Source organism: Cupressus sempervirens, chromosome 8 (genome assembly GCF_028749045.1).
Source record: "Cupressus sempervirens isolate cs-2001-9-10 chromosome 8, ASM2874904v1, whole genome shotgun sequence".
NCBI classification, from domain to species: Eukaryota; Viridiplantae; Streptophyta; class Pinopsida; order Cupressales; family Cupressaceae; genus Cupressus; species Cupressus sempervirens.
The window spans coordinates 595,067,782-595,139,870 of record NC_143125.1 but is presented as its reverse complement, the minus strand read 5'-3'; the positions used below and the strand labels follow the sequence as shown (position 1 = coordinate 595,139,870).

The 72,089-nt window shown below is 33.6% G+C and overlaps 1 protein-coding gene and 1 pseudogene across 1 annotated transcript; both read left to right on the top strand.

Moving 5' to 3' along the window:
- Positions 1 to 15,355: 15,355 nt before the first annotated feature.
- LOC149543844 (taxane 9-alpha-oxidase-like) lies at positions 15,356 to 45,160 on the top strand. Its single transcript, XM_089796330.1, has 3 exons — positions 15,356 to 15,938; positions 44,173 to 44,503; positions 44,685 to 45,160. The coding sequence occupies exons 1-3, from the start codon at positions 15,559 to 15,561 to the stop codon at positions 44,952 to 44,954; spliced, it is 981 nt and encodes a 326-aa protein (XP_089652456.1). The 5' UTR covers positions 15,356 to 15,558; the 3' UTR covers positions 44,955 to 45,160.
- On the top strand, positions 18,826 to 20,182 carry LOC149543845 (uncharacterized; annotated as a pseudogene).
- Positions 45,161 to 72,089: the final 26,929 nt, after the last annotated feature.

The window sequence follows — 72,089 nt, the reverse complement described above, 5'->3', positions numbered from 1 at the left end:
CTCTTTCTTCATTTACTTTTTCTTTCTTTTCTTCTTCCAACTTCTCTTTTTCTTCTTCTTTCCTCTTCTAACAATTTTAGTTTGGCTTCTTCAATCTTCTTCTTTTCTTCCTCAATAAGATCCAATTGATCTTGAATATCTTCAGAAAAGGGCTCAGGATGACCATAACTTATGAAAGGATTATCATCAATGTTAATTGTGACACTAGTTTGATCAATTTTTGTAGTGGATATGTGTAGGATCATGGTGTGCCAAAAAGTGGTGATCTAAAAAATTTATAGTTCTAAAATATCTCAAACTATTTCAATATCTATTCCAATTTTTTTCTCACCCACCCTGATACTAACTAAAAACAATTAATATCTTTATAAGGTCTACTATATTTTTTGATACCAAACCTATATGGTCAACTTAAAAAAAATCCTAAAAATGAGCTTCTGGCCTATTTTAATGTGATTTTTACTTCAAACATGTAGCTAACGACTTTTTTTTGACCAAAATTTGATAAAATGAGAAGGGTTTCTTAAGAATGTTCTTATCTTTCTATAAATGTAAGGTTTTTCAAATTATGAGTTTAGTAAGTAATTATTACTTATTTTCTAATGGAGTTATGTACAAAGTGCTGACTAACACACTACTTGAAAAAAAACCATAACTTTCAAATAGTAGAATATTTTTAAAATCCAAAAGATGCATCACATTCTATGTTTCTTCTACTATAAGAAAAATAAATGAAAAATTGAATTTTACAAAGTTTTGATTTAGTTAAGGTGGTTAGACATGAGAGTTTTTTTATTCCAAAAATACTAAAGTCAAAAATTAATTTATTATTATTTATTTAGAATAAAAATATCCAAAAATATGTTTCATATCTAGGCATGAGTTTATTACTTATATCTAGAATATTATTAAAAAATATTATTGTTTGATTTTGATTTAGGTGGTCAAACATACGTCTACTTCTTATTTTTATTCTGAAATTTTTGTAATATTGCATTAAAATTCAAAATTTTGACCAATCAATTTTTATTTTTTTGAGATAAGTTCTAGTAGTTTAGAAACTAGATTCAATTTTCTAGAGATTCTTTTCTCTCAACTTTTTGATATAAAGTTAATAACAAGTAGAAAATTGTATGTCTAGTTTACATAACCCTGATTTTTTTTTTTATTATTGTCATATAAGGGCATAGTTTGGTTGACCATGATCCTGCACATACCCTAGTATCAACACTTATTGATACTTTCAAAAAAATTTCTCCAGTGGTAGTAGTTGTCTCTACCTCCATCATCATTTTATTTATAGTTATAATAGTTTCACTTCTTATAATGTTCTTATCACCACCCATAAATAGAATAGGCCTCATTTTGTTCCATAGATAGGTTGCTAGTTTACCCATCAATTTCTTTACTTCTTCTTCATCTTCAGTCTCACACATAGTTCTTATCATTGATTTATGAAGTTCCATATCTTCTTCCCAAACTGGTGCATTATTTGCTATAAGTTTGTCATAGACATTTTGATTGACAAAACCTATAATATCTTCAAGTTTCAAGACATTTAGAATCATATATCTCAGAATAGAGATATCAATTTGTTCCTTCTCAATATCACTATACAAATCATAAAACTTATTCATTTGCCCAAAGTTCCCTTCATTAACAATGGTTGTGTTAATCTTCTCTATCTTAGGTTTCCAAGGTTGCCTTGTTTTACCTACTAGCCGCTTAGAAACAATGACTTTCTTTTGTTGTTTTTCTTCTTGTTTGTCTACTTCTTCTTCATCACTAGAGTCCTCAATTGTCAATAATTTCTTCTTTCTAGTTCTCTGGTCTAGTAGCTTGCTACTTAACTCTTTTAAATTTCCTTTTAGATCCACTTGGTTGGTCAGCTAATACAACAATATATGGAATGCTATGTTCTATACGAGTTTCTGCAATAGATACACTAAATGCTTAGCCAACTAACAAAGGTTTCACATACATTACACATTGTTCACTAGTTTGTTTCAGTCTAGAGATTGTTTGTCTAACTACTTGTGATTCTTCTTTTGACATACTAGCCTCAAATAATGCCTTCTTCATTATAGATGCAATCTTCTTATAAAATGCCTTTTCTAATGATCCTTGGTATGTTGATTGGGTTATCTTATCATATGTTTCAAATCTATATGATGCTTTCTCTATATTAGATTTCAACAATAAGTCAATATAACCAATAGCTATATCATCATTCAATTCATAACCTAGGGGCTCAAGAAATGTTTCCTGAGGTTCTACTACTTCAATATAGGTTAGGTTAGTATCCACCATAAAAAATATATCACTCTTAAATCTATCAACAATTGTAGGGGCACTTTTTGAATCTCTATTTCATCTAATTCTAAAATATCCTCATAATCAAGTTTCTATTATCCAAGATTTTCTCTGCAAGATGCCTTCTCCACACATTTGTTATCTTTTTTGTAGTGTATATTTCACTACTCATAATATCAGTAACTGATAAAAATGGAAATACCTTAAGTGTATGAAAGAAAATATATTTAATCAAAGACTCAAATCTAAATACACCATTCTTAGTTCTCATAATTTTCTCTAAATTCTCAAGGAGTTGCACACTCAAAATTTCACTTAAAGTCACATGTTCTTTCTCAACACACATCTTATAAGCTACATAAATGAAACCTCCTAACAACTCATCACGTTTAGAATTTGCACAAATAGAATATGCAATGATTTTGTTCAAGAATCTCACATCATGTTTTTTGATGGAGCCAATCACCATTGCTTTACCATTATAAATTGTTTTAGTATAATTTTCAACCTTTTTCTTAACTAGTTTATCACCAATAGGTACACTACCTTGTTTTCTAGGATCATTCTTAAAACTCAACTTTAGATTGGTAATCTTCAATTCATGCTTCAAGATCTTGCACTTGTTTTCAATTTTAAATATTCATCATCATTAGTTACAGATTCAGTAGATTCTGGCTCGGATTTGAGATGTTCAATCTAGTCTTTCAATTTTCCAATGTATACATTGGAGTCTTCATATATATCTTTTAGATTATCTCTTTCTTCAATAAGGAGACCAATTTGTTCAAGTTCCTCTTCAAGGTTCTTCATAAACTATTCCATATACCTTACTCAAGCTGTTAAGCTTCTTTTGAGTAACTTTGCTATGATAGCAATTGTTAGAAATAGGGAATACTTGGGGGGAGGGTGGGGTGAATCAGTATTCTACAAAAAAATTTTGCCAACAAGATATTATTAATTACTTTGAACCATGCATAAGAAAGTAAATAAGTAATGTTGAACAATAATAATAACTATGCATAAAGAGAACTCATAACACCATATTTTGTTAACTAGGAAAACTCTAGCCAAAGGAAAACCCTAGTGGGTATGATACCAACTATATGATATATTGATATATATATTCCTTGTTAGAGGATGGACCTTGTTAGGAGTCAATGAGAAAATTTAGTATATAGAGTCCTTGTTAGGAGACTTCAAATCCCTATTAGAAGATTCCACCCCTATTAGGAGTTGTAGTATAATGGATGCAAGAACAACTCACTACCTAAACATGCACTTCCAATTACAAGAAGAGCTCACTGCCCAAACAAGTAACTAAACTTTAAGTTCCTTAAATAAAGATGTATAGATCTTGTAACTTCCTCTCAACTGATCTCTGACCCCAACTTGATTTTGGATCACAAAATTAGGTTCTCAAAAACTTTTCATATATCACTTAACAAAAATTACACATATAAGCTTTTATATCAAAACACACACTTAATCTTGCAAGATATCCTTTGCATAAATATCATGCCTTTTCACAAATTGTTGCTAGGTTGGCCAAGAGCACAATATACTTTTCCAACTTAGAGTAAACATCTAGGATGACCACCTTAATTGGTCAAGAAATTATTTTGTAAAAAAAATAATTCCTTTGCCTTTGATTTTGTTCATTAGTAAATCATGAATATCTCTTTTTCCTACTATCCGTACTAATATCCAAGGTTATATACATCATCATCAACATGTATACTATCTCCCTCTATCATTTTTATTTATAAATATGATGTAAGAAACATTTTACATATCAAGCAATGTACTACTGTAAACCAATTTCATACTTAGACAATTTTTTGAGTACTAAAAGCTAAGTATCTTTATTTCTTAGATTTTCTACAAATATGTACATGATGTGTTGCCATTAAGGACAACAATTACATTACTAAATATAGTCAATTGTCAACACTTCTTCCATGTGGTGACTAGATTCTTTTCATTCTTCACCCTATCATCTTGAGTGAAGTTCAACCATGTGTGTGCAGAGCCTTTGAGTCTAAACTTGGCAATCTTCACCTTTTGGTTCTCAGGGTTGTCTTCACAATCAAAGAAACTAGTTAGGGCATCTACCAAATCCATTACAACCTCTGGGTCCATTTTCCCATTGTATGTGGGCAAGTCAAGATTAGCATCCATGGTTCTCCTCTCCATAGATTTTAGATTCCTCACAAGCAGCCTCTAGTCAATAGGACATTCTTCTTCCTCCCACTCAAGGGGTTCTTCATCAGTCCCTTGTCTAACTTCTTCAAATTTTTCACTACTTCTATTATGAAGCTCTTCTTTAAGCTTATCCATCTCTTTCCTCATCAACTACATCTCTTTGTCTCTTTGTTCATCTTTCCTGAGTTTTTGATCTCTCAAGTATTTCACAATCTTTGCATTGGTAATCCTTGAAGATAACCCTCCTTCATCTTCTTTGTCTATGGTGTTATCAAATTTCTTACCCTAAGGGATCTTAGGTCACTTTAATACCACTTGATTCAGAGCTCTCCCTTAAACAAGAAACAATGATGTGGTGTGGCCTTGAAGTACTTCAAAAAACCTCAAAATGGTGTCAAGATAGGGCTCTACACCTTTTATAAAAACTTACTCAAAAACATGGCCTAGGCACCAAAAGAGCACAACTAGGTCTTAAAGCACAAAATCTCCCAATAATAGGTTTATGCTTGAAATGGGGACCTATGATTTTATAGGGGAGTGGAAAGGTTCCTTAACATTCAACAAAATCAAACTGGTTGTTTTAGTTAGCCTATCTTGTTTCCAAAGGTCATAAATAGCAAAATTGTCTTTTAGGCCTAGGAGCCCCTAGTTAGCCCTATCAATGAGGTAATTAGGTTTTAGTTTGAAATTTCTCCAAAGGATCTAGAAAAAAACTTCATATATGGATAACCTTTTGGAAGAAGCTTAGGATTCCAAACTTTTAGACTCCAGACTTGTTAGATGACTCCCTTAGCAAAAATGCAACAATTCCCTTCATTAGGCCTAATTTCTAGGTTTTGTGAAGAAGTACTAAATAGGTGATTGAACAAGTTAGGATATCAACTAGGAAAAATGTAAGGATCTATAAGAGATCATTATCCACCCTTATATTTCATTCATGCATCCCCCAAGTGCGTTCAACACTTCAACACCTAATGTCCTGCACCAAACACATAGAGACATTTGGCTTAGGGCTTGCTAGAAGAATTGGTAGCCTTTCTTTCCATCTTCCTAATTTTTTTTTTTTACCAATTGGCATTGAGTTTCCATGGTGGGAATGCATGTTAGGCCATTTTTACTAAAACTAGTCACCAGATACTGGGTTTTGGTGCACCCGAGAAAAAAGTTTAGATAACTTTAGTTGAAGAGAACTTATAACCATCAAACCACTTGCATTATTCTATAAAGTTTTTAAGGATTCCAAATAATTTTTTTATTGACATATTCCAATCCATACCTATCTGTAAACTATGAAAATGTAGTGTTTTACAAGGGAAAATGGGATCTTTTATTGATTCAAATGGAAAAATTGCATTCTCTATCTTCCACCCACCTAACAGGGATATTTGAAGACTTTCCCCAACTATTATTCAAGGGTTGTAGCCATTGGGGAGTGATTATGCAAAAGTTGTCAAGCAACTTTTCTTGCATTATGCAACTTTTGGGAATTTTTGTAAATTGCATAGTCTAACTCAACTAGTACCTTTTCCTTGTTCCCTAGGGGCCTAAACATATTTAGAAAACCTTAAGGAATTCCTAACCTATTCTAGGTCTAAGATGTGTCATTTGACAATAGTCAAAACCCATGGTTTACAAAACACCAAATGGGGACTAAGTCTTGCAAATAGGCTTGCTTTATTAGATAACTATTTCTACCTATTAAAAATGACCCTTAGGCACAAATTCACTTGAGTAAAACTCATGAAGAGTTAAAAATGATAGATTCTCTAGAGAGTGGCTGGTAAGGTGCTCCTACACCAATTGGTTTCTATTCACAGAGTTTAAATTATGTTTCAATGTTTCACCTCTTTCAAAACAACCAGCTACCAAATATTTGTATTTTTTGTTTACTAGTTAAAATATCATTTGAATCTAAGGTATTTTAAATTTTATCTATTTTTTTTTCAAAGTAGTAACTTGTTATTACAAATAATTGATTTTTTGTCCTTTTTCATCAAGTGAGGATTTTAAATTTTTGATGACTTCATTGTAGTATATTTAGGTCAACTTGTAAAATCTCATTTTTACTCTCATAAGTAGCTACATGTTTCTTTAACCTTTTAAGGTCTTGAAAAGAATAGCAAATTTCTTCTTTAAGGTCAACTAGTTCTTCAATTTCAAATTCAACTTCTCCTATAAATAAAATTACACCACCTTTACAAGTGTTATCTAGTTCTTCCTTGGACTCCTCCTTAGTAAGTACACTCTTTTTTCTAAGGTTATTGAATCTTATGGGTATGTACAAGATCATGGTATGTAAAGTGGTGATGTAAAAAGATTGATTTAAAAATAACTATAACTTTGAGATGTTACAACACTTTTGAAATCTAAAAACCATTAAATTATATTCTTTGTCTAAAATAGCAAAAATATATGTCAATTTGATAAACTTTATAATATGTTAAGGCGGTTAGATGTGGGATTTTTTATATAATGGAAAATTTGTAGCAAAAAAATCATAATTAATTATTTGATTAAAAATAATTGAAACTAATATGTGTCACATCTTAAAATGAATAGAATTAAGTAAAAAAGTATTATTATTTGATTGTATTTAATTGGTCAGATGTACATATATTTCTTATCTTTTTAATCCTTATTGATAAATAGATTGAAAATAGCTTTAATTTTTAAACAATAAAACATTATTAAAGTTCTAAATGTCCTTAACATTCTATGCTTAACCTACTACAACATCAAAATAATAAGTTTTGGATTTAATGAAGTTTGGACTAACTCAACAAGGTTTAAACATGAGTGTTATTATATCTATAAAAAATGTAATTGAAGAAAAAACAAAAATATACATGTGTCTTATCTAGAGATATGTCTACTACAAATTCTATAATATTTTAAAAATATATTATCATTTGATCATGTTTAAGGTGGTTAGACATACACCTACCTACCTCATTGAAATACAAAATTTTCACTATCTAGAAAAGTTAATTTTTTTATAAAGCCAAACTCATTTTTTTAAGGATTCTTTTCTTACATATATATTTTATATAAGATCAATAAAATGTTCCATTTTTTATGTTAGCTTGCCAAATCCTAATTTTTTGTGGGTGGGAGTGATCTCAATATTAACAAACTAGAAAAATTTTAAATTTCATATGTGAGATTAGAATTTATGCACTTGGAAGAAACACTTAATCTGATAATAAAAAAGAATTTTCCCACAAAGTGTTTGCATGATCATTCAATGCAAGATTTAAATGTACTTTACTATTTCACTTTTACATGTACTTTACTATTTTGTTTTTAAATGTATGTAATGTACTAAAATATTAGCACTTTAGACATATGTTTGAGGAATATGTCCTTGCTAACTATAGCATGAAAATGAAATTATAACATACTACAAGGGAAATGCATCAAAATATGAAGAAATGTGAGTAAACAAAAAAAGAAAATATTTACCACATATTTTTTGGCTAGGTGGAAAACCCTTGAAACTTACATGCAAGTCATTACATATTTATCAACACCAACTATAAAGAGCACCAACTCTTGTTTCAAGAGATAAATAATACAATATCAAATGCTATTATAAATAGGTAATACAACTTTTACACTTAATTTTTTAATAAACCATCAAAATCTATTATAAAGATAATATAATATTTATTTAGTAATATAGACATATTTTTACATACAAAAAAACATGATATACATACATAAAAAATATGAGATATTTCAATACCTATAAAAATAACATTAATATATATTTCTATTTTATTAATATAAATATATGTTTATAAATTGTGTACACTAGTAATAATTTAGATTATAAAATACATGTATTTTAGAAACTAATTTTACTACTAAATAATATTATTATGTAATTGTTGATACCTATTTTATATGATTTATTATATATTTATACTTATATTCTTTTAAGCATAATTCATTACATTTTTTATATTGATTTAATATTTTTTAAATAAAATATATGAATTTAAACCGTCAAAGGACCTCCCAAATAAGAGACTCCCAAGTTACTGTTGCGTTGTAGGCTTTTGCCTTATTATAGTAAATTATTTAAATATATAACTAATTTATAATTATTTTTATTATTTTTTCAAAATTATTTTCAAATAAAATAGAAAAAATAGAATTTTAGACTCTACATATGGAAATAGAGATTAAGATCTTCATTTTGAAATGAATTCTCTTTTTAAAAAAAAATTAGAATATTAGATATTTTAATTTTGAATTTATTTGTTATTTTAAATATATATTACAGAAGGAGGTAAATTTGTACTTTAGTAGTTCCTGGTTGATAACATAGTAAAATCTGGGAATGTATGAGAATGTGGAGAAGCGCTAGCTATCGATTGGGCTAGGGTTCTTCCCCTAGCATGTTCTTATTGTTTGATCTTTACTATTTTTTCCTATTTTGTTTGGATTGCTAGCTGCTGGACATAGTTTGTGTGGGTGTTTTTGGAAATCTTCTGTAGTCAATTTTGGATTGGGGTTTTTATTGTTTGGATGGCAAGGCTTGAGATTTCTTCTGCGTTGGTGAGAACAGATGGTTCTTCTCCAACTATGCATGCAATGCAATCTGAATCATTTTATTTAGGGGAGAGCTCCAAGTTGAAAAAAGTTAATGGTTGTTTTCCGCATAGCCATGATCGCCTTGTTCTGGTTATTCCTCCAACGGCTATAATGGAGGACATTGAATATTGGACCAAGCATGCTTTGATATGAAAATTTCTTGGAATTCAGATTTCCCTATCTGCTCTTGAGGCATGGATCCACCGCTCATGGCAGGTGGAAGGCGATATGGAGATTATGTTGGTACAGAATAGTTTTTTGTTATTGTATTATCTTGCATGTCTGATCGTGATCATGTTTTTGAAGGAGGCTGTTATTTCTACAACCATGTGGGATTATTTGTCAAACCCTAGCATTCGGGATTTAATTCTGCTGAGGATCTCCCTTCAACAGTGCCAGTTTGGGTTCGCTTGCCTCGCCTTCCCTTGGAATTTTGGTGTGAAGACATCCTTCGACAAATTGCTGCTTTGTTTGAGAAGCCGATTGAGATCATACATCAATCCCTTGATAAAAAGGTTATTTCTTATATTAGAATTTGTGTTGAAATTAATTTGAATAACCCATTACTAGATTCTTTGGAAATTTTTCTCGGGGCTTCTTCTTGGGTGCAGCAGTTAGATTATGAATCCCTCCCTTTCCGCTGTCGGATTTGTCATGAGTATGGTCATTTATAGTGTCAGTGCCCCTGTAACTTGACTTCCAAAGGAGTGGATGGTTCTACAACTAGCAATGCTGGTGGTTTGGCAGATACTATGGGGAAAGGACAATCTCAGATGGCTAATACTACCAAGGGGATGAATCCGCAAGATGCTACAGGTAAGGGTAAGGCTCAAATGTAGGATAAGGATGGATTTACCCCTGTTCGCCCACGAGCTAAGGGACATGGTCAAAAGAGGCCTTTGAAAGAAAGATTATCTAATTCAGGTTTTAACCACTTTGAGGTGCTGGATAGTATGGTTTTAGAGGAGGGGATTCCTCCTCCTATCTCTTTTGATCTAGTTTGCCTAGATGAGGGATCTATTCCTAATGATGCTCGTGGGGCATCCCAAGTTGTAGTATACCAGAAATGTGAGGTCCTTGTAGCTCCTGTGACAGAGGCTTTGGTGACTCCTGCGGTGTTGGAGGATAATGATGTTGTTCTGGCTGACTTGGTTAAGGATGTGCTACCATCAGGTAAGGGCAAGGGATCTCCTCTCTCCTTGGGGTTGATGCCTCAACCCTTTAAGCGATTTTCTTTTACTTCCCCTCTAAGGAGTGGGTGCAAAACAGACCAAGAGAAGATTAAACTCACAAGAGATATATTGATTGAATCTAGTTTAGTGAAACCTTTGGATTCTCATTTTCCCAATTCTACCCAATGATGATTATTCTCTCATGGAATGTTAGGGAGTTGAATAGCATCCCTAGACAAAAGGCTATTCATAACTTGGTGGTTGATCATAGTCCTGATGTTTTTTGTATCCAAGAGACTAAACTCTCTATGGAGTCTATGATCCAACATGCCTCTAGTATTTGGTCTCATGGCCAATGCCAATGTGTTGGGGCAACAGGTAGTGCTGGTGGTTTAGCTATATTTTGGGATCCTCAAAAAATTTCTCCCCTTAGCTGGGTGTCTTCTCACTCAGCTCTCTCTATGGTAGCTGCTACTCTAGACTCAGGAGAGGTAATCATGGTTACTAATGTGTATGCACCTGTTGATCTTGTGGGAAAGGAGGAACTTTGGGAACATATTCCATATGTTAGAAATTTTCACCTTTATCATCCTTGGGTGTTAATAGGGGACTTCAATTCAGTTTTAAGTCTGGAGGAGAAGCATGGTGGTTTGGCTAGATTGGGGCATTCTTCTGCTCTTCTTCGGCAACACATATCCCTTTTGCATCTCTCTGATGTTAAGCCTTCTAATGGTCTTTATACTTGGAATAATTGCAGGACCGGTGTTGCTGCTATCTCAAAATGTCTGAATAGATTTCTTGTTTCTTGCTTCTTGGTTAGTGGCATCCTTACTATCTCTTCGAAAATCCTTGATTGGAGGGGTTCAGATCATTTTCCAATCAAATTTTTTTCTATAGGGGCTTGTGTTCCGAAGCATCCTCCTTTTAAGTTCCAGTTGATGTGGCTTCGTGACTCTTCTCTTTGTGATTTTATTTTCTATTGGTGGAAAGATGGTGCTCCTACATATGGTACTACAATGTTCTCATTTTCTAAAAGGCTTCAATATGTTAAAAGGCAGCTCAGGATATGGAATAGGCAATGCTTTGGGAACCTTCACTTTATGAAGAGGTTTGCTCAAGAAGATCTTGATGTCATCACAAGGGAGATTAGAGATCGAGGTTTCTCAGAGGATCTTGGCAAGGCTGAATCCCTTGCTTCTAGAGCTCTAGAAGAATGGGAACTTTGATAGGAAATTTTTTGGAAGCAAAAGGCTAGAGTTGATTGGCTCCAAGAAGGTGATCGAAACACTGCCTTTTTCCATAAAATAGTGCAATCTCGCTGGAATCAGAGCACTATCTCTTCTTTAGTTAATTCTCAAGGTATCCAACTAATTCCTTGCCAGCTTTGTTCCAAGAGGCTACTTGGTACTTCTCTACCCTCTTCTCTAAGGACTCTCCTCCTGCTGATAATGAAGAAAATATTATTTTGTCCTGTATTCCTTCCCTTATCACTCAGGAAATGAATGATTATCTCATGTGTCCAATCTCTTTGGAAGAGCTGGAGGAGGTGGTCTTTGGCATGCCTAAGGGGAAGGCTCCTGGTCTTGATGGCTTTCTAGTTGAATTCTTTCAAGAATTTTGGGACATCATTAATCATGATTTGTTGGAGGTGGTTAAGGAATCCTATGCTAGCAAGCAGATGCTTCGAGCTTTGAACTCTACATTCTTGACTCTTATTCCTAAGAGAGGGTACTAATCAATTGGAGTTTTTTAGACCAATTGCCTTATGTAATGTGGTTTAAAAAGTTATTACTAAGTTGATTGATGAGAGAATGAAAAGGTGGCTTCCCATTATTATCTCAGAAGAACAAGGTGGTTTTGTTGCTGGCAGACAAATTTTGGATGGGGTGGTTATTGCTACTGAGGCTATTCACTCTATGGCTACTTCAAGGGAGAAAGGAATGTTTGTTAAGCTGGATATGGCTAAGGCCTACGATAGAGTTAAATAGAGTTTCCTAAGGAGTATTCTTCTTTCTTTTGGATTTAGCTCTGACTGGGTGAGTTGGACTATGAGTTGTTACTTCTGCCTCTTTTTTTGTTCTTATTAATGGTCAACCTTCTCAACTATTTGTTGCTTCTAGAGGCCTCTGCTAGGGTGACCCTCTCTCTCCATATCTATTCATCATCATGGCTGAAGGCTTGGGTAGATTCATTAAGTATCAGGTGTCCCACAATTCTATTCAAGGCTGGCGGTGGGGTAATGGCTTACCTTCTCTTTCCCATTTTCAATTTGTTGATAATTTTGCTCTTGTGGGTTTTGCTAGGATCAAGGAAGCTGAAGCCTTTTGACATGTTTTGGACGTTTATTTGGCAGCTTCAGGCCAAAAAATTAATGAGCACAAATCTTCCATTGACTTTTTTAACACTCCTGATTCTATTCAACATAGGATTGTTGGTATCCTATGGTTTCAGATTGGGTCACTTCCTTTTACTTATCTTGGCATTCCTATTGTTGTTTCTAGGCAGTCACGTCTCTTCTAGAAAAATTTGATTACCAAGCTTTAGGATAAGGTAAATCATTGGACTCATCTAGATGGCTTTCTACTGCTGCCCGGGTTACTCTTCTTCAAGCTGTTATCCAAGCTCTTCCTACTTATAGAAGCATGGTTTAGGCTGCTCCTATTTACTTTCTCAAGGAGTTTGATGCTCTTTCTTGGCAATTCCTTTGGAGTGTTAATTTGCATAGTACTAAATGGAGCTTGGTTAGTTGGGCAACTATTTGTAGGCCTAAAAAGGAGGGTGGTCTTGGTCTTCGATCTGCTCTCTTGAGTAGTCAAGCTTTGGCTACTAAACTTTATTGGCGATAGTGTTCTGGACAACATCAACTTTGGGCTCGTATTAGCACTCATAAATATTTTCATGGTGCTGATCCTTGTTCTATTTCTACACTTCCTCTTGAAGGTCATGGCTCAATGGTTTGGCATACTTTGAAGACAGGTGCGATGTTGGTGAAGAGGGGTATGTTCTGGATATGTAAAGGAGGTTCTCAGGCTTTGTTTTGGTCTAATGCTTGGGATGGATTCCCTTCCATTTTATCCATGTACCCTCATCTTTAGTCTCTTTGTGACTCTTTTCTTGCCGCTGGATGGGATAAAGTGACTCATTACAAGACTCCTTATCAATTGGGACCTGTTGTTGGTTACAGATGGAAGCATTCTTTTGATTGGCCTCCTGGAGGTACAGACATGGATCGTCAGGAGCTTTCTCAAATTTTGGCCTCTAGAGAGTGTTCCTCTTTGCTTGGTCTAGATGTTTTGGCTTGGGGCAGTACCTTGTCTAGTAAATATCATGTCTCTGCTGGGTATTAGGAGATAACTAGACAATTGTTTGGGGATGCTGAGGTCCCTTGGTGGAAGCAAGTTTGGAATAAAGTTTCTTGGTCCAAGTGCAATTTTTTCATGTGGCTAGTGGCTCACAACTGTTGTCTTACCTAGGATAATCTTTGTAAACATGGATTTCAAGGCCCCTCTTGTTGTGTTTTGTGTGGTAATGAAGAGGAGTTTGTCTCCCATCTGTTCTTCCATTGCTCCTATTCTACTCAGATACGGCACCTTTGGTGGAGCGCTTGGGGTTGCTCTTGTTGGCATGCTTCCTCTTTGCCTGAGTTCTGGGCCCGCTTGGGCAGTGCTCCCTCCAAGTCTTCTTCTCTCCATGCTACTTGGATTGCTGGCCCATCTTTCATGCTTTGGCATATCTGGTTGGAGAGGAATCGTCGCATATTCCAAGATGTTCGGCTTGGTGTTTTGCATCTTTGGTGGAAGATATCACATTCTCCTCAGGAAACTATTCATGTGAAGTGTGAGCTTGATGGGGGTATGGATCTGGTTGATCTTGCTATCTATAATCACTTCAATTTTTATCTTCAGGATGGGTACAACTCAAAGGTTTCCTTCTGTGTCTAGGCAGCTTCAGCATAAGAGGAAGGGTCAGGTTAACCGGGATGGGCATTGGACTCCTCCTCCCTGTGGAGTTCTAAAAATTAATACTGATGGTTCTTCCTGTGGGAATCCTGGCCCTACTGGTATTGGGGGAGTGGCTCATTGTAGTTCTGGGGATGTTAAATTTTTCTTCTCAGTTCATAAGGGTGATTACACTAACAATCTCATGGAAGCTCAGGCTATTTTATATGCTGTGGAACAGTGTTGCTTGCGGGGATGGAGTAAGATTATCTGTGAGTCTGATTCCCAGGTGGTGGTGAACATGCTTTCTTCACAGGAGCTTGAGGATGTTAGTTGGCAGCTGGCCACTGTTGTTAAGCAGATTATTCTCTTCTCTACCTCTTTTCAATTAATTAGGTTCACATATATTCCTTGTGAATGGAACAGAGCTGCTGATTATTTAGCCAAATGGGCTTCTAGTCATGATCCGGGTTGGAATATTAGATATAGGAGGCAACTATCCTTTGAGATGGTGCAAGAATTTGATGATCTTGTTGCTGAAGATCGAACTCCTTGTTGAGCTCTCCTTGTTGTGTTCCTTTCTGTCTTAATAAATTTTTACCCCTCTTTTCTCAAATATATAATACAAGTTTTATTAAGAAATTATTTTAAGAATAAATTTTAATTAAATTATTCGTATATTAAAAGAATTGATAAAGACACGAAAATAACCAAACCATCAAAGAAATCCGTATGGCACACAGGGGTGACAGTCAAATTTCTATTTTCCCATGTTTTGGCCAGTTAAACATTAAATTGACATCAAAGTTTTGCACCTCCTTGTGACTAGCCAAGATCGCTATTAATGTATCAAGGTGCTATTTAATTAAAAGATTCTTGAATTACATCACACTACTAATCAACAAACTAATAAGGACAAAATCAAAGCATTTTAATTGTGTTCAAATCCACTATTGACAAATCCTTAACTCAGGATGACTCAAAATCAGAAGTGAAACAATTTTATTTTTTTGGTCGGGTGTCAATTTCACTTGTGATTATTTGTTGGAAAACCATTTTAAAACTATGCAATCACATGGGTTTCTTGATTATCTATTGAAAAATCATTTAAAACTATGTAATCACATGGGTTTGAACGTTTTTCCATTGGCTGCAAGCGAAAACACCCCCATGGATTCTTAAGCCATACACTATTCTAACGTTTGACCAAGAATCACCTCTAACTTGGGTCTGATTGGTTTTATCATATTCAGAAATATAATTAAGATGAGATCCATTTGAAGTCGAAGGCAATAAATCTTCTACTTTTTTATCCAGATTATCAGTCATTCACCATGACTTTGTCCCTGCAACATGAAGTTGATCTTCCTGTGATTGACATTTCACAGTTTCCAAAGGAGTCTGAAGGAATAGAGAAGCTTCACAATCATTCAATGGTGGCCACTGTGAGAGAAGCCTGCAAAGAGTGGGGGTTCTTCCGTGTTGTAAATGCTGGAATTGCAACAGATCTTCTCCGTGAAGTAGAGAAAGTAAGCTATGAACTAAGTGCGATGCCTCAAGAGGTCAAAGACAGAAGCATCATACCAAACTCCACTCATACCTACGCCACTTCGTCCTTGTATGAGAGCTTCTGCGTCCTCAATTTGCCTCATTCAGATTCTGTGCAGGAATTTTCCAACAAAATATGGCCAGAAAAGGGAAATCCAAGGTTCTGGTAGGGTATATTGAACACCTGTTTTTTTCGCTTCTTTTTCATTCATTATTGGGGTAAGAAAATTAAGCTGTTTTAAAGATATAAATAAGTCACATGAACATTTATAGCATAGTGGCTTTCACATAGGCACAGCTATCTATAAAGCTAGAGGAAGAAAAATTGAAACATAGATTAGGAAATATCATTTAACTTCATCATCAGAAAGAATCATGGTTGATTAAGCAATTGAGATAGCACCATGGATTTAGTCAAAGGTAAACAAGCTTAGCCTTGAAAGTAAAGAAGTTTAGTTTATGAAGCTTCACGTATTAAGTATTATGAGAAATCTATTTGGAAAGACAATATACCATCATATTTCATATTTTTCTACAATATGAACAAAAGATTTCAAGTGGGAACTAGAAACCAAATTCATCATATAACAGACACAAGCTTAAGGCTGGTCATGATACAGCAATTGAAATAGGGGAAATGAATTTTAAATTAGAAATCAGACCCATAATATAACAAGGGCTGCAAGACAGACAGCATAGTTCCTGCCAAAAGATGGCAGGGCAGCTTTAGAAAATACCCCAAGATGAAGAATTTAAGAAAAGTTATGTAGAGTTTTAAATGTTAAAGACAATTGGTGAGCTATACATATCATGGATATGGTAGATGAGAAATGCAGAAGATAATGGGTATTGATAATTATTCATTCATTCAGTGTTATATCTGAAACTTAAGCATTCTACATAACTCATTTCTATTAATTCATAATTTTTTTAAAAAGACCTGAAAGAAGTATCAGTAGTGTCGCTATTCTACAGCTCTAGTATTCTGCATGACCTAACTTAAATTTTGTTACTTAGAAATTAACCATGGGGACTCAAACACTAGATCTCCTGTTCAGTATCTATATATCTTTGAGCTATGATTGCTTGAGATTAGCTGACAATCATCCTCAAGTGATTGATGGTTGTTTAAGTTCTCATCTTATAATTGTCATTATAATTAATAAATATATATTTTAGCCTACCTTATAACTCCTAAATTGCATGCAAGTAAAGGTTAAATCCTGAACGCAAGTATGATCTCTATGTTGCAGAATTCCAAGAAATACCCAATTTGGCTGTACCAAAACTTTATTTTCCATGAGTTTTCTAGATTTCGTTTTTGTGAACGCCTTTGCACACCTTCTACCATTCCAATCAATTGTATGTAAACATAAATGTCTCTGCCAAAATTTGGATTAAAAGCATGCGACTTCTCCAATGTATATTAGCATACGAAATCATATGCATTAAATTAGTGCATCTGTATTGGTCAAACTGAAAACTTTAATTACAGTTTAATGTTTCAAGTCTCAGCCATACTTCCAAAATTTAACAGAATCAAAGTAACAAAAAGTTTTTGATAATCTAAAATGTAATTTTTTAAATAATGTGTGCACTGGATTTTACAATTGCACACTTATCCAATACCCCGTAATGTGGTGGTTTTTCTGGTCTGGTCTGTAGCGGTGGTTACCATGACATATGCATCCCATTTGCACGCGATAGGGATTTTCCCATTTCACAATAGTAAAACTCAGAGTCATGACATTTACCTCTGAAAACCATCACTTTGGCAGTCGGCTGCCATCTATGGTTCTGCAGCAGTAGGGATGACTCTATTCAATCATAATTACTGCTCGATTGTTTACGTTCGTTTCATTGGTGCAGGACAATTTGAATGCATTTTATTCCTCCTCCAGCAATCCGATTTGGAATTTCTCAATTTTTATCATATTTTATCATAAAAATGTCATATTGTGATTACAGAGAAATGAATAAATTTATATCAATTTTCTATTTAATTTATAGAAAAACTACTTATTATTAGTCCCTGCCTTAACGGAGACTATAGTTTTCAACTTGCACTTTCATATTAATTGAGTTTTTGGGAACTGCACATCTTTCACTTATTCTATGATCTATCAAAATATTTCTATTAAAATAATTTTTTTGACTTTTATTTTAACTTTTCTATTGGCTATGCTTTTTTTTCCGTGGTATTTTTCCTTTAATTTGTAGAAGTATAGACCATGCTACATACTTTCACAGCTCACTTGTCCCGTCTACGCTTTTACATTTTGCATACTCTAAATATGTAGCATGAGAGAAATGTAGAAACATGTTATCAATATTTCATGCACATTTATTCTTGATGCTACTGCCAGAATAGTATCAGAGGCGGCTCTGCTCTGTGGTGGACAAACAATAAGAATTTTTATGACTATTGCATTCTTCACGGTGGACATAAGATTACAGCTCAAATTTGCATCGCCAGGCATGCAGGTTATTCTGTTATTGTTGCATTTTTTTCCCCCCCTTTTTCCTTCAGCCAAGTGGTAGTATTCTAGTGATTACTTCAAGGTACAATTAAAAAAAAGGCTGGCCATTTTGCTGAATCCAAATAAAAATTGTTAATTCTAGCAGTCTCAAATGCAAGTGAAATCCACTATAGGCGGATAACTGGCATTGGACTAATGAATAAATGTGGATGATTTGCTTTGTTGGGGAAAATTCGTTTTGATAAAGAAACTTGGGAAGATTGGAAAGAGATTGGTATGTGAATCGGAAAAAACTTTCAGGTACATAACTGATTTGTAACACAATTTGTGTAGAGCCTATACCCTCTATGCATTTCCTTTCGTGGTTTTTCCTTATTGCATGAGAGATATGTGGTTGAAGATGAAACTTTCATTTTTACTATACTGACCACACACTTTCTTCGTTACAAATTCTATTTTGTTACTAGAGCTGTGCTTTCTCTGATTTGTTAAGAAAATCGATGTGTTTTTTACATTGTGTGAATTGGGTTTCTCAATCAACACTGTCGGGAAGTTCAGCTTGAAAAATGAAGAATGGTGTCCAGTATAGCAGTAAATCTTAAACTGCTTGTGGAACCATTATGGAAAATACCGATCTTTCCAAACAATCCAACAGCCCTTTCACTTATTGGAAAAACCCAGAAATCATGGATGGAAAGGGTGTCATTGTGGTCAATGAAAAAGGACCCGCAGTGAAGAAGGCCTTGAAAAGAAACTGGTCGTGGAAGATGAACAATCAACTAAAAAAGATTCTTCAAAGATGCCCAGAAGAGTCACTTCGGTAAGATTCCTTAAAAAAAATTCAATTCTCTTGAGACTAGATAAGATATTGTTCTTAATTGGCTCAAAAAATAGCCGTCTCTTTTCGAGATGTAGTGCAAGTTTACAAAGAGAGTGAGACTCATGATGGAGGAGGAGGAAGACCTAAAAGAGCCGCTAGAGCCTGCCATGGTTGAAATATTGGCTAAAATGAAATTAAATATTCAGAGGCGATTATTTTTTGAGTCTTGTTTGCAAGAATCCAAAGCTTTTTAGGGTTATTGACTATAATGCGAAGAGAATAGCCTAGAAATTCATCTAGTTTCTTGGAACCTTAGCTTGGCTATTTATGTTCTAGAGAGGAGAAAAAAATAGGTGAGGATTTTTTTTTCTGGGAGATCTGATTCTTGTTAGATGATAAAGCTGTCTAATTTTCATTATTGAGTTTTTAAATTCTAATTTTTTTTACAAAGAAAAATAATTCCCATGTACATAGAAATAGGAGAAAAGATCAAGTAAATTAGCCTATAGGTGAATATTAGCGGTTGATTCTTTCTTAAAATAGGGCAGAAGTTGGTGCCTATGTTTGAAAATAGGACATCAGAGAGTGATGACAGTCTAGAGGCAAAAAAGTTAAATAAATTTCAGAATGTTCCATATGCTAATTGTGAGAATCTTGATGAAGCATATAAATGCTATGATAAAAGAACAGTGTTGAAGCTTGCCTCGATTGTGAAGCTGGCAAAATTCCAGAGAGAGTTTTGGTTTCCTCAAAATCTGGTCAGCATGTTGATGAGGCATCTTGGAATATTTTATGTTTCAAACAAGAATGATAGTCATACGGTAGTTCCTAGAGATAGCTATATTGGATCTGATCTCGTTGAAAAGGATCCATTGTTGCAAAGCAGAAGTTTGGGGAACTCATTCAGGAAGGGTTGTATGAGTTTACTAAGAGGCAAATGAAAGAAAATTTGGAGAAGAGAAGAGCAAATAGACTTCTGTGGAAGATGACTAATGATTTTAAGACGCTGGGAAGAGATTTGATAATGAAGTAGAAGGGAAAGAAGAGAAGTACCAAAAAGAAGCAAGAGAAAGGATTCAGAAAGCATGGCCTGAGCCTGACCAAAGATGAGTCCTGCAGACTTCTTATTAAGAAACTATGCAAAAAACTTATATCTAGATTCCACAATTCACATGAATTCAGCCATTTTGTAGGTTTGCTTCAAATGCATTTTGAGGGAAATGATAGGATTGATGACTTAGTGCTATTTCTTGTTTTATATATAGTTTTAGTGTCCTTTTATTCAACACACTTCATGCAGAAATCTTCATCCTTGAATTTTTGTTGAGAAAACACAGGAAGAGGTATCTAATGCCCTCCTCTATGATGTTATTATAATTGTACCGGACAAGTCCTCTTATAAGGTGCCCAACAATGAGACTTTGGAGTCTTTTATCATTTATAGGAGTAATGTAGTTCTCTATCTAATCAATTGGAGCATTTAGTGATGATTATTTGTGTGATCAATTGGAGCCTTTGGTCATTGGGAAGCAGTTTGTATTACTTGCTAGAGTATATCGATGCAGTCATGCTCCAAAATTGGGTGTCCCTATATAAGCATGTGTTGGTGTTTTAGCTCCCATCCCTGTCATCTAAAATCAAATTATTCCTTACTTAGAGATGAATGATCTAGCGACAGCCAGTATCACATCCACTCTAATATTTTCGTCATAGTTATAATTTTTGAGAATGATACCATTATGAATTCTAAAATCTATTAGATTAGGTTCAAGTTGTTTTAGGTTGAAGCTGCTAAGATTTTGGAAGTTTAGAATATAAAATTCTTCTTTTTACAGTTTAGAATAGGGTTTATTTATCAATATGTTCAAGAGTTGTTTGTCCGAACCACATTTGTTAGAATTTTGTGAATTTTGTCTATTTTATCTCTTGTAAGATATTGATTTTGAGAATTGGGTGTATAATTTAGAATTATGTTTTGTTTAATTAGAACATGCTTTTTTATGATTCTTTTAAACCAGACTATAAATTTTAGTCTGTTAATATCATGATTGTTAAAAATTGTATGTACTCTTTCAACCTTTTGTAAATTGAATTATATATTTTTTTAGCTGTTCCATTCTTCTTTTTAGAACTGATGTAAATTCAGTTATAATTATTTAGTTTTTTTCCAACTTTTGTAAACTGGAATGATAAAGACTAGTGAATTTTTCCTCCCTTTCTCTCTTTTCTATACTATGTAAACTCAAAATTGTTATATGTCATCTCCATTTGGCTTACTATACCTCTATACTATGCAAATTTGTATAGGTAATCTAACTTTAGAACAATATTTTGTCAAAATTACTATATATAATTTCTATTTGGCATTCTATGTTATCAAAATCATTATACCTAATGTTTATTTAGTGTTTTCTATGCTATTGTTATGCTAGATGAAGTGATATATGAAATAGGTAGCTTCAATATGATTTATTCAAATATCATGTCCACATCATTTCCTACTTCGCTAAATTTATAAACATTAATACTCTCATATTCATCATATGCACACAAATTTCTGGTCACATGTCTATTAGCAACATTTTGGGAGAGAGTCAAATGTATAGGAACTGTCTAAATTGTATCCAGCGAACTCAATACTGGTTCTATCATGTCTTAAATCTCCAAATAAACATTTACAAATATGTATATTCATTAGACATTGCTGGTAGGTAGCTCCCTTTCTTTTCTATTAATCAAATAAAATTTATTAAATTTAAACTAACAAACTCCTATTTTAATCACTATCAATTTATGTTTACCTAATTTTTTTTCTTTAAAAATCTACTTTTCACCCTTCACACAAGGCAAGGACTCAAGCTCGAGCAGAGCTCTTGTTATTATTATATATTGTGTTGTAATTTGAAAATAAGACAATTAATAAATGGTAAATATTCACTAAGTTAGATTTTGAAAATTATTTATTTCCTCTAGGAAGCCTAATAAAGAGGGTGTAACTATCATTAGATATGAAGGAAATGAAAGTCCTAATAGTTTTTGAATGATAGATTGATGAGAGAAATGAAAGTCTTAATTATTTTTGAAAAAGCATTCTGTTAGTGCCTATATAGACCTCCTCCTCAAAATTTTCAAAATGTGAGTCTTTGCCATCTGAATACTTGCTTGAGACTTATATCTTATTTTACCTTAGGCCTTGAACCTCTTTGAACTAAGTTCAAAGTGGTTTGAAATGGTTCAAAGTGGTTCAAAATGGTTCAGTTTGCATAACTAGATTCACAAGTTTAGAATTTCAGAGATTTGGAATTCAGTTCAAAAGTTTAGGTTGCTTCATATGGGTTCAGAATAACTCCTTTTCAAAATGAAGATCATATGTTGACATCCTAAGTTCAATAGTATTGAAAACTTTAAGAGTTCAAGTTTCTCATCCATGAAATTGTAAGTGTTAAATGAACACTTCATTGATGACTGATACTCACTAAATACCTCCAATTTAAGACAAGAGACATGTCGGGCGATATGTAGAAGCCTTACACAAGAATCCAGTGTTTCATAGATTATTCAAATAAAGCTTCAACATCATCAAACTCATAGAAGAGTTGGCATACTAATTTCGGGGTATTAAGTCAAAGCATCCCATTGCAATGCATGGATTGGTTCAAAATATAAGTATGAACTCATGGTTTTCATCTAGAAGTGTGGTATTGTGAATTAGATGTTCTTGCACCATATTTTCTAGTCTAGGGAAATTAAAATTTCACATTTACAAGAGGCGGAGCATTTCAGAATGTAGCAGTTCAAGGGCATCCATGCAATATCAGTTTTGCATATCATGAAAATTGAAAGGATGGTGTTTTGTGAAGAAAAAATGCTATATATATATAATTGCTATTATTGCTATGAATCCATCAAAATACTCCATGTACTTATATGAGTAGTGTCCCCATGGTGCCTTATAACAAACTTGCAAGTACACCTATCAGGTTCCAATGAGTCCTATGTAGCTCTTCACAAAATTCAAATATGAAGTCATCTAATAGATGTATTTCATGGATCAACGCAGGCATATTGATTGAACCTGATACATGAGAAATATACCCATACCTCAAAAATGGAAATCATGAAGGACTAGTTTTTGAATGGTTTATATATTGAGATACCAAAATTGTATGGAGGAGATTATGGAGTGACTATGCAAATGGAAAGAATCAAAATATATAACAATTTCTAGAGTGATAAAATTGGTCTCAGTGCGGGGGCTGTAACTCCCAACTCCATTGTTGGATTTTTGCAAAATGGAAATATATTAGATGTAACCTAGATATCTACATTATCACTAGAGTGATCTTAAAAATTCAGTTTGGCTTTTGAGATATAGGTGACAGTGTATAGGTCTATCAAAATTATCCAGAATAGTCACAAATGTAGATGATAGAAAAATAGTCTTATTTCAGGGCCCATATCTCTCAATCCAACAATTGGATTGGGCTGAATTTTAGATATTTCTTGGAAAACCTAATTATCTAAATCTTCTTAAAAAAATTTATGAGATTTTTTATGGATCAAAAGTTATGGGTTTTCATTTGCACCTCTATTAGATCAGCAATAATAGTCACAAATGCAGATGAAAAAAAAATTGGTCTCAGTTCAGGGGCTATAACTCCCAACTTCACTGTTGGAAATCTGCAAAATTAAGATATGTTGGATTAATGCTAATTTTCTAACTTCTGACTAGAGCAATCTTTAAAATCTTTCTAGTTTCATGAGATACATGTGACTTTTTGCACCTCTATTGGATCAACACTTTATCACCAAAAAATGCCACCTGTCAGCATATTTTAGAGACCTTGTAAATATTCATTATGCCACATATCATATAATAAAGATAAAATTTAAAGAAAATAAGGATCATGAGGATGTGACTAGAAGAAGTTATTATAACCGACAAACCTCCTCGACCAAAAAGAAGATAAATAGGCAGTAGCAAGTGAAAAAAAAGGTTCCACTTTTTCTTGCTGAGACTATAGAGTCAGTTCCAAGAAGTAGTTATTATTATAACTGACCAACCTCCTCGACCAAAAAGAAGATAAATAGGCAGTAGCAAGTGAAAAAAAAAAAGGTTCCACTTTTTCTTCTTGAGACTATAGATTGTGTGCTATAGTAGGAGGGAAAATAATTATTCCAGATTATTTCATTTCATGTGAGGCTTGTTTCTGAACTCTATGTTAGAGGAAAGGATAAATTTTGATTTGTTTTACATAATGCAAGGGAAGAGTTTTAGTTTTCTTTAGATAGTGACTTTGACTATAAATGTCTACGAGGATCTTTGTTTTCTTTTACATTTTAGAGAAGGGAGACTAGAGGAAAATTGCATCAACACTTTGATTATGAGGCAGTTTCCTTCCATTGATCATGATCTTTGTATTGTTTTCAATTTTCTCTAAAATACATTTTAACATCACTATTTTCTGATTAAGTTATCATTCAAGATATCTTTAAAATCTCTAATTTTTCATTTTATCAAGAGGATGGAAGATACGTTCTTCATTTTTACTTTGTAATGCAAAATCTAAGCAAATAGACTTTGTGTTATTTGTTGTTCTTTTCTTTTCAGTCACTTAGTTTCCACATCTATTTCATGTTTATGAATAGATGTTTGTAAACCTTTTGTGCTTTCTGGTTAAAAGCATTCATATTTAAATTCTTTGTAAATCATGTACAAGGAGTTGTATCCATTAAAATTTAGAGGAAGGTTATCAATCCGATGATAACCTATCCAACTATTAGTGTTGATTCAATATTCCTATCTCGACATTTATAGTTAATTTGTATTTATTTCTTTGGAGGATAATTTTTTCAATAACAAATTTTTGACGACTCTACTAGGAAATAAAAAATGACAGATAAATCTTTTTGTTTCCTTGGTTAAATTTGTTATCTCTCCGAGCAAAGATTGGCAACTCTATTATAAACTTGCAGAATTCTTGGTTAAAGAGTTTGGTGTTTTCATTTTCAAAATTTGAGGTACCTCCCCAAGAATGGAGGTTGGAAGCTCTATTGAAGAGGATACCTAGTAGCCTTTATTATCCATAAAGAGATCTTAAAAGATTGGATTCTAGCAAGAGATGAAGATACCTTTGACATCTTTATCTTTATCCCATCATTCAAGGACAATCCTATCAAAGAGGTTACTGAAGAAGTTGCAAAACAAGTAGGCTAGCTAAAATATTTTTACAATACCATCCTCATAAAGAAGAGACCCTAGGTGTAACATCTACAAGAAAAAGGACATGCATGTAAGAAAGAAGAAATGGCCAAAGTGGAATACAAGTAGGAGAAATATCTTGGAGAAGAAGGAACTAGAATCCAACAAGATGATGAATATCTAGATGCCTTTCCACCACACATGATTCCTATCTCCACATCACCTCTAGTGAGTCCTCAAGTTGGGGTAAAGACTTTAGATTGCCCATCATTATTTTCACCTGATGAAAACTTTGAGTGTATTCGGAAAGAGGATGATGTCTCTTTTCAATTGGCTTCTCTGACTATGGAGACTTGTATAAAATCTTTGGTTGTGATTTCATGCCATGAGGATAGTTCATCTTTTGATACCCAAGAAGATAGCAGGAGTATATTATGCTCACCTATAGGAATTATGGAAGATTTCTGCAAAGAACCATGTTCAAAGAATGATAGTCCATTAAAACCTTGCCTTATAAATGACTCTCGACTATTCAAAGAAATTTAAGGAAGGATGGTTAGTGATTTGTAAGAGACTACAAAGATGTATGATGAAAATCATACAAGTGTGGCTGAGGTAAAACACAGTTTCAATTTAGAACCTTTGATTTCTATAACTAATGATGTAGATATCTACTTTTATGATCCTAAATTTGGTCTAATATGCTAATTGGTGAGTTAGAAACTAGGCCTCATACATTCTACGAGAAAGATGGGGGTAAAGATGCCTTTGGATGAAGATATTTCGACCAAATTTCTTCTTGAGAAAAGGAGGTATGAAGTTGACTTTCAACCTAGTGGTGACTCAGCTGGTATGTTAAATGACACTTTTCTTAATGATGAAGAAGAAATTATAGACAACTTCCTATCATCACTCAAACCAGATCATTTCTTTAATGATGACTTAGGTATTCATTCAAATCAGATTGAGAATGAAGCATTTGTTGATAATTTTTCATTCCATTCTTCTATGTGTGGCTTTGCTAATTTAGATTGTGGGAGTAATTTTGAAACATGTGATGCCACTTTGGAAAAGGAAAAAGATAGAATGTGTGGCATGTTTGATGAAAGTTTGGTTCTTGAAAGAGATGAACAAAATAGATACTCAAGGGTTGATCCCATGTTGGATGAGGCATCTATATGGCTCCAAGTTGACCATGACATTAAGGACCATGTGCAAGAATTAAATCTTGAGGACATAATTTTTGGGTATTGTGCATCATCTATTGATGAGGTTTCTACACTTTTTTTTTTTTAGTTTGAAATGGAATATGACCCTATGGATATTGAAGATTAGTCCTTAAGAGGGAAATAATGCTATAATGAGTTATGGCTATTCAGGAAAGAGTGTTGGATCAGCATATGCATGTGCGCTTTTAGTTTGAGTTTTAGCATTGAAGAAGTCACCATTAATCAATGGTATGGAGCTACTCTATTAAGACATGATTTGCTGATGCGAAAAGGTTCTTACTTCTCTCAGTTGGTAAATGGATTTATGTTATTTTTTTTCTTCCTCTAGCTTTTGTGGTAGGTTTTGCTTCCTACCTATGTATATATTGTGTAAATATGTTTTTGATGTGCGTAGTGTTCATTTGAATAAGGTGCAAGCTTTGGGCTTGCTGGTAGTTTAGGTGTTTTGATTAGCTAGCTTTGTCCTGCTCCCTTTTTCCCTCTCTCTACAAGTAGCTCCTAATTTTCTCTTCTTGCTAACTCTCTTTTGCCCAATGGACAAGGCACTTTTCTTTTGCCAAAGATTGTTGGAGTTCTCTACCTTTGTAACAAAATCAATCCCTTAGTTAGAGCCCATGTTAGTGCCTATATAGACCTCCTTCTAAAATTTTTCAAAATGTGAGTCTTTTCCATCTCAATACTTGCTTGAGACTTGTATCTTATTTCACCTCAAGCCTTGAACCTCTTTGAACTAAGTTAAAAGTGGTTAAAACTGGTTCAAAATGGTTCAATTTGCATAGCCACATTCACAAGTTTAGAGTTTCAGAGATTTAGAATTCAGTTCAAAGGTTCAGGTTGGTTCATATGGGTTCAGAATAACTCCTTTTCAAATTGAAGATCATATGTTGACATCCTAAGTTCGATAGTATTGAAAAATTTTAGAGTTCAAGTCTCTGATCCACAAAATTGTAAGTGTAAAATGAAGACTTCATTGATGACCGATACTCAATAAATACCTCCAATTTAAGACAAGAGACATGTCGGGTGCTATGTAGAAGCCTTACACAAGAATCCAGTGTTTCATAGATTATTCAAATAAAGCTTCAACATCATCAAACTCATAGAAGAGTGTGCATACTAATTTTGGGGTATTAAGTCAAAGCTTCCCATTGCAATGCATGGATTGGTTCAAAATATAAGTATGAACTGATGGTTGTCATCTAGAAGTGTAGTATTGTGCATCAGATGTTCTTGCACCATATTTTCTAGTCTAGGGAAATTAAAATTTCACATATACAAGAGGCAGAGCATTTCATAATGAAGCAGTTCAATGACATCCATGCAATATCAGTTATGCATATCATGAAAATTGAAAGGATGTTGTTTTTTGAATAAAAACTACTATATATATATATATATATATATATATATATATATATATATATATATATATATATATATAATTGCTATGAATCCATCAAAATACTCCATGTACTTCTATGAGCAGTGTCCTCATGATGCCTTATACCAAACCTACAAGTACACCTATCGGGTTCCAATGAGTCCTATGCAGTTCTTCATAAAATTCAAATCTAAAGTCATCTAATAGATGTATTTCATGGATTAGTAAAAGCATATTGATTGAACCCGATACAAGAGAAATATGACCATACCTCTAAAATGGAAATCATGAAGGACTAGTTTTTGAATGGTTTATATAATGAGATACCAAAATTTTATGGAGGAGATTATAGAGTGATTGTGCAAATGAAAAGAATCAAAATATATAACAATTTCTTGAGTGATAAAATCGGTTTCAGTGTGGGGACCATAATTCCCAACTCCACCATTGAATTTTTGTGACATTGACATATATTGGATGTAACTTATATATCTAAATTATCACTTGAGAAATATTAAAAATCTGGTTTTTTTTGTGAGATATAGTTGACCATGTATAGGTCTATAAAAATTATCCAGAATAGTCACAAATGTAGATGACAAAAAAATTGTCATATTTCGGGGGCCATATCTCTCATTTTGACCATTGGATCAGGCTGAATTTCAGATATTTCTTGGAAACCCCTATTATCTAAATCTTCTCCAAACATTTTTATGAGATTCATTATGGATCAAAAGTTATGGGTTTCTATTTGCACTTCTATTAGATCATCAATAACAATCACAAATGTAGATGAAGAAAAATTGGTCTCAGTTCAGGGGCCATAACTCCCAACTCCATTGTTGGATCTTTGCAAAATTGAGATATGTTACAGTAATCCTAATTTTCTAACTTCTAACTGGAGTGATATTTAAAATCTTTCTAGTTTCATGAGATACATGTGACTATTTGTACCTCTACCAAATCAACACTCTATCACTAGCAAATGCCAGCTGTCAGCATATTTTAGAGGTCATGTCATTAGGTAAATATCATTATGCCACATATCATATAATAAAGATAAAACTTAAAAAATAAGGTTCATGAGGATGTGACTAGAAGTTACTATAGAGAGTCAGTTCCAAGAAACAGTTATTATTATAATCGACCAAACTGCTCGTCTGAAAAGAAGATAAATAGGTAGTAGCAAGTGAAAAAAAAGGTTCCACTTTTTCTTCCCAAGAGTGTAGACTATGTGTTATAGTAGGAGGGAAAATAATTGATCTAGATTATTTTATTTCCTATGAGGGAGGGAAAATAGTGCTTGTTTCTAAACTCTGTGTTAGAGGAAAGGATAAATTTTTATTTGTTTTACGTAATGCAAGGAAAGATTTTTAGTTTTCTTTAGTTACTAACTTTGACTGTAAATGTGTAAGAGGATTTTTGTTGTCTTTTACATTTTAGAGAAGGGAGACTAGAGGATAATCACATCAAAACTTTGATTATGAGGTAGTTGCCTTCCACTGATCACAATCTTTGTATTGTTTTCAATTTTCTCTAAAATACATTTTAATGTCACTATTTTCTAATTACATTATCATTTCAAGATATCTTTAAAAGGTCTGATTTTTCATTTTCTAGAGAGTATGGAAGATACATTCTTCATTTGTTCTTTTTAATGCAACATCCAGGCAAATAGACTTTGTGTTATTTGTTATTCTTTTCCTTTCAGTCACTTAGTTTTCGCATCTATTTCATTTTTATGAATAGATGTTTCTAAACCTTTTGTGCTTTCTAGTTAAAAGCATCCATATTTAAATTCATTATAAATCATTTATGGGGAGTTGTACCTGATAAAATTGAAAGGAAGGTTATCAATCCAATGATAACCTATCCAACAATTAGTGTTGATTCAATTTTCCTATCTGGGCATTTATAGTTAATTTTTATTTATTTCTTTTGAGGATAATCTGTTCACTAACACATTCATATAAGTACTTTTATCTCTTATATAATTTAGAATCACAGTTTGTAGGAATCATATTTGTAAATGTTTTTTTATTTGAGTGTGTTGGTAAATAGATTTGTCACTTAGAAAATATGTGATGTAGCCCAATGAAGTGTGTGGCAAATCAATTTATCCAATAGTTGGATAGGCCCTTGATATTTGGCCTTCCTCTATGTTTGGAGGGGCAAATCCCTTGTAAGATAAAATTTTGATTTTTAAATAAAGATGATTACAACTCAGAATATAGAAAGGAAACTATTAATGATGAATGCACCACACAACTTCAATGTTTCCATAAAATCGTTGTAAACCACTAATGAAGAAAAACAAGAACTACACTTGAGAGCTATCATTAACACAATGCTAATTCAACAATTCATGAATACTTGCATGATATAATGAAAATATTCATTATAGAGAATCGACACTTTTTCAGTTTAGAAGAATGGAAAAGAAAACAAATGCATGTTCCTTTATTTCCTTGCATGAAGAACATAAAAAGAAACTTTGATTACAAAGACAACCTTTGTTCACACTTTCCAAAAATTTTCTTATCACCAAAACTCTAACTTAAGTGTTCCCTTATTCCAAAATCCAAAAAGTCCCCCATTACATTGAGATTAGTGAATTTATAGCTATTTAAGAATAACTAACTTTTTGGGTTCATAACTTCTCGAAAAGTTATATTTTGGACTAATCCGAACATAGTTTGTAGCCAATTCTAACTTTCAATGCTTAACTATAGTTAGAAAATATTAAGATATTGACCAAAATCAAAATTGATTCTAAAGTTGACCTCTCTAAAAAATATATAAACAAAAATATGAAGCAACTTTAGACATATCCATTTCTAACTTTCAACTACAATCACTGATATTTTTTGTGCCTGCTCTTTGATCTATAGGTGTTGTGAGTAGTTGAGTTAGGTTTTCCTTGTATGATCTAAATAATCTCATGACATATGCTAAAGCCTTGTTTTTGATGATGATTAAACTCTAAATTTTTAGGTTGCATCAATCATGTCTCTTTCTAACTTCATCTGACTCTAGCTTGTAACCTGGTAAGTTTTGAAAATAGGAATCCAATGCCACTGAGAGACTGTTGAATCTCGTCATAATGTTAGCATCTAAACTTTGTTTACTGCCAAGTTCAGTGTTGATCTTTACCTCTATGCATTCGAAAATGGAAGATATGTCTAGATCTTGAGTGTGTTTGCTAATAGGGATACCTTCTACAATCATTGGTATATTTCCCAAAGCCTTCCTTTTCAATAGCTTGCAAGAGTTTAAAAATTGTTCTCCTTCATCCAATTGTTGATTCATGCTATCATTCTTCCATCTGATGTTTTCTACAAATATGTTAATTTTATCTTCTTCTCCACTAGTGATTAACTTCAATAATTTGACTATATTTCTGTCCATTCCTTTAATCTCTACTAAATTAGCATCAATTTCTCTCTAGAATGTTTGTTGTTCCTTGAGAGTTGTTAACTCTTTTTGAATGTTTCATTGTATGTGATCTACCTTAGCATATATAACCTTAACTTCCTAAAATAGGCTTGATGCTCATTCTATCATGCATTTTATCCATGCTTTCACCATCTTACCATAAGTTTGATATTCTCCTATGTCTTGAATGGTTTCTTCATCAAACATCTTCTTGGGATCTCCTATTATTTTTGTAGATGAATTAGGGTCAGGTAAGGAATCATTGACCATCAATCAGATGCATGAAGAAAGGGCTCAAACTTGACACTTGAGTTGATTCTTAGCTTGTTTATCTCTCCTTCACTATTCTATGAGGATAGTGGCTAACTTTTGAAAAGTATGCTATCTTCCTTTGCAAGTGGTTTGGCCTAGATCCACTTTAGTTATGCTAAAATCAGCTTCATCTGCCTCGTTTATGCCCTTCTCTATGACTAATTTTTCACTTTCAATAAATAGATTTCCTGAGGTAGGATTCACTGCTAGTCTAGAATCTATTCTATTCTTCTTTACCTGTGTACCTTTATGCACTAAATCAGCAACAACATCCTGATTCAGTGCTTCCAATTAGATCATCCTTTTCTTCTTTCTCTCCAAACCTTTTTGTAACCAAGATTTTGAGATAAGCATAGATGAGTCAATTACTAAAGGAACTTGTAGAAAATTAGGTGATAAATCCAAGTTATGGACATTCTCTACAACTGGCAGCTCTTGAATTTCTTCCACACTTTTAGGAGACAATGAGTGTAAAGGAGATGTTATGGATTGTATCATCTCATCTACAATTGATGATGGTAAAGTGTTCATCTCAAGAGCTTCATCTATCATCTTTTGAATTGGTCTTAAAGTCTTCTCCTAGGGTTTTGAACTCCTCTTCCTAGTGATTGCAATGAGTTCACATGCTGAAACTAGATCAAATCTTTTATTTGGATCTTCACCATCATATCCACTTTGTGTGCTATGTAAAGAACTAGGAGAAGTAGGGATAGAAGATGGAATGGACAAAATCAATGTACCTTCCTGGGGATTATTACTTTTCTTTGCACTGCCTCTTCTTGTTGATCTGGTAGTCATGGCTTCTTTGACTTTATTCTTTAACCAATTTTCAGTTTATCGAATCACAAAGAAGGATTTTTCCTTGAGGTCTTTCAATTCCAGTAGAGACCAATTAATATATGGCAATTCTAATAGTTGTATCCACTCAAAGAAGAAAGGATCAATTAAGTCTAATGCATCCCCTTTTATGCTTGTCACATCCCATCCCATTTTGTAATCAATGATTTGTTGTACCATGAATCTCATCTAGTCCCTCCTTCTCACTTCAAAGTCATTTTCACAATTCGTCCAATAGTCTTCCATCGTAGGGAAATGAAGATAGCCAGGTCCTAGTGCCAAGTTTTTTTTAACATACTCGCTACCATCAAATGGGAAATGACTATGGAAAGAGTATAAAGTCATGTTCACCATGGATCTCTTGATATTTTGAGTCTTTGAAGAAGGAAGACAACTATAGTTCCCAATACCGATTGGGAAAGGAATTGATCCTTTTTTCCTACACTTTTTTTTTACCTGACCAATTTACTTGCAAATTTCTAAAAGCACCAACCTATCATCTATGGAGAAAGGAAACATAAGAGGACAATATTAAAAAATTCCAATGTGGATGTAAGTGAATTGAGGGTACTGTATGAAAAAGCTACCATAAGTACTAATGAGACTAGCTGTAGCTCTCTTGTTGTCAGCATAAAAAAAGCATTGTTGACCCTGCGAAAATGTGTGTTGCTTTTTTTTAATTGCAACTAGAGGTAATAATTATAAATTTTCATGGTTAAGTTATACTCCCAATAAGGATTAAGATTAGGCCATGAATTCATACTAGCAATTGTGAACATCACGTATGAGAACATGTAAAACCCCTGATTCACATTGAATTGAGTTAACTTATGATGAAGGGCATCACTAATCATTTGTCCCCAATCTATAAGTTTTTTTCCTATGGTGATGGTACTAATGTACAAAAACATCCGATCTTGAAAGTCTCTGGTAGTCTAATTTCACACTATCCTGTTGAGGAGAATTATCATATTAGAAATGTCTTCATTAAAGATATTTCTATGCAACACTCTTGGTAATTGTCACTATCCTCTTCTAGGTTGATCCAACCAACTCTTAGGAATAACATTCTAGCATGTTATTCCAATTGAAGTATCTTTGAGCACCTTCTTTAAAGATTTTGGCAATCCGAATGTGATGAAGATAGACAACAGATCTAGCCTTACCATGATATTACCTCCTGAGGTCTTGATGTCCCTAGAATTCCAATCATATGCCTTGACACATTCCAAAACTAGCTCCACACACTAGAATACAAGTGGATATCCTCTTACATGAGCTAGACCAATTTTGAATGTTTTTTGTGCTAGAGGTGATCTACCTTGTTTTCTCATCATCTTCCAAAAGTGTGCAATTTCCATGTGTCCTATCTTTATATCCAATATCTTAGGAATCATACTTCTTAATATCACAACAGGCTCTTTTCCTTGGAATTTGTACCTCATAGTATTTCTTACCAAATTCCTAGATCAATGTTCCTCCAACCTCATATTTTCAGACTACTAGCTTCAAAGCACACAAATTCACCTGAAGTATCATGTCAAAATTCTCCTTCATACTTTCTAAAGTTTTTATCTCGATGCACACTTTTAAGTCAACATAACTCAAGTTGAAGATGTTAGAATGCGGAAAGAATTACATCAAATAATTCATGTTCCTCACACTTGTAGATGCATTTTCTTGAAGACATAATGCCAAATAGTTTGTATGCCTTCAAATATACGAGGTGCTAGAACTATTGGAAGAATGAATTAACAACTCTTTAATTCCATTTAATGTCTTTATAGGTTGAAAAGTGGTCATTGTCTGACTTAGATTTCTTTGATGTAAATAAGCGATGATCTTCAATGCAAATATTTAGTCAAAAACTTATAATTTATTTCTTCAAACTGTATCTTGTCAAGTTTTTTCCAAGTCTGGGATTTCACTCATGTGAGAATGAGGCCTCAAGACTAAGAATATTTTACATTGAATTCTTGTCTATGTATAGGTATGGAGATGAACATCAACCATACATCTTCTTACACAATAGCTCAAAATAATTGAGAAGTGACACATTGCAGTTTGGAGAAGTAAAACATTCTATCAAACATTTGTCATCTCTTATCATTTTTGTTGTATGAATACCATGGGCTACAAATGAGGCTGGAGTCATGCTTGTGCCACTTGAGACTTCAAATTCTCTCATTGTATACTTTGAAACTTTTATATGTGCATAGTGAGGCTAGAGATAGATGCGGGCATTTTGTGAGATGTCATTACGTCCTTCCAATAGCATGTTAATCGGCCATCAAAACATAAAAAATTGAATGAATCTGGTCTTCAATCAAACAATGCACATGTCTTGTCTTGTGTAGAGAGGAAAATTATTATATTTGGGTTTCTCACTATATTAATTTCATCTATCATTACATAAGACAATTCATGTGCCTTTTATATGCTTCCATTTGATGTTGCGGCTAGAGAAATGAGGGATAATTGCCAAACAAGTCATGCACCTTGTTTATGGTCATATCTACCACCTTTCTGAATGTCATGGGTTAGAGGATTTGGATGTATGACAAGATGCATACTAAAATTTGAGAATTCCATTATGCCTATAGTGTGAGACATCTCTTACATTTTGTGGTTGAAAGATTGAAACATTCTATCAAATGGTTTGGGTATATTTTTTGATTTTCAAAAACAATCCACACTTTAGCTCTTTGGCATATTTGAAACCCATATGTTTTTGCGGGAATTTGAAGGTTGTGAATATATGTGGCAAGTTGGTATGCAAAGTAGTCCAAAGGGATATCTTTGTGCCCAATTTTCTATCTCAAACCATCACTATTCTAGATCTTCTCTTTTATACATCACCCATATACCGACAACTTCTTCATTTTCATTCTATCCATCCTTGAGTGCAACCTATTGATCATCTCTATCATGGGAATTCCAACTACAGGATCATGCAACAATGGAATTTATTTTCCTTTTCAATTCATTCAAATATGTTGTGATAATGGTATTATCAACAAATCTGCTTCATGAATGTCTTGAAAAAATTACTTATGGAATCTTGTTGATTTGAGAAATCCTCTCAAAACGATGCAACCTGCATGTGGTATGAATGTACTCATTAACAATTTTTTTCTCCTGCACTATGAATGGCATTCCATTGCCTTGAAAATAAGAGTTCGCATTGGGTTCTTGAAATCTCTAGGTTAAGATTAGGGAAAAAATTTTGAGTAGGTAGTGAGAGATGATTTTAGTATGTAGAGCAAGGTAGTTTTGGAAAGTTGTATGTAGAGAGAGCAATCCAAACTTGAACTTCTTTCTAGAATTTTAGTATGTGGAGAGAGGTAGCATAGGAGAGAGAGTATTTTTAGTATGTGGAGAGAGGTAGTATGGGAAGAGAGAGGATTTTAGTATAGGAGGGAATTAAACTCTCTTTCATTATATGTAGAGAGAGAGCAATCCAAACTCGAACTTCTTTCTAGAATTTTAGTACATGGAGAGAGGTAATATGGGGAGATAGGATTTTTAGTGTGTGTAGAGAGGTAGTATGTGGAGAAGAGGTAGTAAGGGGGGAGAGAGGATTTTTAGTATAGGAGGGAATTAAACTCTCTTTCTTTGGAATTAATTTAACTAACTTGCCCAAAATATCTAGGTAACAGAATGATATCCTTTTTATTTGATACATCTACATTTCTTTTGCATAAGAAAAGATGGTTGAGACACTTGAAAGAGACAAGGTTTTCTCATGAATGACTTCTATAATGCTATACAAAATCAGTCTTCTTATATAATACCAGGTCAATCTTCTTTATAATTCTATTACATTTCTTATCTTCTAATTTTGATGTTTTAGATTGAAAGAATGTTTCTTGAAAACATTATTACATGCCCCTTTTAAATTTTTGGTGGGAAATGTTTGACATTCTCACCATGTAGAAAAGACCATATTATAAATTGAATGAAAAAATGGAGGAAATTGAGAGTTGGTATACTATTACTTTAAAGAAAATCAGAGGGTTATCACCTTAGTTTTCATTGCCATATAATATCTTCTATAATATCTTCTAGCATCAAAACTAGGCATATCTACATAAGAAATAGTCTTAGCAAGAAACTAGGCTTTCATGACCACTATTATGTACTCGAGTGTAACCCTGGTAAGTCATAAAATCTTATTTAAATTCTTTACATCTTTATGTTGTTGCAACAAGGCAATAGATTTATCTTCATGATATATTTGAAGTTAACCATGTAAAATGATTTTATATAAATAAACAAATGATCTCATATAATTAAATAAAATTAGCATTTAGACTTTTCTCTAGTTGGGTTTTAATTGATTCCATTTTTTGAGGTGATTTTACATGTCAAAATTTTCTCCATATAATGGCTATTGTTCCAATCCAACCCATGCTCAGAGGCCCATTTAGCCAAACAATCAACCTCACCATTCCACTCATGAGGGATATGCATAAAAGACACAAAATCCAACGAATTGCATAACTGAATGATCTACTAAATAACCAAAGCCAAATGCCAATCCACATGCACAAGGTTCCTTCCATTCAATAAATTCACAACCACCTATGAGTCAGTCTCATAGATAATTCTTTTCCAGGCATGTTGAAAACACTTTTCCACTACAACCAAGATAGCTAGGGCTTACATGAGGTTATTAGTATGGTAACCCTTATATATAGAAAATAGAAACTGAATATCACCAGAACTATCACGCCTAACTCCCCCAATACTGACTAGACAAGGAATTCCCTAAGAAGAAACATCAATGTTGATTTTAAGAATGCCCACCTTAGGAGGAGACCAATGCCCTTCATGATTAACACACTGAGAGTGTTGCCTAGCTCTATTTCCAAAGTGGTTGCGGGGGACCGAGGGAGTGCTTCCTTGAAGACGAAAGGAAAGGCTTGAGTAAATACTAGCATCTCTAGGATCCAAACCTCCACTAATGTCACATTTAGCTAGGAGTGTTTCATGAAGAGAATTAACAATTTTCCCCCACAGATGCTTGATCTAAAACTACACATCATGAAAGATCTGCCTATTCCTCTCAAGCCAAACATGCCATAAAATAAGGGAAGGGCCAATAGTCCAAGAAACTTGAAGAAAAGAAGTCTTGGAAGGGGGATGGCACAAATAGTCCTAAAATTTAGACAAAGAGGAAACATGCCAGCATGTGCATCCCCACACACTCCACTAGAAGTTCCAAATCTATTTGGCAAAGGGGCACTGGAAAAAAAGGTGAGAAATGGTCTCTTCACTATTGTGCCATAAAAGATAGATGGAAGGTCCCTAGAAGCCTCAGTTGTAGAGATTCTCTCAAGTAACACAACAATTATAAACCATAATCAAAAGGAAAAAGTTACACTTAGGCCATGAAAAACTATTCCAAACTTTCTTCCACCAAGAGACCTCCACCTTGCCAAAAAGTTGCTTCATTAATGCAAGGTACCCTAAAGAGACAAAATACTTGCTAGAAGAAGCACCTCCCCAAGCCAAAACAACAGGTTCCTATAGAGAGCTGCACTCCCTAGAAGCCAATATTTGAGATAGTTCCAATCGATCCCCTAGAGAGCCACCCACTAGCCAATTAGAAGAATTGTTCCATCTGTAACCCACATCAAGGCCCAAATTATAAGCCTCCTTATAATGAGCCACATTATTCCATCTAGCAAAAAGGAAAAAATCATAAAGAGACTACAAGTGTGGATGAAAGGATAAGAGAGGAGGATGCCCATTCCAAGAATCACTCTAAAAAAGAGCCTCAGTGCCTCTGTTATAGATCCAAAATAAACTTCTCTTTACTAGGTGAGCACCAATTTTGAGGGTATTCCACACCATAAAGCCTCTTACCTTAAGAGAAAACCTAGAAATATCTGAAGGTTCAACACCAAGTAAATACTTGTCAGATAGGATATAAGCCTAGAGCTGAGACTAATTAGAACACTAGTGCTAATAGAGCTTGGCAACAAGAGCTTGACTGCACAAGCTAGCAGAACGAAGGCCAAGGCCTCCTTCCTTTTTTGGCTTGTAAATAGTATCCCAATTGATGAGGCTCCATTTGGTATTTTGCAAATTTCCACTTCAAAGAAATTGGGGAGAGATAGCATCAAATTCCTTAAGAAAATACACCAGGGCAGCCTAAACCATACATTTGTATATGGGGAGGAACTGAATCATAGATCGTAGGGACTGTCACCCTACAAGTAGTAGTGAGCCACCTATGAGTCCAATGATTGACTTTTTCTTGAAGTTTATCAAGCAAGCTTTGCCATAAAAACCTAGGCTATCTACCTACCACAATAGGGACCCCCAAGTAAGTCAGAGGGAGAGACTTAATCTAAAATCTCAAGATATTATACTGGATAGGCTCAGGAATGTTGAAGAAAAAAATAGAGTACTTGTGGTCATTAATTTTTTCCCTAGAGGCAGCCAAATAAGTATCCAAGGTAAGTCAAAAGGCTTTAGCTTCCTAAATCTGAGCTCTCCTGATAAGGGTTGTATCATCAACAAAATGGATGTGGAAAAGAGTCACAAACCATTTCCCCATTGGCATCCTTGAATAAGATTTTGGGAAACATGAAACTTGATATGTCTACCAAGTCCCTCAGCCATAATGATAAACAAATAAGGAGAGAGGGGATCTCCTTGGAAAAGACCTCTAGATGCCCCAAAAGGCTTTGATGATTCACCATTAAGAAGGACAAAGAAGGAATGAGTAGTAACATAGCTCAGAACACATCTAACCCATTCGTAATTGAAGCCAAAAGCTAGAAGAACTTTCCACAAGAAATCCAAATTGACTCTGTCATAAGCCTTAGCCATATTAAGCTTAATGAACATGGCACGTTCCCTAGAAGTACATATAGAGTGAATAGCTTTGGAAGCAATAACCACCCCATCCAAAATTTGTTTTCCCACCACAAAACTACCTTGTTCCTTAGAGATAATCTTGGGAAGCCAAATTTTAAGCCTCTCTACTAGAAGCTTAGTAATGAATTTATAGACCACATTACAAAGAGCAATGGGCCTAAAGATGTCCAACTGATTAGTCTCTTCCTTCTTCAAAATATGGACTAAGAAAGTAGCATTCAAGACCTAGAGCATTTCTTTGTTGGAATAGGACTCCTAAACCACATCCAAAAGGTCATGATTGATAATATCTCAAAATTTCTAAAAGAATTCAATAGGGAAGCCATTAGGCCCTGAAGAGAATCATTCATCTCCCTAGTCACAACAGAGGGAATACAAGAAAAGATTGTTTTCTCCTCAATCTCTACTAGAGGTAAATCATTTGAAAAGAGAGTAGAGTAAAACTAAATAGCTTCCCTGGATATAGCTTGCGAGGAGGTCAGATGCATCCCATTAGAAGTAACATGAGAGGAAATGTAACTCTTGTTATGTCGAGCCTACACAGATTTATGTAAAAATGTGGTGTTCTTGTTCCCTTCCTAAAGCTAGTCAACTCAAGCCTTCTATTTCCAATAAATTTCTTCTCTAAGATCCCACTCAGCTAAATTAGTAGAAGCTCAAGATTTTTCTATGCTAAGGGCTTCAGAAAAACCCAGATCCTAAATCTACTTGGTAATAACATCTTGAGACAATCCAGAGCCCTCTTCTTCATAATGTGGAGATTAGCAAAAAATTTCTAACATATTGAAGTTTTTTAAAGAAGGAGAACATAGTAGTGCCCTAGGTAGGGCCTCCCTATGTCCACCAGTGAGCCATTAAGTCGTGAAGAGAAGAGTCTTGAAGCCACATCAATTGGAACTTAAAGGGAGGTTTCTTGGGGACATCAACATAGCTAGCTATGAGCTTAATAGGCTAGTGGTAAAAACCTCTCCAATCAAGAATTTTAGAAGAGAAAGAAAGAGAGCCACAATTCCAAAAGCAAGAAACAAGGAACCTATCCAAGCATTCTGAGATGGCATCATTTCCAACCATTTGATTGTTCCAAGTAAAGATCCCATTGAGAGGTTTGACATTAGAGAGTTGTAAAAGATCAATATTTTGTCGAAGAAGCTTAGAAAAAGGACCCAAGTGAGCCAACCCAACCCTCTTCTCCTTCGAACTAAGAACAGAGTTGAAATCTCCAGCCACAATCCAAGGCAAGAAAGGATGACAGAATCTAACATGCGTAATATGCTCCCAGAGCTTGAGCTTGCCAGGAAGATCAATAGGAGCCTACACATTAGTAACAAGAATCATCTCTCTAGTTTCTAGAGAGGATGTAACCATTGAGAGAGCTAGAGGCAAGAGACCCAGTAAAGTGGCATAACTTTCCTACGATCCTAGCAAATGGCAAGACCACTAGAGCTCTCCAAAGCACCAACACACTGACATTGGCCTAGAAACCAAATTTTAGGAGCACATCTAAACATACAAAGAATATTCGAAGAATGATCAATCACCAGCTTGTGAATAGCTTTTTGTCTGGGGATGTTATTCAACCCCTTGACATCCCATGAGATAATAATCATTGAGTAGAGTGGGAAAAATGCTCATCCATGGTCCTGACAACACTAGACTCTACTAGTAAATCTCCTGTAAGTTCAATACTTTCCTAATCCTACTTTTACCCAACTCTTGAGGGAGTAGCAAAAGAGACTTTCTTGAATGGTCTTTGCATCAGGCCCAAAGCAAGAGAAGATCCCTTTCCTTTACTAGAGACAAACACATCTTTAACCAAATCTTCGAGAAGAAAATCTTTTTCTTATGGAGTAGAAGAAACCACAAGGGCACCAGACTTGGGGCCAATAGAAGTCTCTGGCATCTGCTGAGCTACAACATCCTAGTTGCCACTAAGAATAGAACTCCTCCCCTCTAAGCCAGTAGCTGCACATTGAGCCTCTACAGGAATACCTTCTTCTATGATGATGCTGTAAAGAACCTCAAAACAATTGAACCTTGAGTCCACTTGTTGATCTATATGATATCGCTTCTGACCCTACCCCTTAGCACGATTTCAAGCCAAGATAAAACCATCCTTATTAGGACCGATAGTACTGGATGGCCCTTGCCCCTAACTTGATGTGTTCATTTGAGCTTTCTCTTTATTGTACTATCAGTTTGAACATTTCCTTTTCTAGTACTAACAATTTGACCATTCCCATTACCATTATTGGCCATCCTTGGGCCAGAGAACCCACCAAGGGTACCATTTTTTTTCGAGGTTTGAGGGCATTGGCATTGTAAATGACCATACACATGACAAATGCGACAACGAAAAGGAATAGATTCATAGTCTAGCTATTGGATCCAAGAAGAAGAGCATAGGAAAATTTCTAAAGAATCTGGCAAAGGATTATTTAAATCAATTTCAACAAAAATATGGGTATAAGAAATAACCATTTTGTCGTGATTGATGTGTTATAGCAGTCAACTTTCCAAGTATAGCAGCAATCTATTGCAAGATATCCTTGCACCAGAACTCCAATGGAAGCCATGACAGATAGACCCAAATAGGAACCCTTGAAGGAAGATCCTCAGTAGAATTGAACCCCGTATGCCAGGGTTTGACAAAAAGACCTACACTGTCATAAAAATAAGGGCTTCCCTCAAAGACCTGGTTCCGATCTGACATGCAAGAGAAATTGACCAAAAAAGTAGCTATTACCAGCCAACATAATATACATATCACCTTCCACTTGCCATGAGTGGTGAATCCAGGCTTCCAAGGCTGATAGGGAAATTCAGATACCAAGAAATTTGCATATCAATGCATTTGTGGCTAGTTAGTCCACATCTTCCATTACTGCTTCTAGAGGAATAACCAGGGCGATCCTAACTACGTGGAAAGCAAACATTAACTTTATTTAACTTCTAGTGCTCGCTAACATAAAATGGCTCCTTCTCCTATGACCTCAACCTTGTAGAAGATCCATCACAAACGGAGGCTCCAGCAAGAATGAGACTCTTGGAGACCTTGCTCATGGCCATAAGAGCCCAACAAACAAATGGTGAACCAGAATCAAAGCAATCTCAAATTTCTGCCAAAAAATATCAAAAAAAACCTGCTACCATGCCCTAGTCACTCCAATCGCTCAAGATCATTGATCGTGCATCAAATTATCTAAAATAAAACTGATCCCTGCTATTTTGATCTTTGTTTAATCATTGTTGTCTTTTTAAAACCCTCCAAAAGATGAAATTTAAAGACAAGGAGAAAAATTACCATTTAAAATATATTGCCAATATTTTTACTTCTAATTTCAGAATCTGAAAATACTATTTAAAATAGATTGCCAATGTTATAAAGTGGGGTAATAGAAATCTGAAATTATGAGAAACTATTAAATTTCGTTAGTATGAATCCATAAATGTTGGAAATAAGAATAAAAATTTGTAATTAGAACTGACTTTTATTCCTTTGGTGTAAACAAATAATTAAACAGCTCTATGATGTTATTGAAATTGGATGATCATAGACCTATTCTGAGATGTTTTGATGTTAACTCACCTTAATATAAGGCAATATGACACTTCGTCATTTTATTTTTTGAATATAAACACTACTGTGATTTTGGAGCCAAGCTTTGCAGCATTCTCCATCTTGACACGACTCTAGCGACTTCAAACTACCACCTGTTCTCTCCTTTAATCTGTGATTCTCTGCTACCAATTCTGTTAGCCAAATCTAAATCTAAATCTTGTTAGCCGCGCCCATCAAATTCTATGCTGCATAAGCCAGCAATACCATCGCACCTCACATGCACACAAAGGATTTAAAAGTACAGTTGCCAGTTGTCTAAATAAACAGCTTACCACTTGTATCTGATTCTGATGGGACAATTGAAATAGCTTTGTGGATTCAGTTAAGGGTAAAGAAGCTCAGTGCACGATGTTTCATTTATAAGACTTAAAAACTTATTAGAAAGACAATTGACTTCTGTGTTTTTCACTCTTTTGAAATGTAAATCAAAGAATTAGAATCAAATTAAAAACCAGACTTATAATGTAACAATTACAAAATTTAAGCTGATCAGGATGAAATAGTTTAAATAAAACCTTGACTTAAGTCAAGATTAAAGAAGCTCAGTTTATGACATTCCAGATAAATTCATTCAGGGAGACAATTGACCATTGTATTCTACCCTCTTACGAATACAAACAAAAGAAATCGAATCAACATTAGAAATTAGATCCACAATAAAACAATCTGAAATAGCATCTTGAGTTCAGTCGAAGGTGAAGAAGCTCAATGCATAATTTTCTACTTTTAAATACTATCAAAAATCCCTTTAGAAAGACATTTAGGTATTATTTTCTACTCTTTCAAAATATGGACAAAAGCAATAGAATCAAAATTAGGAACCAGACCCATAGTGTAACAATGACAAGTTAAGGATGACCATGGTGAAAAAATTGAAATTGCAGTGTAGGTTTAGTCAACGGTAAAGAAACTCAATCCATCCCACTATACTTATAATCACTATCTAAAGCCCATGTAGAAGGACAATAGACCACCATATTCCACTCTCCTGAAAACCAAGAAAATAAGTGAAATCAAAATTAGAAACCATATCCATGAGGAACTCAAACAGTACAAACCAACTGCCAAGCAAAATTATTATAAATCCCTTAATGAAAACAATAGTTATCTAATCTTTTGGTTACAATCCAAACATTTTGTTTAGATTCTATCACTCTCTCAGATTTTTTTGAGCTGTGATGTTTAATATGGCAGCAAGGCGATTGGGACATACTCATTTGCCATGGCAGATCTCCAACAGAAGATCAGTAAAATCATTCTTGCGAGCCTGGGATTGGATGTGAAAACTTTCTATCTTTCTGATTTTGAGGACTTACTAGCTTACATGCGCATAGTTCATTATTTCCCTAATAGCGAAACCAAAGAGGATGAAGAGGCTCTATATGCACATACTGATATCGTTTGCTTTACAATCCTTCACCAAGACAATAATGGGGGCCTTCAGATCCGATCCAAACAAGGGGAATGGTTGAATGTCAAGCCCATCCCTTCTTCCTTTCTTGTCAATGTAGGTGACTGTCTTAAGGTATGGATTTCTAATCGGAACTTATGCCTTATCATTTATTAGGAGAGATGATCTAGGAGTTGAATATCTTAGTTTAATAAGATGATCTAGAAGTTGAGTATCTTAATTTTTTTTTAAAATATTCTAAATAAAAATTTCAAATCACACCCAATTTAAAAACCAATACACTTACTGAACTCAGGCATGGAGCAATGGTAGATACCGCAGTGCAGAGCATCGTGTTATTTACAAAGGTTGGACAGGTCGCCTAAGTATACCATGGTTTGTACACTTTCCCTGGGACAAGGAAATAAGGGCTCCAGAGAAGCTTGTGGATGAGCATCACCCAAGAAATTATAGGCCTTTTACATACTCCCAATACAGGCATAGTTATTTCAATCATATGGGCTCCAAAGAGAAAAATCCTACAATATTCATTGAGAAATTTGCAGGTGTGTCTTTCGATAGTTGAAATTATGGTATGCATCATAAGTTGCATGGTTTAAAAGTGTGGTGGGCTTTTCCGATGGGAAATAAGAACTATAGACATGTAATATTACGGATTAAAAATAGTTTGTGGAACATTCAGCCCTATTGATCTTTTACATTTTAGTCTATTTCATATTGTAGCAAGACAAGGTTTATTTTTGTGTGGATAAAACGGTCCATTTAAGCAGAGTTAAGTATTTAAGGCCTCCAAAGAGCATCCTAGTTTATCCATCAATTGATATGGATTTTTTATTTGATCATTTTAATAGATAGTTGATATATTCTCTAGTGTTCAAGTTCTTTATTATGATGGCGTCCTAATCAATGTATAAATGAATAGTTGTTAAATGTAGGTGGTAGAGGTATCTTTAAAAGAAAAAGAAGAAATCTAAATATTTTCTTTTAGTCTACATTTGAAAATATAATAAAATTATATTATTTAAATTTTATATAATTAGTAATCTAAATAATAACGATAGATTTAGTCATTTAAACTGTATTAAAAATTTATGTACTTATATATATTACTTTTAATTATTGCTATTTAAAATATAATAGATACAATATTTTTATTTGATATGTGCTATAGTCAAAATTTAATTTAATGTGATATATAAAAAAAGAGAATCAACAAGTACATCTTAGTTCAGATTTAAGAATATGAATTAATTGTATTATATAATAATATAGATTTCATAATAACTATTTAGTGAGTTTTCCTTCCCTTTGTTTACCTATTCTTTATATAGCTTACCCTTCTTTATCTACTCCTTTTTCTTATTTCATTGTATATTTGTTGAAATATGTGTTGAACTTTTCAACTAGAGAGTCCTTAAGTAGCATGCTACTCATCATACCAAATATGGTCTAGGCTTAGCTTTTTAACTGAGCTTTTTGAAAATAAAACCTCAGGTACACATCTCTATACTTTGTAATTTTATGGAAAACTATTTTGTCTATTTCTAGTTAGACTCCTATTATTTCTTCATTAGTCTACCGACATATAAGAATCTACCACCATCTAAGAATACTTTGTAACTTCTATACAAAGTAGTATGCAAAGAAAAAATAAAATGGAATATTCATACTTCAAATAATATGATATTTACTTTCTTCAATAAAAATAATTCAATTTCTACTAATAAAATGTTTCATATAAATGAAACTCATTTTAATTGTCTACCATTTTATAAGCACTATAGATTATAATTTTTTCATTGTTGTGAATCATAATTGCATTATAAATCAACAATATCATATTTTTATTTTTTTCTTCCATTAACTATATATTTTTTTAATTTTTAGAGTTGAATAGTCTTTGAATGTGCCATCTTTCATAATTACATGAATATGACTAATTGAATATTAGTTTTTGATGATAGTTCAATTTGCAATGATAGTTTTGTACATGGATCTAAAAAAAATTGGAACCCTTTGTTGAGAAAAGATTGATACAGGTATAAGGATTTGTTTCAATTATTATTTTGTCACTAATGTCAAACCTACTACTTGCTAGTAAGACAACTACTTAGTTGATTTGAGTACTATCATTTGTTTGATTGATGAAGAGGATTTGATCAAATGAGATAACAAGAGCACTGAGATGAATGGTTGAGTTATGGTATGAAAAAGGAGTACAAAGATCAGTTAAGAAAGTGATGATATAGTGTATTGTTTATCTATTTAAGGTTGAAAAGATTGGATGTACAATAACTAAGTCTAGAAGAACAAGTAAGAAGAATTATGTTTGCCAAGCTTGACCAAGTGCATAGTAGGTGCCAAGTAAAGTTATTGCAAGCTAAGTAAAAAATTAGTTGGAGCCAAGTAAAGTGAAGATTTAGTGTATGCTGATTGAACATTGTGTAAGCCGAGAAAAGTTTAATTGATGTCTAACATTAGTAAACTTTATTGCTTGTCGAGTGAACTGGTGTTAGCTGAGTTAAAGAACAATATGGAAGCTGAGTAATAACATATTGATGCCCAGTGCTAGTATTCATGTTAAATCATAGATTTGATGAATATGAGAGACTATTTTATTTTCTTGAATTGTGTGAAGCATGTCGAAGAAAAGTATGATGAGTTGGTGGCACATAATTCAATGTAAGTTATTTTGAGGTGAATTCAAGAAAGATTATAGACGAAGTTTCTAGAGGAACCAAATGGAAAAGTGGGTAGATTCATTGTATCCTACCTAATCCTACCTAATCCTAAAATGTACAATTGTGGTTTAACTGACAAAAGATCTTAAATCTCTATTTATAGAGAGAGTTAGTCAGAAGCAAAGGTTTTCATGTGTGAGAACCTAAGGAAAACAAGGAGTTTAGGGTATTGCTTCATTCAATGGCTAAATAGAAGAGACTACAATTGGCATGCAAAGAAATAAAGTTTAAGAGTCTAAATTTTTGAAGGGTGAACAAGCTATTAGAGCTGAAGATTGTGTAAGCCAAGTAGAATAGAGGACTAAAAAAAAGATTTATAATATGAAAGTGAGTCGTAATTTATTATTAAGCCAAGCCTTACTATTACTTTCTAATCATTGTATCAATTTAGGTTAAATCCTTTACATTATGGTTGACCTAATAGTCATTTGTAAATCCTTTAACTAGGTGACATTCCAAGTGAATGATCTAAAGTCCTCTAACAAGGCTCACTCCTAATAGGGTGATTGAAATCCTCTAACTAGGTTACATTTAATTGTGTGTATTGTAACCTTTAACAAGGTTGGCCTTTCATAGGGCATCACATCAAAAGAGTGAGGATTAGTAGCATGTTACTGGTAGTTTTTATCCAAATTGGGTTTCCACCTAAAATCCTTGTGTCAAATGTGTTATTCAATCTTTTATGTTTCATGTTTATATTTCTGCAAAGTTGTTTTGACCTAGGACAATAAGTTACAAAGTTTACATGTTGTATGTTCTAATGGATGCATGCATAATAATATTTTATGGATATGGGTTCACTAAGATGCAAAAAGTTTTATTTGTATATTTAGACCTTGGATAATTCATTTATGCCCCTTCTCAGTTATTCTAAAAAGATTGAACAATTAATATTAGAGCCATAGAATTTAAGAGGACTAGTTTAAAGCTACTAGAAGTAAAAGATCAAGATGTCAAAAAGAGAGGTGCCCGATCTTAACAAGAAGAGCTTCTGTGCATAGAAAACTCTGATGAAGCTACACCTAGGAGGTCTTGCAAACCATGCACAGTCTACCATCTCCACTGAGCATGTCAATCCTGCCAGAGCCCTAAGTGATGATGATATGATAAAGAAAAAAGAACATAATCAAGAAATGTTAGAGATTGCCTTTGCCTTGAGTTATGCTAAGTTCAATGGTATCAAGGGTTGTGATTCTAAAAAGAATATGTGGAATGCTCTTCACACCATTTATGGAGGAGATGTAAATATTTTAAGAGCCAAATGTAAAAGTCTTAGAGGTAAGTTTGATGATAGGAGAATGCAAGAAGGTGAGAATGTTACTCAATATTGCTATAGAATAAAAGATTTTGTTAATGCTATAGGAGAAGCTACTAGTAAGATAGATGATGATATTGTATTAAGCAAAGTACTAAGAAAATTGCTGCCCATCTATGCTATTAAATTTTCTACCATACAAGAACTAAGATGTATACTAGGTTCTAATCTAATTTTGGAAGGTATGGTAGGTAGGCTCATTTCCTTTGAGCTCTCCGATTTTGATAACTTCAAATATGACAATGTTGAATTTGCTTTAAAAGCTAAGCTATCATTAAAAGAAACTAAAGAGTAGAAGAAAAAGGTAAAACATGTCTCTAGTGATAGTGACACAAATGAGGAGGATGTAGAACAACTTGAAGCACTGCTAGCAAGGAGATCTCACAGAGGCAATGGCAAATTCAAAGGTAAATTACCTATCATGTGTTTTAATTGAAATGAGGTTGGTCATATTGCTACTAGATGTCTAGAGAAGAAGAACTATAGAAGTGGAGACAACTATAGAAGTAAAAGAGATGGGGACAATAAAGATTACAAAGACAAAGACAAAAAGTCTTGCTACATTGTAGAAGAGGAAACCAAAGATGGTCCTGATGACCATGATGATAAAGTGGTGTATGTTGCAATGAAGGATGATTCATATGAGGATGAGGCAACTGCACTAGTGTCTTATGTGAACAAGAGTGATAGAGGGATCATTGATACTCAATGTTTACATCACATAACTTAAGATAAAAGTAAGTACATTACCTTGAATTGTTATGATGGAAATAGTGTAAGGTTTGGAAATGATGCACTATATCTAATAAAAGGAAAATGATTTATCAAAGTCATAGGAAAAGTCTTGTGTGACAATGCTTATTATATTGAAGGACTTAACTATAATTTGTTGACTGTGTCACAACTGAATAGCTCAGGTTGCAAAACTGAGTTTGAGAACAAGATTGCTAATATCTAGGATATTGATGGAAAACTAATTGGGAAAGGTGATCAAACTAGAGGTAATCTATTCTATCTTGATATGAATCATGCTACTTATCTTGTTGTAGAATGTGATAATGTGTGGTTATTCCACAAGAGTTTATGTCATGTTAACTTTGATAACTTGGTTAGTATCAGTAACATGAAAAGAGTTTAGGTTTTCCTAAATTGAAAAAACTTGAAAATATAATTTACAAAAAAATGCTAGTTAGGTAGAATGACAAAGTCTAGTTTTAAAAGTAAGAATTATTCCTCTAACGAAATTGTTGAATTGTTCATACTGACTTGTGTGGACCAATTAATGTACAAAGCTACAAGGGTGACAAGTACATTATACTAATTGTTCATGATTATTCTAGGATGATGACATTTATGCTTCTAAAACATAAATATGATAATTTTTAAATGTTTAAGTAGTACTTAGAAAGAGTTGAGAAGGAGATAGGTGAAAGCTTGAAATGTCTAAGATCTGATAGAGGAGGAGAATTTACATCAAATGAATTTGAGATTTTATATAATGATAGAGGAATCAAAAGAAAGACATTTGCACCTAGGACTCCTCCATAAAAAAGAATTACTGAAGGAGGAATAGATCTATAATATACTATACTAGGAAACTCATGATGGAGTAGAGTATGTCTTTGAAATACTAGAGATAAGATATAACTACAACTATCTATACCTCGAATTGTGTGCAAGTCAAGAAAGGTACTCATTCAATACCTTTTGAACTATGGTATGGATACTCACCCAATGTAAAATATTTTAAAGTATTTGGAAGAAAGTGCTACATTCTTAAAGAATTTAGGTATGGTAGATTAGATACTAAATGTGAAGAAGGTATATTCCATGGCTATTCCACAAGAAGTAAAGCTTATAAGTGTTTAAATACTAACACTAACAAAGTTGTGGAAAGTGCAAATGTGAAATTTGATGAATATATAGAGGTACAAGAGGTTGAACCTATCAAGGAGCTAGAGGAATATAAATCTTTTGTATACTTTTACGAAGGTGTACCTAGTGATGAAGATGTTGTAAACCATGTTACAAAATAGCAAGTTTTAGTGACGGCCAAGTCACATACAAGGAATACCGAGTTTTATTTAGGAATTGAGTTATAGAGAGAAGCCAAGGAAATATTTTATTTTAAGATTAGTGTACATGAAAAAAATGTTAAATTACCTAATAAAGAAGTGTATAGTGATTTAGAAGTTGACAAACCTAATGACAAAGGTAGAGAAGAATCAAGATTATCAAAGTATGTCAAAATACATTATCTTCTTGAATAAATTATTGGATATAGAGATGGAAGACCAATGACAAGAAACAAGATGAGGAGTGATACATGTTTCCTAAGAATGCATGAACCTATGATAGTGAAAGATGCTTTAGCAAATGAGGACTGGAGTAAAGCTATGAAAAATGAGATTGAGTAGATTGAGAAGAACAAGACATGGACTCTAGTTTCTAGACCAAAGGATAATAACATGTGATTGGAACCAAGTGGGTGTACAGAAACAAGAAATAAGGAAAGATTAGTTTGCAAGGGTTACACACAAGAGGAAGGAATAGACTATGGAGAAACATTTGCCTCTATTGCAAAATTGGAAGGAGTAAGAACTCTCCTTGCTTACTCTACATACAAAGATTTCAAATTTTATAAAATGGATGTAAAGTCAACATTTCTGAATGGTATATTAGAAGAAGAGGTTTATATAGAAAAGCCAAAAGGATTTGTTGATGCTAACAAAAAGAACATAGTATGTAGACTACACAAATCTTTATATGATTTAAAGTAATCCCCAAGAGCATGGTATGAGAAATTACATACTTATCTGGTGAAGATTGGATTTGAGACGATTGATGATAACAATAATCTATACTTAAAGATGGAAGGAGGTAAAGGTATTTTACTAACTGAAATTTTTGTTGATGATATCATATTTGGAGGTTGAGATGGATTAAGTAAGTCATTTGCAAATGAAATGAAGAAATAATTTGAGACATTTATATTTGGAGAGATCAAGTTCTTTGTTGGTTTGCAAGTATATCAGATGAAATATGGTGTATAAATCACTTATTCTAAGTATGTAAAGGAAATATTGAAAACTTTTGGATTAGAAGATTTAAAACTAGTTAGCACACCTATGATGAAAGGACACAAATTATCAAAGAATGATGATTCAACTAATGTGAATCAAACATTCTATAGGTTTATGATTAGAAACTTGCAAGACGTAGTGCATAAAAGACCTAACATTTCATTATCTATTGGGATAGTTGCAAGATTTTGTACTAATGCCAAGGAGAATCATTTGATGGCTATTAAGATAATTATCAGATATCTGAAGAGAATAGAAGACTATGGTCTATACTATAAGAAAAATGAAAAGATTGAGTTGAGAGCCTACATTGATGCTGACTGGGTTGGAAACATTGATGACAAAAAGAGTAGCAGTGGAGGAGAAATATTGTTAGGAAAGAGGTTGGTCACCTAGACCAAGAAGAAACAAAATTGCATATCTCAATCTACTGTTGAAGTTGAATATGTAGTAGCAGTAGTAAATTGTACAAACATTGTATGTATCAAACAACTACTCAAACGTATGAAGGAGGAAATTACTAAACTTGTGATACTTTATTGTGATAATAAAAGTGATATAAATATACCTAAGAACCTTGTGATGCACACAATGGCTAAGCACATTGCACTCAAGTATTATTATTTGAGAGAGTTCAAGTCAAAGAAGTGAGGATAGAATATGTAAATACAAAACAACAGATAGCTGATAAATTCAAAAAATATTTACCTAAGGATAATCATGAGTATCTAAGAGGTAAGCTAGGGGTGGTACCCCTATCTAAAATTTCTTAATAAGCATGAGTAGTGCCCTGTGATGAGAGCAATTTCTAATCCATTTTTATGCCATATTTTAATCTATTTCATGTACCATCATACTCACTTCCATCTTTTATTTCTATTCTAATTCATCTCATTTTTGAATTTTATGTTTCATGTGGTTTAAAATCCTTGTGTCAAATCTATTATTCAATCTGTTATGTTTCATGTTTATATTTCTGCAAAGTTATTTTGACCTAGGATAATAACTTACAAAGTTTAAGTGTTGTATGATCTAATGGATGCATGCATAATAATGTTTTATGGATATGGGTTCATTAATCTATAAAAAATTTTATTTTTATATTTAAACCCCCTCGCCCCCCAAAGTTATTGTAAAGAATTCCAAAAATTGGTATTAGAGCCATAGTGTTTAACATGACTAGTTTGAAGGTACTAGAAGTAAAAGATCAAGATGTCAAAAATGGAGGTATCCAATCTTAACAACAAGAACATTTGTGCATGGAAAGGTTTGATGATGCTACACCTAGGAGGCCTAGGAGACCATGCACAATCTACCATCTCCACTAAGCATGTTAATCCTGCTAGAGCCATGACTACTAATAATCTAATAAAGAACAAAGAACACAATCAAGTAATGTTGGAGATTGCCTCTGCCTTGAGTTATGCTAGGTTTGATGATATCAATGATTCTGCAAAAAAGATGTGGGATGCTCTTCACACCTTTTATGGAGGAGATGCAAATGTTTTAAGAGACAAATTTAAAAGTCTTAGAGGTAAGTTTGATGATAGGAGAATGCAAGAAGGTGAGAATGTTGCTCAATATTGCTATAGAATAAAAGATGTTGTTAATGCTATAAGAGGAGCTACTAGTAAGATAGATGATGAAATTGTATTAAGAAAAGTACTGAGAACACTACTATTAATCTATGCTATTAGAGTTTCTACCATACAAGAATTGAGATGTATACTAGGTTCTAATCTAACTCTAGAAGGTTTGGTAGGTAGGACCACTTCCTTTCAGCTCTTTAATTTTGATCACTTCAAATATGACAATGTTGAATCTGCTTTCAAAGCTAAGCTATCATTAAAAGAACCTAAAGAGTAGAAGAAAAAGGTTAAATATGTCTCTAGACTTGATAGTGACATAAAATGATGAGGATGTAGAACAACTTGAAGCACTACTAGTAAGGAAATTTCATAGAGGCAAAAGAAAATTTAAAAGTAAATTACCTATCATGTTTTTTAATTGAAATGAGGTTGGTCATATTGCTGCTAAATGTCCAAAGAAGGAGAATTATAGAAAATGAGACAAATCTAGAAGTAGAAGAGATAGGGACAATAAAGATTACAAAGACAAAGACATAAAGTCTTGCTACACTGTAGAAGAGGAAACCAAAGATGGATCTAATGACCATGATGATGAAGTGGTGTATGTTGTAATGAAGGATGATTTTGATGAGGATGTGGCAACTGCACTACTATCTTATGTGAAGAAGAGTGACAAATGGATCACTGATACGAGGTGTTTACATCACATGACTAGAGATAGAAGTAAGTTCATTACCCTAAATTGTTGTGATGGAAATAGTCTAAGGTTTGGTAATGATGTACTCTATCTAATAAATAGTAAATGATCTATCAAATTCATAGGACAGATCTTGTGTGATAATGCTTATTATGTTGAAGGACTTAACTATAATTTGTTGACTATGTTACAACTGAATAGCTCAAATTGCAAAGTTGAGTTTGAGAATAAGATAGGTAATATCCAAGATACTGATGGGAAAATAATTGAGAAAGGTGTTCAAACTAGAGGTAATTTATTTTATCTTGATATGAATGATGATACTTGTCTTGTTTTAGAATGTGATGATGTGTGGTTATGGCACAAGAGGTTATTCCATGTTAACTTTAATAACTTGGTTAGTACGAGTAACATAAAAAGAGTCAGAGGTTTGCCTAAATTGAAGAAACTTGACAATATAATTTACAAATAATGTCAGTTAGGGAAAATGACAAAGTCTAGTTTTAAAAGTAAGACCCATTCCTCTAACAAAGTTATTGAGATTGTTCATACTAACTTGTGTGGACTAATTAATGTGTAAGGCTACAAGGGTGATAAGTACATTATACTAATTGTTGATGATTATTCTAGGATAATGATAGTTATGTTTCTCAAACATAAATCTGATGATTTTCAAATGTTTAAGTGGTACTAAGCAAGAGTTGACTAGAAGATAGGAAAAGGTTTGAAATTTTTGAGATCTAATAGAGGAGGAGAATTTATATTAAATGAGTTTGAGATGTTCTATAATGATAGAGGAATCAAAAGAAAGACATATGCACCTAGGACCCCTCCACAAAATGGAATTTCTGAAAGGAGGAATAGATCTATAATAGATTTTATTAGGACACTCATGATGGAGTAGAATGTTTCTTTGAAATAGTGGAGAGAAGCTATAACTACAACTATCTATACCTTGAACTATGTCTAAGTCAAGAAAGGTACTCATTCAACACCTTTTGAACTATGGTATGGATACTCACCTAATGTAAAATATTTTAAGGTATTTAAAAGAAAGTGCTATATTGTTAAAGATTTTAGTTATGGTAGACTAGATACTAAATGTGAAGAAGGTATATTCCTTGGCTATTTCACAAGAAGTAAAGCTTATAAGTGTTCAAATGCTAACACTAATAAAGTTGTGGAAAGTGCAAATGTGAAATTTGATGAATATATAGAGGTACATGAGGCTGAAACTATGTAGGAACTAGAAGAATAAAAATATTTTCTATACTTTTATGAAGGTGTGCCTAGTGATGAAGATGTTGTAAACTATGTTACAAGTCAACAACAAGTTTTGATGATTATTGACTCACATACAATGAATACCAAGTTTCATTTAGGAACCAAGTTGCAGACAAAAAGTGAGGCAAATTTTTATTCTATGATTAGTGTAAATGAAAGAGATGTTGAATTACATAATAGAGAAGTGTATTGTGATTTAGAAGTTGACAAACCTAATGAGGAATTGTCAAAGTATGTCAAAATACATCATCCTACTAAGAAAATTATTGGAGACAAAGATGCAAGACCAATGACAAGAAACACGATGAGGAATGATACATGTTTCCTAAGCATGCATGAACCTAAGATAGTAAAAGATGCCTTAGCAAATGAGGACTAGAGTGAAGCAAAGAAAGAAGAGATTGAGTAGATTGAGAAGAACAAGACATGGAATCTACCTCTAAGAATAGAGGATAAGAACATGTGATTGGAACCAATTGGGTGTACAAAAACAAGCTAGATGAAAATGGTAAAGTCAAAAGAACTAAGGAAAGATTAGTTTGAAGGGGTATGGACAAGAAGAAGGAATAGACTATGGAGAAACATTTTCCCCTATTGCAAGATTGGAAGGAGTAAGAACTTTGCATGCTTACTCTGCATACAAAGGTTTCAAAGTTTATCAAATGGCTATGAAGTCAACATTTCTAAATTGTATATTAGAAGAAGAGGTTCATATATAAAAGCTAAAAGGATTTGTTGATGCTAACAAAAAGAACATGGTATGTAGACTAAAAAAATATTTATATGGTTTAAAGCAAGCCCCAAGAGCATGGTGTCAGAGATTACACACTTATCTTGTGAAGATTGGATTTGAGAGGACTGATGATAACACCAATCTATACTTGAAGATAAGAGGAGGTAAAGGAATTTTACTAACTGAATTTGTTTTTGATGATATCATATTTGGAGGTCAAGATGGATTAGGTAGGGCATTTGCAAATGAAATAAAGAAAGAATTTGAGATGTTTATATTTGGAGAGATCAAGTTCTTTGTTGGTTTGCAAGTATATTAGATGAAATATGGTATATACATCACTTAGTCTAAGTATGTAAAGGAAATATTGAAATTTTTTGGATAAGAAGATTTAAAAATAGTTAGCACACCTATGGTGATAGGACACAAATTGCCAAGGAATGATGATTCGGCTAATGCGAATCAAACATTGTGCAGGTCTATGATTATAAAATTACAATATGCAGTGCATAAAAGGCCTGGCATTGCATTATCTATTGGGATAGTTGCAAGATTCTTTGCTAATCCTAGGGATAATCATTTGATGGCTATTAAGATACTTATGAGATATCTAAAAAGAACATAAGACTATGTTCTAAACTATAAGAAAAATGAAAAAAATGAGTTGAGAGCCTACACTGATGTTGATTGGGCTGAAACATTGATGACAAAAAGAGCCCTAGTCGAGGAGAATTTTTCTTAGGAAAGAGGTTGGTCAGCTGGACCAACAAGAAACAAAATTTCATATCTTAATCTACTATTGAAGTTGAATATGTGGCAGCTGCAGTAAATTGTAGAAACATTGTATCGATCAAACAACTACTCAAAGGTGTGAAGGAAGAAATCACTAAACTTCTGGTACTTTATTGTGATAATACAAGTGCTATAAATATCCAAGAACCATGTGATGCACACAAAGACTAAGCACATTACAATCAAGTATCATTATTTGAGATAGTTAGCTCAAGTCAAAAAAGTGAGGATGGAATATGTAAATACAAAAGAATAGATAGCTAATATCTTCACAAAAGCTTTACCTAAGGATGCTCATGAGTATCTAAGAGGTAAACTAGGGGTGATACCCCTATCCAAAGCTAATTAAGAAGAATGTGTAGTGCCCTGTGATGCGAGCAATTTCTAATCCATTTTCATGCCATATTTTAATCCATTTCATGTAGCCTCATACTCACTTCCATGTTTTATTTCTATTCTAATTCACCTCATTTTTCCATTTTATGTTTCATGTGGTTTAATATATGTAAGTAGTATTTAATATGGTTTTGGGATTAAAATATGGAATATATATATATATATATATATATATATATATATATATATATATATATAGTTTTACTAATTATAATCTTAAGTTTTTGGAAAATCAAGCTTCCAACATAAAGATTACAAGAATATTCTGCTAGAGGAATGTTCTTCTCTTCTTGTCACTTGTTAGATAAACATTGACTTTTTTGTCACATATTAGCTAGAGTCAAACTTCCTATTGCCTATTAGACAAACTCAAACTTCCTATTGCATGTCAAATAGACACAAACTTCCCTTCGCCTTCTAGATCCTCCTGACACCTAATCTATAAGAACATGTGATATAGTTGTTTCCTATTATTTCTATGCCAACAAAGAATAGATACTCTAAATTGTTTAAATCTATAATAGGGTATGGTTATGAAATAACTTATCCAAATTATATGAACAAGCATCATCACATAATGGCCACTAATATTGAAGCTATATTATCAAAATAATTTGATTCAACATAGCCAAATGATATGCTATTAGCACTCAAGTAAATATTATATTTTGAATATAAACTACTTTGCATCCAATCATGAAAGTGGAGGTGGATATTATTCTACCAAATATTGTGATTTCCTATCTTTTAATTATAGTATATTGTTTGAATTTGGTTTTCAAAGAATGGTTGCAATCCATTCTATTCATTTCTAAAATTGATTAATAAATGATCCATAAGTCCATGAATTGTAGATAGAAAATAGGTATTCTATTTTCATATGTTGAAGAGCTACATAAGATAGCTTATGTATTCGACAAGGGAGGAGAAAAATATAACAATATAATTTTTATTTGGATTTGATTCTAAAAATTGTTTGAGTGATCCATTTTAATTAGTTGCTGGGAAGAAAGGCACCCACTCCTCAACTACGGAATATACATAAATATATTTGTATACCTCTGTAAGTTGTTGTTGTGTTTTATATATTCATGTTACATACACTTTCATATTGTTTTTTTTTTTTATCGATAAAACAACCAAGTCCATTATGATATATATATATAGTTACAATAGCATTCCTTTGTTCAAACAAGCACTGGTAGGAAAGAACAAGGAAAGAAAACCTCTAGTCTAGCCTGGGACCTCAGTCCTATATTATTACACATAAAAAGGGGCATACCCCAGTTAGAATATCTTGATTAAACTTCACATTTGATAATTATTTACATTAAAAATACTATACAATGCTTTATGAATCCAATAGCTCCTTTTAGTGAGATTTTGGTAATCTTTAATCTAGGCGAAGTGATCAAAAGCTTGCATCCTTGTTTGATTGCCTTGCCATTGAAGTGGTTAGTAGTAATCCTTATATAATCTCTGAGCATTTCTATCTAGTACTAAATCAAATAATTTCAAAAAAAAGAGACCCATAACAAACAATAATACTCTCTTGTCAGAGTTAGAAATAAGCTCTAAACAACACCCACATATCAATAAAGAAACCAAAATTAGATAAAAAGAGAACAAATTAACAAACAGAAGCCAAATTATTCCTATGTTTGATCCTCTACCTTACTAAAATTACACATAAACTGAAGAAGGAAAACTATGAAAAGAGATAAACAAGTTCCTGGCCTAGGATACTCAGATTGGGTCATGACTACCATAGCCTGATCATACCAAAGCTGAAAAGAAAAGAATCCAGAAAAAATATTTAAAGTTACAGTAGAAACTCTCTACAAATAATCATAAACTCCAATATCCAAGAGCTCAAAAAAATTCTCAGACTAGGGAAAAGGGGAGAAGCTAGATTAAGCCAGGCCTCCTACACTCTAAGGCTATCTGGACTCAAAACATCTAGATGTAGCTACCTGACCACCTCTTGGGAATTCCTCCTGAAGAGAATGTAATGACACCTTGCTCAAAATAGAGCAAGAAGAAAACCTACACTAAGGCTAGCAATATAATGGTTACCAAAAGGGGAGAAATAAAACCAGAGGGCAAAGGACACTGATAACCAAGGAAATAAAAGTAATATTGCATGAAGAGAGAATCACAGGGAAGGTACAAGATGGATAGATGAGAAGCTCAAAACAAGACTAAAAGTTTGCTCCAAACCCTTTCTACCAAGAGAAACACAACCAAACTATGAGAGATCATGCGAGAATCGAATGGAAACCATGCAAAAATATCATACAATAGCATAATGAAAGATTCTGAAATGACATTACTCCTATCCCAGAATCTAGTAGCTTTTAAGAAGATGAGAGAAGGCCACAGGACCAAAGCAAGAATCCACACTTAACATAGAACTCTTATCGACAAGAGGAGTTCAATTGGACAACCCTCTCCTTAAAAATAAAAACTTAATCCAATGAAGGAATCCATACAATCCATGTATTTTGAGAAAAGAACCTTCTAAATTACTTCTATTAAGGTAAGGAAACTCTAGCATCTAACACCATAACAACACATAAGAGAATAAGTATAAACTAACAAGCTAAAGACTACATAAATTATCAGAAAAAAATGAATGCTTTCATCCCTAATTAGGGACCATATATTAATTTGTAAGAAATTAACCTAAACGATATGTATACAGAGACCTGTTAAGAAGACATATCTGTGGCATGAAAACTAACTACTTTAAACAAAGAGAGAAATTGCGATCAGAGGGCATATGCCAAAGTCTTATCAACACATTTTCAAAGTAAAAACTAGATAAGCAAACCATATACATAAAGAGACCTAAATCAAGAGGTGTGAGGCAACTTGATCATTTCTCAAGCATAATTATTCAAACTACTGACATTTAGAGTATGCATAGAATGAATTCTTAAAATAAAGCAGGATCTCCACAACCCTAAATTATGATTATCCTAAATAGTAGCCATATATTATATATCAAATTGAGAGGTTCTTATACACAAAGCTAAGAGAGAAAAGTTATGATATAACATCTGTACATATGTATCATACTAAGATATTTAACTAGAGAGTCAAAAGCATACTAACAAAATTGCTTACTTTGTATAAAACCTTACTAATATGATACTAGTCCTAAGAGAAAACCATACTTCGACTAGACCTTTGCCTTCCTTCCACTGGACCGTGATTACATCCTCGATGTCGCTAAAGTATTCCACCTAGTAATTCAGTAGGATCTCACACTCAACTTTCCTTTTGCTCGTTCTTTCTGCATTTGGTGTGTTGAAGTCTAAATCATTCAGATTCTCAAATGTCACCTCGGGCTAGATGTAGGCATTGAAGAGATGGAGATAATTAATTAGCCATTCCACATTATCTTTAGGAATGATTTCCCTCCAGCGAAGAAGAAAATTTAGACTGGCCTCCATCTTTGTCCACTCACGATAAAATGTAAAGTTCTATTGTATGAGTAGAGATTGGCAGTGGGAAGTTGTGTCAAGAAGATTGCCAAGTGGAAGATTCATATATTTCTCGGGGAAAGGAATCCAAAATTTTTTGTCTATACTATAGACCGCTTGTTTAAGCCCCTTTCTCCAAGAAGGGACAAATAGGTCATGACAAAGCCTAACTATGCTATCAGCTTGAATTTTGGCTCTTACCAGATAACTAATGAACAACCCAATGATGTCACTATTTGTTCTCCAAGTGTGTTCATAGTCAATAACCCCTTCACCCAGGGCTTTTTTGATAGCAAACCATGTCATGTCATCCACTGGGTGTAGAATTTGATTCCATCTTTCGGGTTTCACTACTCCACAAAAGGCCATAGTGTGCTTCTCTAAAGTATGGAAGAGAGCTATATTGGATTCCATGCTCAACGATGACAGAGAAGAGCTGAGTCTGACTAATAACACTCATGAGATGTGAAGGGAAAATTTTGGAAGGCAACAGTTAAATTATAGGGAAATATGTGAAGAAGAAGATAAACAATGATAAATAAATGCTGAGCCAGAGCTTGTGATCGGCCATGATGAGGAAGATAATTATACGATTCTCTTGACAATCACACATACGAAGCTGGTGCTGAGATGATGTGAATGGTACCGCAATCATCCATCTTGACTAATGATTATTAATGTAAGCCACATGGTATAAAATATATAAAATAGATAAAAATAGAATAAATTAATATAGATAGAATAGTACTCAATCTGTAGGGACATAGTCTAGAAGAAGATTTTAAAGATAGTTAAAAAGGGTCAGATGAGAATTAAATGGGCTCAAAGAAAAGTCTACCTTAAATATGGGTAAAATAGAAAATTAGAATGCTAAGGAGCTAGGAAGTAATCGTCATTTATAAGCAAGGAGTTAATTCCATATGCTCCTAAGTTTTCAAGATGATCTGCAAGTTGATTACTTTCCCTATAGATATGACTGATCCTAAAGTCAACAAGCTTGTCTATAAGGGATAGAGCCACTTCTAGTTGAGAATTGAGTGACCAATTGGGAGTGGACCATTTCCTTATAGCATTCACAATAATCTGAGAATCACCTTCAATAAAAACTTTAGGTAAATTAAGCTGAAGACATAACTAGATTCCTTGGAGGAGGGCCTCAAGTCCAGCTATATTATTGGATGTTGGTAGAGTCAACTAAGCTTTTTTGGCTATCCATGGCCCATCCTCATTATGAATGATACATCCAATCCTGGCTATGCCTGGATTTCCCTAAGATGCCCCATCAAACTTTAGTTTAACCCATCCAGGGGGAGGTGGCTCCCATTTACAATTCTTCTTGGCCTCTTTATTAACATTAGAGTAATATAGAGGGGGTTTAATTAGATTAGGCCAAGTTTTCTTCATGAGGCCATCCCAATTGGAGAATGATCCTTCTTCTAGGCTCACTTTTCTTAAGTATGTGTTAATAGTTTCTACTATGCAAGCTTCTATTTTGGATATAAGAATCTTAGGTTTGAGATCGAGATTGCGAAAGATGCGGCAATTCCTTTCCTTCCAGATTTCCCAAATCATGATGGAAGGCAAAATGTTCCAAAGTTTACTATAGACACCTATGCCACTAAAAGATGGTCATACCCAAATTAAATCAGTAAATGATATAGGAAAGGGGGCTGACCACCCCAGCAGCTGTCTAAGCCATTCCCAACATTTTTGGGAATAGGGGCAAAGATAAAGAAGATGATCCACGTTCTCTAAATTTTGGTGGCAGAGAGTACATCTTGAAGGGCCTTGAATACCTACAACATTTAATCTATCCATAGTGAGGATCCTATTTTGAATGGCAAGCCAAAGAAAGAATCCAACTTTTAGAAGGCTGGAGGGGTCCCAACAAAGATTAAGTGGTATGTCCACGGATATTAGTTTATAAGCTTCTAGAATGGCCTTGTATCCATCTTTGACATTTTATTTCCCATTATTAGATGTTGCCCATGTAAGGGAGTCTCTTTTATTAGGCTATATAGGTTTCCTACCTTCCACAAACTTCTCAAATTGGTAGATTTATTCTTCACCAACATCTAGACCTCTGAGAGATTTCCAATTCCATGATGGAGAGCCTTCAGAGTCCACCAGACAGCAATAGTTTCTCACTTTGTTGCCCCAAAGTTTAGTTAGCCTATTCTTAAGAGTTAGGGGTACTTTGTAGGAGGAGAGTGGAGGTTTACCTTCTTAGGAATCTTCCCAGAATAATGCTTCTTCCCCAAATCCAACATCCCAAGTTAGGCATTTATTGAGCAAATGGCAACACTTTAGCATAAAGTTCCAACATTTAAACCCTTTAGGAGGGGAGCTAATTCTAAAAATTGAGAGTAGGTCCTCAGTGATAAGATATTTATTATAGAGGATCTTAGCCCATTTATGGTTGTATTCGTGATATAGCCTCCAAATGAGTTTTGCCCCTGAGGCTTCATTTTTCCACTGTAGGTTTTTGATCCCTAAACCCCTAAGGGTCTTAGGTTTGCAAATATTTTCCCACTTGATAACAACTAATTTATCGTCATTGTCCTGATCATTCCAAAGAAAGTTCCTCATCTTGGAACTAAGTTTTTTATGATTTTGATTCAATATAGGGAGGCAAGACAGAGGGTGAGTCGAGATGGCTGAAAGCACTGCATAGATTTTAGTGCATTTTCCAGCCTTGGCGAGCCATCTATATTTCCATGAGCATAACTTTGAATCTAGTTTTACAAGAGTGTTATCCAAAACCTTTCTTGATTTTGAACCTTTTTCTAGAGTTATACCCAGATATTTACATGGGAAGGTTCCTTTCTTGAAACTCATAATCCTACAAATATGAGATTCCATATTTGGAGAGGTATTTAAGAAGAAAATTTTTGATTTTAGAGCATTGAACTTTTGTCCTGAGGCTTCCATATATAAATCCAAGATACCTTTAAGGGAGCAAGCTTTAGAGATCTTACTCTTGCTTGGGAGAATGGTGTCATCAACGAATTACTGATGTGTAATATTAGGCATGTTTTTCGTGACAGTGATACTCGATATTCTCTACTTATTATAAGCATCTATCACCACTCTCCCAAATGCTTCTACCATTATGATGAAAAGAGAGGGAGAAAGAGGATCCCCTTGCTAGATGCCTCTCAAAATATCAAAATAGCCTTCAGGTGTACCATTGACAAGGATCGAGATCTTAGGTGTCGGTATGAATTTGAAGATTAAGTTAACCCATTGACAAGAGAATCCAAGTGCTTCTAACATCTTGCATAGGAATATCCAATCCACCATATCATAGGATTTTTGTATATCCAATTTCATGAGCATACATGCTTCCTTATTGAGGCTTGTAGAGTGAATCATCTCTTGAATGGTGATGATGCCATTGAGGATGGATCTTCCTTGCATGAAACCACTTTGTTCCTCAGAGATAATCTTGGGGAGAATCTCTTTAAGCCTATTCACTGGAAATTTTGAGAAGATTTTATAGATAGTATTGCACAAGGCTATTGGTTTGAAATTGCTTGGAGATTTAGGGTCACATTTCTTTCAAATCAGAGTAATGAAGGAATGATTGATTTTAGCAAGGATGGAGCCACCATTTCTAGAAGCTTTGATAGCTTTCCAGAGATCCTGACCTATAATATCCCAGCACTTTTGGAAGAAGAAGGCCTGGAATCTATCTGGGCCCAGTGATTTATCCGGGTTCATGTCAAAAACCACTCTCTTGACTTCTTCTAAAGTAATGGGTCTATTAAGGTTTTTATTGTCATCTTGGGTAACAATTTTAGGAATAACTTTTAAAAGACTAGATTGCGCAGTATAATTTGAGCAAAGCTGGTTATTTAGTAGATCCTGAAAGAAATCAACAAAGGTGTCTACAATTTCTACAAGATTTTTAGAATAGTTTCCTAATCAGTCTTTAATGCGTGTGATTTTGCTCTTGGCTTTGTTATATAAGGTAGAATTGTGAAAAAAAATTGTATTGCAATCACCCTCAACCAACCATTTTTCTCTTGATTTCTATCTCCAAAAGGTTTCTTCTTTGGATAAGATTGACTCTTGCTTTGCTAGTAATTCCTTTTCGAGGAGATAGCTATTATTATCCATGCCTTTTCTAATGACCTATGAATTTAAATTTCTAAGTTGATTTTCTATATCCATCTTTTCTTTAAATATGTTATTAAATTGTTCTCTATTCCATTTAAGGATGCACTCTTTTAGCATCTTTAATTTTTGGATAAAGATAAACATTTTTGATCCTACACAACTGTCTTGGTCCCACCATAATTTGACATTATGGAGGAAGTTTGGGTCTAGAAACCACATCTTTTCACATTTGAAGGGGTTTCTAGAAGGCTTGAGAAGCTCAGTAAATTCAAATCTGACTGGTAAGTGGTCTGATCCAGCAATGGGAAGAATTGAAGACTGCAAATTTAAGTTGTTAATGTCTAATTCACCTTTGATTATAAATCTATCAACCTTCTCTGTGATATAGGCAAAGTCCTTTCTCCTGTTGTTCCATGTATAGGTCCCATTACTAGTAGGAACATCAATTAAATTGTACAGAGTGCAACATTCTTTAAAGTCTCTAGATTCTTGTGAAAGCACTTGTGAACCTCCTATATTTTCCTTAAAATCTAGTATCATATTGAAGTCACCCCCTAATATATAGAGTTTGTTATCTAGACTATCAAAGATTTGACCAATCTCATTCCAAACTAGTAGTTTATTTGTATTATTAATAGGACCATACAGATTAATAATTGTAAAATTTAAATTAGATTTTAAAATTTGTACTTTGCCACTAATCTAGTTTCTATTATTGTTATGAATATTAATATTGACCTTCCTAGGATCCTAGAGGATGCCCAAACCTCCCGAGGGCCCTACCGATTCTTTAAACACAGAACACCATACTCCAAGCATTTTGCTAAATTTATCTAATTCTATTGAATTTAATTTAGATTCTTGAATGAGAATAATATTAGAATTAAAGGATTTGAGGTTATGCTTAACTAACCTCTTTTTGCTAGGGGCATTGAGGCCCCTAGCATTTTGTTTGGTGAGTTTCATACCTGAGCAGGAAGGCACTTCCCCTTCCCGTTGTGAAATAGTTGATCTATTTTCTTTTGATCCTTGTTGAGACTCTCTGTTTCTCTGAGTTCCTTTAGTGACTTTCTCCCTCTTTTGCCTTTTGTTTTACCACAACAAGGAGAGTTAGGCCCAATTTGTGTCATATGAATCCCAAGTTGTCCAATGTTCATCTCTGCTACCTGTACTATGTCAATCTTTCTTGCTAGCAATTTTTCCTATTGCTCTGAGTTATTATCTTCAGTAATCTGGTTATCTATTTCAGATTGTTTAGAAAATGCTGAGGCTGATTCTTTCCTTTGAATGTTCAATATATCTCTTCTGAAATTTTCACCTAAATAGTTTTCACCTCCCAATTTGAGGACCCTCTGAATGAGTTCCTGCTTCTGTGTTACTGAAGACTTATCAAGATTTTTTGGACTAAAAACTTGGACCAGCTCCTCAATAAGCTGATCGATCATTACAGTGTCCTCCTTTGCCATATCTTCTTTATATAAATAATCCAAGATACATTCCTCATTCAGAAATTATTGAAACTTCAATATTGGTAGATGTTTTGCTTGGATCTCTCCCTTGTGTGTCTGCTGATCCAGGCTGTTAGGAGTAAATGGTGAGCTGATGCTAGCGAGGGGAGTCTGCTAGAATTTACTAAATGTTCCAGGTGGATTCACCATGTTGACTAAAGCCAGGGGCCGAGTTGATAGAGAGGTGTTTGTGTCCTTTTGTGGCTCTTTATTGTTGCTTGTTCTACCTGAGGTAACCATCAACAGATTTTCTCTTTCTTGTAAAAGACTTTCTTCATTATCCTCTAGGTGGCCTATTTGGTATAGAGTAGAAACTTCTTCCTTATGAGGATAATAATTCTTTGAACTATTTGATTCTATTCTTTCCCTCTCTTTGTCCCATATATTTGGTTGATCCTTCTCTAAAGTGAAGGGAGAAGATGGGTACTCATTCGAGGTCTAGCAAAATTTGGATACTCCTTTGATTCTCTTACTGCTGGGTTTTACTGTCTTTGGTTCAACCTCTCTTTGTGAATGTAACCACTCCTGGACCTCTTGATTCTCTACTATAATGGAGGTGTTGTTCCTTCCCATCTCCGCTACAGAGAATAGAAGAGTGTTTTCTTTTTCTAATATGTTTAGATTTAAATTCTTATTTCTATCTCTGTTCGATCAATTCCAAATACCTCTTTGCTTCTAAATAACTCTCCTATTCTCCAAAAAAGCATTTTAGAGAGACCTTCTTCTTCTTTGTTGCTTCCTATTGTAAGTTTAGTTAGTACTAGGCCTTCCTTATCATTCTTATCTATATCTTTCTATACTTCCTTCTCAAAATTTCTTACAATTTTATCTAGTTCTATATTAAGATGATCTGGGCCACCCCAATCTTCCTTATTGGTACTGACATTCTAATTTTCCAACTCTGCTAGAGCTAAAACTAGGCACTTTCCTTGCTCTTTATCATTGATAGTATCTTTGATATGTACAAAAGTAGGTTCTTCTCAAGTTTTAGCAGTATTCTCCTTGTTGTTTTTTTGCTGAGGTTTGGTAGATTCATATCAACTTTTTATAGTATCCTTTCTGATTACATTTGTTGCTTTTTTCTTATGTTTTTTTTATCTCTTTGAGGATCTCCCAACCTTCCCCTCTTTAGTTTTTGCAGTGAAATCTGATCTTGGGGTTGGTGAGGAATCTATTACTTTTCCTATTATGATTCTTTTTAAAGAGCTCCTCGGCCTATTCTGAGCATTCTGATCATTCTAATTCTCTGAATAAAAGATCTCCTTACCTTGTTCCTAGTTCTTGTTGTTTATTATAGAGCTCACACTGGGGAATTTACTTGTAAAATCTGAGGTAAGGGGAAGGATCTTGGGTCTAATTTTGTGTAACTCATCAGATCTCAGGATGTTAATGATTTTCCCTTTATACAATTGAAATTTAATGTCATAAGAAGCTTTACCTATTTCAACTCTCTTTTGGATTTTTGAAGGATGTTTAATGTTAACATTAATGAGGATTCTAATATTATTACAATAGAAAAAAGATGCACCAATAGCTATGACTTCACCAATTGCAGAACCTAAAGAATAAATAATATCTATATTGTACAACTCCAGAGGGAGAGTAATCAAGGAAAAACATGTCATGCAATTGACCATTTCTAAGTGAAAATTATGGAACCATTCTAAAATTTGACACAATAACCTCTAAAAAAACATTTAGAAATAGAAATGAGTTCTTTCTTAACAAATTCTTCCTCACATTTTAAGAACAATATATTGTCTAAATGGTGAAAAATACTCACCTGTTCCTAACAGTTGTCTTTTAGCCACTCTATTAAAAGCAAGATTTCTTCTAGCGGGCCATTCCAAATAGAAAAAACCCCCTTCTTAAGACAATCATACCAGGAGTTGTCTATTGCTTCAATGGAAATCTAAATAGGATTATCTTGGGGTTTCTTAGGGGGAAATCCTGAAGTTATTTTAGGGTTAGATGACTGGTTGTTATTGATTTGTCTATGATGAGGGGGAATGTAGGAAGAAGGGGAAAAAGGCTTGAAGGGAATCTTAGCGGCTAGGGTCGTGGCCACTTGTGATTTAATCATTGGATGAGATAGAGGATTTATAAGCTTGGGCTATGCATACCTAGTCAGATTGAAAACTCAAATTTGATCATCTAACTATTCGATGGTGAAAACTGGGAAATGTGCATAGGATTCATATCTATTTGAGGAGTCAGAAGAGGCTTCTACAATGTTTACTTGACGCCCTCCTTCCTGGTATTGGCTTTGATTTCCTCCTGTATGTTGTTACAAGACTGGAAACCTATTGGCTATCAGAACCTCAAATCTAGCATCCACTTTCCCAAGCTTGTTATGAATTTCGTTGTGGTTAGCTATGGAGCAGTCTCTCCTATGGGGGTCTTTGGGATGTTTCTTTCGATTTTGATGCCTCCATATTTGGCCTAGATTTCTCGCAAATTTCATGTTCAAATTTGTCATTTTCATAGAGTATTTTTCCCTTGTTATTAAACTTAACATACACTTTCATATTGTTGTTAGTTGATTGAAGTTTATAATATTTCTATATTTTTTGTATGCTAAATATTTATTTTTATTTTTCATGTTAATGATATAATTTTTTGCTATAGAATTTGTCTTAATTTTTGTGTAGTTCATATAGCATTTTAATTACAAAAATAGAGAGTTAAACCAATTGTGAATTAAGGAATTATTTTATCAAATTCATTATTCATACCTTGTTCATGTTTATAGTCTATAGATTAGTTTTATTTTAATTTGTGAGTTTATTTTTCAGATTTATTACATCTATTAAAATTGTTATTGTCAAAAAATTATAGTTCCTATCACTAGGAAGTGACAGTTCTAGTCGCAAAAAATTATTTCAGTTTGTTGTAGATTTATTTTTGTGTGTTCTAGATGCATTCATAATCACTCAACTCACAACTTACACCCCTCAATGGTATATTACCCAGACACCTTTCACAAGATTATGCCCCCAGATTGACACGAATAAACCAAACTAAAAGTCATCTTAATTTATATTAAATATTTCTAATTATTTGCCCCAGTGTTGGCCTATCACCCTACATCAACAAATATGAATAACATATGTTACACATTGATGTAGTGGATATTACTTTAGGATCTTCCTAAAGTAAGAACTAAATTAGAAGATTTATAGTCATAAGTTAGGTGATAGAGGGAGAAAGTAAAATTGTTAACATTTGCACATTGAGATGTCAAGTCTTTGTCATTTATTTCCAAGAGGGAGAAATTAAAGAATACCAAACATAGTGAGAAAGAGGGGTCTATATAAGTCAAAAGGAGAAAGAAATATAAAATATCTACTCAGAGGGAGATAGTGTACCAAATGCTTACAAATGAGGGAGAAATGACTAAAATAAATACATACATCTATCTAGTAAGAGGGACAAAGTACCAAGGAAGATATACGTTAGAAGGAGAAGCCTTGCAAGATGACATATGAAGGGAGTCATAATGAAGAGTTGATTGCCTATTGAACAAAATAGAATTTTTTAGTCTATATAGAAGATGAAAGCTACTAATAGAGGGAGAGATCTCAATACATGGAATTATTTATTTTTTGTATTGTTGTTGGTATTGGTTTTCCATGTGTGCCAAAATTGGAGATTGTTGAGAAAATATTGATACAAGTATGAGGATGTGTTTCAATCATTATTTTATCTCTCATATCAAACCTGCTACTTGCTATAAAGATAACTACTTATTGATTTGAATACTATCATCTGATTGATTGATGAAGAGGATTTGATTAAATGAGAAAAGAAGAGCACCTAGGGGAAAGGTTGAGTTATGGTATGAAAAAGGAGTACAAAGATAAGTTAAGACAATGATGATATAGTGTATTGCTTATCTACTTAAGGCTGCGAAAAATTGATATACTGATTAAGTCTAGAAGAACAAGTAAGAATAATTGTGTCTGCCAAGCTTGACCAAGTGCATAGTAGGTGCTGAGAAAATTTAGTGGAAGCCAAGAGGAAAATTAGTTGGATCCAAGAAAAGTGAAGATTCAATGTATGCCAAGTGAACATAGTGTAAGCCAAGTAAACTTTAGTTGATGCCAAGCATCAGTAAACTTTAGTGCTTGCCAAGTGAACTAGTGTTGGCTGAGTGAAAGAATAGTAAGGAAGTTGAGTGACAACATATTGATGCTAAGTGCTAGTGTTGGTGTTAAATCATACATTTAATGAATTTGAGTCAACTATTTTATTTTCTTGAATTATGTGAAGCATGTTGAAGGTTGCTATGATGATCTGGTGGCACAAAATTAAAGGTAAACCATTTTGAGGTGAATTAAAGGAAGATCGTAGAAGAAATTTTTGGAGGAACTAAATATAAAAGTGGGTAGATTCATTGTATCCTATGTAATCCTACCTAACCCTAAAATGCATAGTTGTGGTTAAGCAACAAAAGATATTAAATCTCTATTTATAGAGAGAGTTGGTTAGAAGAAAAGGTTGTCATGTGCGAGAACCTAAGGAAAAAAAGGAGTCTAGGTGTTACTTCATTTAGTGACTAAATAGAAGAGACTGCAATTAACATGTAAAGCAAGAAGGATTAAGAGTATGAATTCTTGAAAGGTGAAGAAGTTATCAAAGCTAAAGTGTGTGAAACCCAAGTAGAATGGAGGATTGAAACAAAGATCTATAATCTTCAAGTGATTTTTAATTTGTTATTAGATCAAGCCTTACTATTACTTTCTTATAATTGTATTAGTCTGGGGTAAATTCTTTGGATTAAGGTTAACCTAACAGTATTTTGTAAAACATTAAAGTAGGAGACATTCCAAGTGAATGATCTAAAGTCCTCTAACATGGGTCACTCCTAACATGGTGATTGAAATCCTCTAACTAGGCCACATTTAATAGTGTGTATTATAACCTTTAATAATTTTTTCCTTTCACAAAGAATCACTTCAAAAGAGTGAGAATTAGTAGAGCATGTCACTATTAGTTTTTCCCAAATTGGGTTTCGACATAAAATCCTTGTGTGAAATATGTTATTGAATCTATTATGTTTCATGTTTACATATTTGCAAAGTTATTTTTGTTGAAATTGTAGTCAAGTTTATTTATTAGTAACACACACATGCGCACACATGCATGCATGTGTGCACACACACACACACATACACATACACACACTTATTCAATTAGTAAGTATCTACCAAGCTTTTTACAGTTAATAGTGTTAACCAAATATTTCTGACATTATTGAGTTCTACATTTGCTATCGAGTTTTAGGAACATTATTTAGTTTACACCGAGTAGTTTCTACCAAGTTGGTGACTATCAGTGTAAACCAAGTTTCATAAGGTTTACTAAGTTTCTTAGTGCAAACTGAGTTCTACAGTGTTTATTGAGTTCATAGTTTTAGTGATGTGAATCTAGTGTTGACCAAGCTATGCAGTGTCAACCAAGTGATTTAGTTTATACCGAGCTCATAGTGATAGCATTGACTAACCTATCTAGTGTTAACCAAGTAACTCAACCTATACGCTGAGTTTCATAGTGTTCACTAAGTCACCAGTGTGGACCTAGTTCAAACTACTTGGAAGTGATCAGTATGGATCGTGCTTCAATGTTTATTAAGTGCATGATGATGTTGAGTGTTGACAATGGTTACTGATTATTAGAACCTCATCGAGTTTGTCCTCATAACCCAAGTTCCTATAGTTGGGCCAACTTGGTGTATTTTTTGGAAACTTGTATTGTAGCCGACTTTGTTGAATTGTAAATTGGATTGGTATATATATATAATATATTGTATCACATCCAATATGTATGCAAGATGTAATGTAACAAGAATAAAGAAGTAGAAGTGTGAAGTACAAGTCTACAAGTAGTATAAAGAGTAGCAAAGATTTATCTATTATACTAAAGTGATAATTACACTCAAAGGGAATCTCA

Bases quoted from the DNA above. Each gene is read 5' to 3' on its own strand.
- LOC149543844 (XM_089796330.1), top strand. From the start codon at position 15,559: ATGACTTTGTCCCTGCAACATGAAGTTGATCTTCCTGTGATTGACATT. The intron at 15,939-44,172 runs GTAGGGTATATT...TTAATATGGCAG, and splicing joins AAGGGAAATCCAAGGTTCTG to CAAGGCGATTGGGACATACT. The intron at 44,504-44,684 runs GTATGGATTTCT...TACTGAACTCAG, and splicing joins ATGTAGGTGACTGTCTTAAG to GCATGGAGCAATGGTAGATA.